This window comes from Lathyrus oleraceus, chromosome 2 (assembly GCF_024323335.1).
Source record: "Lathyrus oleraceus cultivar Zhongwan6 chromosome 2, CAAS_Psat_ZW6_1.0, whole genome shotgun sequence".
Classification (NCBI taxonomy): Eukaryota; Viridiplantae; Streptophyta; class Magnoliopsida; order Fabales; family Fabaceae; genus Lathyrus; species Lathyrus oleraceus.
The window spans coordinates 457,160,133-457,232,221 of NC_066580.1; the positions used below are offsets into that span (position 1 = coordinate 457,160,133).

The 72,089-nt window shown below is 36.8% G+C and overlaps 3 protein-coding genes across 3 annotated transcripts; 2 read left to right on the forward strand and 1 right to left on the reverse strand.

The window, feature by feature from the left end:
• Nucleotides 1-6,274: 6,274 nt before the first annotated feature.
• Nucleotides 6,275-7,477, reverse strand: LOC127120337 (polyneuridine-aldehyde esterase). Its single transcript, XM_051050747.1, has 3 exons — nt 6,998-7,477; nt 6,773-6,898; nt 6,275-6,660 (listed from the first exon to the last, which is right to left on the reverse strand). The coding sequence occupies exons 1-3, from the start codon at nt 7,379-7,381 to the stop codon at nt 6,379-6,381; spliced, it is 792 nt and encodes a 263-aa protein (XP_050906704.1). The 5' UTR covers nt 7,382-7,477; the 3' UTR covers nt 6,275-6,378.
• A 270-nt stretch (nt 7,478-7,747) lies between these two features.
• On the forward strand, nt 7,748-20,718 carry LOC127123710 (methyl jasmonate esterase 1). The gene is made up of 2 exons (XM_051053912.1): nt 7,748-8,107; nt 18,595-20,718. Exons 1-2 carry the CDS (start codon nt 7,748-7,750, stop codon nt 18,604-18,606), a joined length of 372 nt encoding a protein of 123 aa, XP_050909869.1. The 3' UTR covers nt 18,607-20,718.
• Nucleotides 20,719-39,129: 18,411 nt separating this feature from the next.
• On the forward strand, nt 39,130-50,661 carry LOC127123712 (methyl jasmonate esterase 1). The gene is made up of 3 exons (XM_051053913.1): nt 39,130-39,270; nt 50,088-50,222; nt 50,366-50,661. Exons 1-3 carry the CDS (start codon nt 39,130-39,132, stop codon nt 50,651-50,653), a joined length of 564 nt encoding a protein of 187 aa, XP_050909870.1. The 3' UTR covers nt 50,654-50,661.
• The last annotated feature ends 21,428 nt before the right edge of the window (nt 50,662-72,089 follow it).

Below are 72,089 nucleotides of genomic sequence, written 5' to 3' on the forward strand. Positions count from 1 at the left end.
TGAGCATGATATAGCTCTACAAAATTTCTTAACATTTGATCTCAACAAGACTCTGCTTGCACTCATGATCTATGGAGTCAGCAAGAGCAAAAGAGATGGCATGGACTTTCATGAGTTGTGTGGTTTTTCAGAACCTTGACATGAAAGAACCCTTCAGAACCATCTTCTTCAAGTCATGCTTTTGACTTATTGGTATCTAATACTGAAGGGATCAAAGTTATGAACCCATTAGAATCAATAAAAAATAAGTCAACGGTTTTGATAGAACCAGAGACCTCAAGGTCAAAAGTTCTGCAGAAGTTAGAACTTGAGATCTCAAAGTTAGTGGTTTTGATGAAACCAGACACCATGATCCAAAAGTCAATAATTCAAGGGAATTCAGCATCCAATACTTCTGGCTCCATACTTATGAAATGATCAAAAACTAATGTCAAAGCTTATCCATGACATAATTTCTTTAAGAAGAAAGTTTGGATTAATGCTAGACATTACTCTATGGAAATGCCACTCATTGAGAAAAGGCCTAGAGTGACAAACACAAAAGGATCCACTAGATTATGGGTACCAAAGTCAAATTATGTTTGCTGATATGCTTGAGTTAGTTCACCTGTCCTATTATCTTCAAGAGGAAATCATAGTTTCTTATTCAAACTCTGAAAGAGGAGGGATAGGTGAAGTCTAGAGAAAAGTTGAATTAAAGTAATATGGTCACTAATACTTATCCAAGACTATGTTGAGCGAGGGCCAGGTTCAACAACAAGTATGTTTAAGACTGATTCACATCAGTAAGAACATTGTTGGAACCAAAAGATGTTCAAAAGAAACATCCAAGGTATATCTCTTCTCTTTATTTTTATTTACACATCTTTTATGACATAGATATTATTTAATTTAGTCTATGCATCTATATCCTTGATGCATAAATATCCTAAATAATCTGTTTGTATAAGAATTTTCAAAACAAATGGATTTTTTTTGTATCCTTGTTCGTATTCTTTGTTCATAACCAAGTTTTGTGAGCTTAAAAATTTTGATCAGAAAAGTGTTGTTATTCAAGTAAACGCTTTAATGAGTTGTTTTTCTTGTTTTTACCCTTTTTCTTTTAAAGACTCAATTCTTATCTAATAAAGGGTTTATGATCTCATTTTAAAAAGCTTGACTCTAAGTTTGGAGTATCAAAGACTAATGTTAATCAGAAGTAGCTTCATCAAAAGTCTTGAACATACTCTGATGATATGTAGCCTCTGGAGAGCATCAGGATCTAAGACTCAGAAAAGGAATAAGGATTATTTATAATTTTTATAAAAATCCATGTGTCTGAAAATTGCTATGCTAAGATGCGAAGCTATTTAGGCCGAATTTGTAGAGTTACAATGCTTTACTCCTTGAATTCTCTGTGGTCTCTCTCCCTTGGCATGTCTTAATTTTTCTTTGTACTTGTTTATCTTACTTGTTGGTTTTCCAAAAGATATTATATGTTTTTTCTATTCAAAATCTACCAGTTGTAAGTATTTTATCTCTCTTAGTTAAGTCTTTTTTTCTATTTAAATTGATCTTTCTCAGTTTAAGTTTCTCATTGTGGTTTTATAACCTGTCCCTCAAACCTGGTTGACACAGTTGTGAAACCTTGATCTGGTTTTTTCAAAAAGCTCCTTCTCTCGCCTATGTCCTAACCTAAGATGACCTCTAGCTCAAACCTTGGCATGAGAAACCAACTGAAGAGCATAAATGAAAGACTAGCTCTTCATGAATAATTGGGAGTCTCTGACTATGATCTTCTTCTTCTCTTTTGCTCATTCTTAAAAGCGAAACTTCATCAAGTAATCTTCAACCTCCTGAAGATGATATTGCCTCTCCTTGAGAAAAAGTTATTCTTCATTCCTTCAAAACGAGTTATAAGTGAACTCCTCTCCCTACAAGGAACAATTGTAAGTATGGATGAAGTTTCACTGAACCTAGGGCTAAAAAGTTGTTGGTGAAGATCATGTTGTTTTATAAGAACAGTCCAACTCCTTCTTCCTCCTCCCTAACTTTGGTAGCTTTCAGATCTTGCCTTAGTTTTTCTATGTTCTTTCATCTCTTATGCCTTTGCTTTTCCAATTTTGTTAATAAATTGTATCTCTGGAGATCCAATGCTTCGTGTAAGCCATTGAATAAAAAAGAGTACATTTATTTATAGGATGGAAGTTTTCTTGGTAATTTGTTATTGTATTTTTTTTTCTTTTTTGCTTAAGAATTATATGTTCAAATTCTTAGGTAAATTTGATGTATTCTTAGCCTTTGATTGTATAACCAAACCAATTTCTATGGTTAAATATATGTATCAAATGAATCAAATGAAAAAGGAAATATCAAGTTAATAGTGTTGTCTTTTGTTTTCTTTTCTGATTCTTAACTTCTTAAATCAGTTTGCAATAAAGGAATTAATTATGATTGAAAGGATGGTATGCAATGATTAAAGGGGAAAAGAACTTCATTGAACTAAAGGAATGATTATAAAAATATGTTTATAACATTAATCCTAATCATTCCTAAGTCTACAATCATAGAAATGTTTTCTCCAATCTAAATCCAGTTCCTCTTCATCATCTGGATTAAAATGAAACACTTTTTGGTATCTTCTCTTGGACTTATTCTTATAATCTTCTACCATGGCTTCAATGTCTAAGAAAGATTAAAAAGAATACCTTCAAAGGGTCTGACTTTCTGATCTGAAGTTGCATCAGAGACTTGAGACACCTATGAAACAATAGAAGCAAAAGATTAGTTAGAAGTTAGGTTCATATTAAAACAAATGTATGTTTGAGTGAATATGGATTTGTGTTCTGGCCTGAACATGTGCATTTATAACAAAATTTCTAAAGATCAAATACCTTGTAGGTTTAAGTTTATGATCTGTGAAAATCTATAGGCAAAACACTAATTATGCATGCCATATTGAATCATAATTACTCCTTGAAAACTGAAACGATAGTGATTTACCATAAGAAGTAAAAGAATTTCTTCTAGACTCTTCAAAAGAACTTTTATCTATTTTTAAAAGTGTCTCTTATGAAAAATGTGTTAATTTTTGGTTATGTTTTCTCTTTCAGATTCTTAAACTTGTTTTTAAAATCGCTTTCTCTTTCTGAATTTTTTTTAACATTTCATTTTTTTTGGTATCAAATTCGTTTTTAATTGTTTTTGGTATCAACTTCTTTCAAAGTCTGCTTTTAAATTGTTTTATTTTGTCTCAGTTTTATTAAATCATCAACCATTATTCTTAAATACATTTTTTTGTCATCACCAAAAAGGAGGAGATTGTTAGAACAAGATTGTTGAAGCTCCTAAAAGATTTTGATGATAACAAAGTATTTAAAGAACAACATGGTTTACTAATGGTTATTCTAGTGTGCAGAATCAAAAGACATTAACCTTGTTATTAATCAAGTTAAATCACAAAGAAGAATCCTTAAAGGAGGGAAGTATGTTATGAATCTGAAGTATCATAACCAAGCTTCCAGACTCTGATGAGTCTATTCAAGTCTTCTAGATGATAAACCTGAGCTTATCATGGAATCCAAAGATCAGCAAGCTCTGAAGACTAGAATCTTTTGAAGCAAGTAGTCACTGCCACAAGGAATGACCCTACAACTTCTGGACGTGTTTAATCAACACTTCTGAAGGATCTTCTTCAAAGGAATTTGTCTATATCAAGTCATCAACCCTACAAGTATTTATCCAGACTAGTTCTGATCAAGATTCTGATGAAGACAAGCTCAGAACATGTGAACTCTAGACACTGAAGTCTCACTCCAACCAGGTTCTGAAGACATACTTCAACTTCTAATCAAGCGTTAACTAATTCTATAAAAAACCTTTGAATCAAGAAGTTAAATATAAGGATAGCAGAAACTTTGAACAAGATTCAACAAACGTCTACATGAAGATTTCAAGTATGAAGTTATCCATAGAAGATCATGTGACAATGGTACAATACTTTATGTCTAATCAACATAAAGATATGTTGTCAGGATCTTATCTCTCCAACTGCTCTAAACTCTACTCTACTTCTCCTAGCATCTTTATGCTACCCGAGTCTTGACTCACTCTATGGTACAACGGCTAAAGACCTTCAACGACTACTTTTACCTTTGGTAGTTTCAATCTTCAACGAATTTATTCTCAGAGCTATTTATATAAGAAGATTGAAAACATTCAACTAAGGATGTTCTGGCTAAGATGAATGTGAGTTGAAGAATACATGACTGTGTTGACAAGATGTGACACCAGTTTACTGTATTCGTTGTGTGTATGTGTATGAGAGAGAGAGAGTATGTTTTAATCAGAAAACACAGATCTATGAAACACACATTAAATAGAAAACATAACCACAAGGGTTAAGTGTGTGAGAGCATAGCTAAAATCATCAAGGAAGATCATTAGAACAGAAAAGCACAACAAGAGAAAACATGTGCAAGGAAAGAAGAAGAGTGACCACTTAATTATTCCACACTCAAGAGCAAACCACTCACATTTTGCTCAAGAGTGTAACCTTTGTGTATCTGCTTATCCAAGAAGCACTCACATGAACACAAGGTTGTACCAGACTCTTATGGTTAAGAGAATCTGAAGACTGTAGTCGTTGTTCTCATAGTAAGTTTATTTCTGATTAGATTGAACAAACAAGTCTCTTGTTTGGTGCTTGAGCATCAAAGTCCTAATCTGATTAATCAGGCAAAGAAGTCTCTTTCTATGTGATTGAGCAAAACTCCTTAACTTGAGCTTAAGGTGGAAAGTCCTAAACAGGTGTTTAGGAAAGAAAGTCTCGAGTTGGGTGCTTGAGCATTGAAGTCTCATGCTTGCGGGTAAAGTAGGAAGTCCTTAACATCAGCTTAAGACAAGGAAGTCTTGAACGAAGAGTTTAGGCAAGGAAGTATCGATTAGGGGTGATTGAGCAGGAAGTCTCGATCAGGTGCGATTGAGCAAGACGTCTTGAGTTGCTGGCTTAAGCAATTGTAATCAGTCTGATTATAGTTAAAAGCTCTTGTGCTGCAAGGGGACTAGACTACTCTCGGATTGAGAGAAACCATGATATATTGTGTGTATATTTATTTATTTCTGCATTTATATTCCTCTGTGCAAACAAACTCTAAATTCAAACTCAATTTTGATTCAGCCTCTTACTTGTATCAGAATATAAGCGTGAAACCTTAGATTCTAAAACAGAGTTGAAGAAAAGAAAGTAAAACTTCTCACTACTGATACTTACTCTAGTATCAGACTCTGGACGTGGTTCAGATTCCGATGTTCCAGAATCAGAAGTGAAAAAAGATATTTTAGTCATACACAATTCACCCCCCCCCCCCCCCCCTCCCCTCTTGTCTATTTTTCTCACCTTCACTCTTTATCATTTAGTCCCACTGCATCGAGATATAAAAAAATCTCATAAACTAGAGACGGGAGGAAACAAGATCTAGATAAGGGTGATCCCAAAAATAGGTCAAAAGGCCATTGCGCTCATCCCTCGTCAAACCTCCTAATTGTAATTATCTTCTTCGAACTTAAACCAGCATCTTCAAAAAGAAGCATTAGAATATAAAGATGAAATTTAAAATCAAATTAATAAGAACCACATTATTACCCAAACAAAAATTCATCTTAAAATTTTGAAGATTCTATATTAATTAGCAATAATTTAATCGTAATAAAACAAATAAAGATATATTTAATTAAGGATTAACTACAAAAGATCTATTATGAGACCTTATTTATCCCTAAAAAATTTGACTATTTGACTAACATATGTATACTCTAGGAATCAATAACTAGTCATTCACTTTTACATTCTAAATTAAATTAAAACTTCATTACCTAAATTTTTTCTCATCTTACTTAATTGCATAGAAAAAGAGCCATTAGTTATTATTTATGAAGAGACATTTGGTATGCTAACTAAAAACAAAATGAATGATATTGATATTGTAATTTTTTTTCCTTCTAATAAATTACAATTTTTCTAGATTCTTGTTGTTCAATTTTGATTTTTATAAAATTGATTCATATCGAAATTTTTCTTTTTAAAATATTGAATATTTGATTTTAGTTTTTCAAAATTAATACTAAAATAAATATTAATTATAGAGACCGATTCTAACATGAAAGAAGTTTATACAAAAATTAAACAAAATTGAAAGAATCAAAAGCAAAAGATGATATATTAAATAAAAACAAAAAAATAAATTTAAAAAAAATACAAGGATTAGAATAGTATATTTGCAGGACTAACATCATATTTAAACCAAAATAATTTATTTTCCAGCAGTTCTTAAGGAGAATATTATTCAATTAACATTACATATATGCTTAAAAGAAAGTGCCTCTTTAATAATATTTCAATTAAGCATGCTTATCAGAAACATCAATAAGAGATAAATAAAGTTCTTGAGGTTTGGAAAGCATAGCCATATGATCAGCTCCATTGATCACATTCACAACATCAACTCCAGCATTTTGTATCATCCATTGTTGAAATTCCACAGGAATTGCTAAGTCCTCATTGGCAACAACATAAACACGAGGAACAGATTCATATCCTTTTTTTGAGAAATTCTCTGCCTCAGACAATTCTTCAACAAAGAGTGATCCTGTTCTTCTTAAATTATTAACCAATTCCAAATCCTACAAAGTTTCAACAACCAAACAAGATTGTAAGCAATAATCATTAACATGAGTTGTATCTAGTTAAACTTATTGGGAAGAATCTTTACAAGACTAGTTGCTAAAAATATACCTCTTTGGAACATAGTTGAAAGAAATTTGCGGACAAAAATTTGGATCCAAGAAGCAACAGTGTTTTGTTTCCATGAAATGGAAGCTCAGAGTCTAACCATCCTGTAATTGGATATCTCTCAATATACTATCCATACATAGCATAAAAAATGCACGTTAGAATAGAACTAAGGATTGGAAATATATTTTATTAAAAATGCACAAAATTACTATATGAAATTCTCACCTGTTGTAGGACATAGGATGGTTTGTGGTTGGTATCAGGAATAAAAGCTGCTATGAAAATTCCAACTGCAATTTTTTCTGGGAATTTTTCCATTGCAAGAGCTATACTCATTCCACCAAAGCTATGTCCCACAAGAATCACTTTTTCCTTTGGATCAAGTGAGGCTAACAACTCTAGCAAAGGCTTAGAATAGTCCTCAAAAGTATCAACATCTTCTATTTTTTCTGTCTTGATGCCACAAGCTGCAAGGTCAAGTGCTGTGACTTTGTGACCAAGAGATTCTAATTGTGGTTTTAGTTTGTACCAACACCAGCCACCTATGCAAGCACCATGAACAAGAACAAAATGCTTCTGTTGTTTTTGGTCCATATTTGCTTTAGACATTTTGGATATGTTTTTGATGTTAATTTTATATATAGCAAAATTGAGTTTGGTAGTAGTCCTTTTAGCAAGATAAGGATTTGGTAGCTGTAACAATATTTCTCTCTCTACCTTTTTTCTTTTTCAATAACGTGTCTTATTTTTGCCTTCTAATTAACTCAGTTTTTTCTTCTTTTACTATTGATGAAGTTACGGAATTAAATGCATATTCAATTTCCTTAAGCACGTGGGGTAATAGGTGGATAGCCATATGTCGCTTGGCAGCATAAGCTTGACTTTGGGTAGCTCTCGGTTCTAGTCGGTTTTTTTGGTTTCTCCTAAGTTGTTTTTATAAAGAAGTGACATAGAACAAGAAACTAGGAAAGAAAGATGGATAAGAGACATTTTGTGTTGGTTCATGGAGCATGCCACGGAGCATGGTGTTGGTACAAGGTTGTTGCTCTATTGAAATCTTCTGGACATAAAGTCACAGCATTAGACATGGCTGCTTCTGGTATTCATCCAAAACAAGTGCATGAACTGGATTCCATTGAAGATTATTATGAACCGTTGGTTGAATTTGTAAGGTCATTGCCAGAAGAGGAGAGGGTAATCCTTGTGGGTCATAGCTTTGGTGGGATTTGTATATCTATGGCTATGGAATTATTTCCAAAGAAAATTGCAGTTGCTGTATTTGTTGCAGCTATCATGCCTTCTCCTGATCTATGCTTCATGACTATCCGACAGGAGGTAATTAATTATTTATTGTTGTTTTGTGTTTTCTCGTATTTCTTAGTATATCATGTTGGATGAAAGTGTCCTAAGATGAGTTAGACTTTTTAAGAATAAAGTTTTGATTTGGTTTAAAATATTAAAAGTATGAGATGAATTTAAATTGATGTTGCGATTGCGCATCTGGTTGTTGTGATGCTTACGATTGTGGTTGCTGCTAAGTACATGGTAGTTATTGTGGTGTGAAATACTTCTTAGTTTAACAAAATATTTAGAATAGTTAGGGGGTAAAGGGGGCATAACAATGAAGTGGGTTTAGGGGGGCTTGTCACCGCTAAAGCATAACAATGACAAAAAGTCATATCTAAAAAGTTTTCCCTTATTCTAACATTTTATAAAAATATCAATTTTATCTTTATATACTTTTAATTAATTTATTATTCATTTTTTTAATTTTTTTAAAAAAAAAATTGTGTGTATCGGAAGACTTTACAAAAGAGTTAAGGTAGTCATTTTTTCAAGTATTTTTTTTATATCGAAAGACTTTGCAAAAGAGTTTCGGTAGTCAATTTTTGTGTAACGGAAGACTTTGCAAAAGAGTTTCGGTAGTCATTTTTCAAACATTTTTTAAATATTTTTTTGTGTACCGGAAGACTTTGCAAAAAGAGTTCTGATGCTCATTTTTCAAGCATTTTTTAAAATTTTTTTGGTATACCGGAAGACTTTATAAAAAAGTTCCGGTAGTCAATTTTTGTATACCAGAACTTTTTTGCAAAGTCTTCCGGTACATACAAAAAAAATTAAAAAATACTTGAAAAATACTACCGGAACTCTTTTCCAAACTCTTCCGGTACGCAAAATAAAATTTAAAAAATATTTAAAAATAAAATAATAAATTAGTTAAAAATATATAAGGATAAAATTGGTACTTTTCATAAAATGTAGGGGTACATGGATAAATGTAGGGGTATAAAGTAAAGTTTTCTCATATCTATCTAGTTTAGGACCGCGTGTATCAAAATCCGACAAAAAATAATATGGGTGAGCAAAATAAAAGTGATAGGTTGAAAACCTTGATCCGGCTTGTAAAAAATAAGGGTCTAAATGGGTGATGAGCTTGGCTCATTTTATTATTGAGAAAATTGGTAATTCAAGTAGACGTAACTGGTAACTTCGAGGTTGTAATTGATTATCACATCTGACAATGGGTCTTTGTAACCGGTTATCACAAGTCTGTAATCGGCCAACACTCGGGGCAATAGGTTTTTCATAATTGGTTACCAGCAGTGTGTAATCGGTTACTGCATCGAAAAGTTTGTTTTTTCTATTAAGTAGGTTAGTTGTATTGTTGTGTAATGTTGTATAAATACCTCATTGAATTCTCAATGAAAGTAGAGCATTATTCTACCATATTCTCTTTAACTCTTTCATTCTCTCACTATCTCCACACTATTTAATGGTGTTAACTTGTGATTGATTTGCTTTAACATTTGACATCAAGAGTCTGGTTCTTTTATCAAACACAAAGTGTGCGAAAATGCTTTCCATCTCCAATGAACGAATCCCTGCAAATCTCTCGATGTGAAGAATTCTGATAAGTGATACAAACAGATGAAGGTGTTGTTTGTTTGTCAAGATGTTCTTGAAGTGATCAAGAATGGTGTTAATCCACTTGTAGAAGGTGCAACTGTTGCACAAAGGATTTCACAAAAGGAAGAGAAGACGAAAAACTTCAAAGCTTTGTATGTATTGATGCTGATAACTTTGAGAAGGTTGGCGATTGCACACACTCGCATGAAGCTTGGGAAATTCTGGGGGAAATTTATGCAGAAGCTGATAAGGAAAATGTGATGAGGTTACAAACTTACAAGAGGCAGCTGGAATTGATTTAGATGGAAGAAAAGAAAACTATTATTGAATTCACAACAAGAATCACATGATCGATGAACCAAATGAAGCCTTGTGGAGAGATAATCACTGAGAAGTATGTGGTTGGTAAAATCTTGAGATATTTGACGTCAATATTCGATAGCATGGTAGTAGCAATTGAAGAATACAAGGATCTTTCAATAATGAGCAAAGAAGAATTGCAAAGTTCTCTTGAGGCTCGTGAGCAGAGAATGAAGGAGAGGAATGTTGATAAGGAAAAGGCTGAGATTTCTATGCATGCCCGTTTCGTTGGAAGAGACGAGAAGGTGAAGGGAAAGTTGTCCATGAATATAGGTAGAGGAAACTATCAGAACAATGGTGGAAGTGACTCCCAAAATTCCTTCAATTCAACATTCCAAAAGGGTGAAAGCAACTACAACAGAGGAGGTGGATCAAGTAATTACAAAGGTGGTAACAATATAGGAAGAGGTTGAAGAAAGAAAGTTTGGACATTTTGCTAGTGAATGTAATGCCAACAAGAAAGATTCATAAGAAGTTGAAGCAAAGTTTGCAAGGCAAGGGAATAATGATGAGAACACATTGTTGGTGGTGATCAGTGAAGCATAAAATAACACATGGTGCATCAGTAATCAGTTACCACAGAGGTGTAAGTGATTACTAGATGTGGCAGAGAGGAGTCGTAACCGATTACCAGCCTGTAGTAACCGGTTACCACTAGTGGAAAATATGATGGTGACTATGAGAGAAGATGCAAAATGCAGCAATCAATGGTACCTTAACTCCGGATGCTCAAATCACATGACGGGAAGGAAGGATTGGTTTGCAAAGATCAACTAAGCCATGAAGAATAAGGTGAAATTCACGAATGATAACACACTAGCAGTGGTTATTGGTGATGTATCAATCAAAAGAAAGAATGATAAGAATTTGTAGATTAAATATGTGTTGTATATTCTTGGAATCAAGTGTAATCTTTTGAATATTGGTCAATTAATTGAAAGGAATTACAATATTCATATGGGAAACAAAGTGCTGAAAGTTATGGATTAAAATGGGAGATTGATCCTAAAGGCCCCTATGGCCAAAATAGAACTTGCATGGTTTAATTGAAAGTAATGGAGAATATGTGTCTTGCAACAGATGCTAGTGGGGAAGAATGGACTTGGCACAATAGGCTTGAGCATATGAATTTCAAAGATCTCAATGATATGTATAAAAACAACATGGTTACAGGGCTACCATTGATCAAAATGCCAACTGAAGTATGTGAAGAGTGTGTGCAAACCAAGAAACACAAAGGAAGTTTTATAAAAGATGTAGGATGCAGAACCAAATGTCATCTTGAGGTGGTTTATTTCGATATTTATGGACCTATGCAAGTAGACTCAATCGAAGGCAATAGGTACTTTATCACTTATTTGATCAAAAGAAAAGATGAGGTGTTTGAAGTGTTAAATAAGTTCAAGTCCATGGTAGAAAGACAAAGTGATCACAAAATCAAAACTTTAAAAACAAATGGTGGAAGTGAATATATCTCAAATGATTTTGGGAAATTTTGTGATTAAGAGGACATTGTACATGAGGTAGTGCCACCTTATACACCTCAATAAAATGGAGTTGCCGAGAGAAAGAATCAATCAATTATGAACACGGTATGAAGCATGTTAGAAGGATAGCACTTGCCAAAAGAATTATGGGGAGAAACGGTATACACAACCACACATTTGTTGAATAGGTGTCCAACAAAGAAGCTGAAAAATATTACACCTGAAAAATCATGGTCAAGATTCCAACCAAATATGAGTCACTTAAGGGTGTTTGGTTTGGTGGCATATAGACATGTGAGTTTGAAAAAAATTTAGGATTAAAATTAAAGTTTAAAAATATTTTTAAAAATTTATAGGATTAAGCAGTGGAAAAATAGAATTCAAAAAGTAAAATGCGGAAAGTAAAACTTAAGGGAGAGAAAAGAACATTAAAAGTTATAGAGGCTCGATCAAAAGAAAAAGACATAACCCTCTCCCCAAGAATTTTTCTTGAGAGTATCCAATAAACTTAAGAGATTTTAGTAGATTGAACTCTCGAACCCCCTTATACAAGTAAAATAAATTTTGTGTCTAACTTCCAACCAAACAACAAACAAGGAGAGAAGGAATGAGTCTTCCTTCCAAATGATGGATCCAATCGGTTAGTCTCCTTTCTACAAGAAACTTGAAGCGGTTAGCCTTCAAGTTTAAAGCAAATATTTTATCACGAGTTAATCTCGAAACGAAACAAGCTTTTAACATTGGGATGAACTTTAATCGAAATTGGTTTTATACCGGGATAACCAAGAACCTATGAGATTTGACCACCGAGATTATCTCTAACCTTTGAAAGCTTTTGAATGGGTTGAACTTTCAAACCTAAACCAAGACTTGATCACACAATCCCCAAACTAAAGCTTTTTACGGTTTTAGCTTCAAACCCAAGCAAATAATCCCTAAATGGATGAATTGTTCAACCGAGGTAAATAAAACTTCCTTAGGGAACTTACAAAAACCGCCTTCCAGAATTACAACTTCTTCACTCGCAAGGTGACTTTCTCAAAACCACTATGACTAAACTTTTAATGAGAGAAAGTAAACAAAAAGAATTTTTAGAGAGAGTGTGAGAAGTGAGAAAATGAAATCATGTTTTCTAAATGTGAAAATACGTAAGAAATGACATTTATTTATAGGCTAGAGGTTGGCATAAAAAAGGAAAAATTTTATGGTCATAGTTGATGTGTCAATCGATTAACATCATGCAACAATAAATTGGTATGCCTAAGTTAATCGATTAACAAGCTCAAAAAGGAAAGGAAAGATACGTATTCGTTTTCCATCATTAAGATCTTTTCCTAATCTCTTAGGGCACATTTTTAAACTAACCCAATCAAATGGGTTAAGGTGTCAATCGATTGGCAAAGACAAAATATTTCTCAGAGCTTTTCTGACAATTCCGAGCTCACAGATATAATGTGGAATTCACAGATATAATCATTTTCATTCATCCTCAAATTCTCAAACTTAGTTATAAGGAGTTACAACCTTGACATGCAAACTTTTGAGGCGCCTTCATATGTAGTTTTGTAAATATCTCATGCTTCTTTAGCTATTGAACATGTGTTGATCAACCTGAACATGTTCTTGTCCACACCATTGAAGATATCATTCAAAGCCTTGGAGTTTCCAAGAACTTCCTCATCTTCGACATCAATCCATTTAGCTTCTGGTTTTAAGCTAGTAGTTCCATCTTCAGAAGTGACCATTGAATGTTTCCATCCTTTTATCACATCTTTCGATGCTTTGTTGCCCATGGATTTGAGAAAGTCTACCATCATAGCCTTCCAATAATCATAATTGGTTCCATATAAGACATGTGGTTTTTTGACTGATCTTCCATCTTTAATTTTCTCCATTTGAGCAGAATTTATCTTTCCTGGAGCTCACCTAACAGGCTAGGGTGTCTACTCTGATGCTAATTGAAATTATGTTCCTCATGGGTCAGATGTCGAACACGACGTCCTAGACAACTAGTTCGACAAGTTGAACCAGAATCACCATAAATAACACAGATTCAATTGTACAAGATGATGGAACATTAAAAGCAATAAAGAATACAACAATTGGTAACTCAGTACGATGCAAACAACACTTACGTCTGAAGTGTTAGCTTCCAACCCAAGAAAGGAAATTCACTATTAGTAACTTAGTACAATTACTCTTACAAGAAACAAAAAACACTGTGTTTTTCAATGCCTCTTCCTAACACTACCCAATGAATTTCTATTTAGGACTCCCCCTAAATATGATAATCCCTCTCACTTTCTCTCAATCACTAAACCCTAGTGATTGGTGATCCACCCAATTGTCAATGCCGAATATAACAACTCAACTAGACAAACCTTTTATGCCAAGTTACTGAAACATAGAGGTGTACATAATAATGTTGAATTTACAACTCAACTAAACAAACCTACAACTATATCAAGTTACTGAAACATATTGTGGTGTACATAAAATAACAAGGACTCTTGTAAACCCCAACACTCTAAAATATTCAATGTGAATGTTTGCTTTCAAATGTAGGGTTGAACTCCTTATATAACATAATAACTTTGGACTTTTCTCCTTGGATATTAGCTTTAATTTTGTCCATAATTAATGCAGAATTTGTTGGATATTATCTGCTCCATAAATCTCTCCAACAAGATATGATTTGTTACAATTTAAGTTCAAATTTAAATCTGAATCAATCTTCATTCAACTGCCAAAAAATCACCTAATCATATTTTAGTCTTCTCAACCTTAGGGATGCTTATTGTAAGGATTTTGTTGGAGAGGAAGAGACAATTCTTTATGTTATGAGAGATTGTCGATATGCTAAACCTGTATGGCTTTAGTTTTTGGTAGCACATGACATAAAGTTGTTCTTCGAAGTTATTCTTTCTAACTAGATGAAGCTGATTTGAAGAGGAAATCATGGGAAATGATAATTGGCAATCTTTATGGTCCACCACATGCCATCAACTCTGATATTGGAGGAATCAACAAAATTATACTCCAGATTATGTTGCTCCATATAATTTGGTGGAGAACATAAAGGAAGCAGTAAGATATTACAATCATATCATGCTTATGCAGAAGAAGGTAGTCAATAGAGGTACAAATATTATTGTTGAAGATTCACATAAACCTGATCAGGATTGGATTTACATTAACACTAATGGAGCAGTTGCCAAAAATAATGAAGCTGGTTGTGGAGGTTTGGCTAGGAACATTGAGGGTATCTGGTTGGGAGGTTTCTCTAAAAGGGTTGGCAAGTGTATTGTGCTTCCAGCTGAACTTTGGGGGTGTGTTCGAAGGTTTAAGGCTAGCTCTCTCCAAAGGTTTTAATCGGGTTGAAGTCCAAGTGGATAATCAAGAAGCGACTAATGTAATCTGAGGAAAGAATATCAATTTGAAGGACATGGACATAGTCTACAAAATCAAGACTATCATGACATCTCTTTTGGAGGTCAAAGTTGTGAAGATTTATAAGGAAACCAACAAAAGCATTGATACCTTGGAAAAGTATAACTTGAAGCTCCATGTTTGAGGAATTCTCAAGTTCTTTGATTGTCATGCTTTCATGTATAATGTGTTTCTAAGGGACTCTAGCGGTATTGGTTAATTTGTTATTTTATGTTTTTGGGCTTTTACCCTCCTTGCAAAAAACAACAAATCCAATCTTTAACTCGAAGTCTTCCAAAATGCAGCAGCAATGACCTGTTGCACAAGGCTCAAATGTCGTGCCAACATGTTGTGACATCGCGTTCAGCATGTGTCCCTTCTGCACCTCCATACTGAAGAAGAAGAGCGATCCAAAATGCAGCAGAATTTTAAAAAAAAGTCTCCTTTAGTGATCCTTACAAATGGGCATTATCAGTGATAGAATCGTTACCTCTTGTCGTGATTGAAACCTTTGATGCAGGTCTACGGAGCAATCACGAACGTTGAATGATGACAACGCCTCTACTCAGTCCACACGAACGAATTCCTTCAATCTCAGTGTTAGTTGCTACGAATGAAGGTTTTGAGTGAGAGAGAGAGAGACAGAGAAACGAAATTGCAACTGAACAAATGCTTCTGCACAAGGGTTCTATTTATAGAACCACTTGTCTGGGCTGCAAGCTAAAAAGCCCACTTAAGTGTATGTGGCCCATATCTTATGATATGCCAAAATCACTTAAGTGTGTGGTACCTTACCATATTTCGTATTCTACTTAAGTACATTGTACCTTACGGTGTTCTACAATTCACTTAAGTGCACCGTACCTTACGGTGTTCCTTAGTTACTCTATCTCTCATCAATCCGTCCTTTTGTGTGTAACCCTGTAGGTTTTCGCGACATTAGCAATTATATTAAATCACATATTTAACATAATAAATAGTGAGCGGTATCTAGCAACATATCACTGCTACCCAAGACACGAAAATGTCATGTGATCTGACAAATCCTTTTGTGATAATACGTATGTGTATAATTACCCTTTTGCCCTTATGTCTATATTGAACACAAGGCATAAACCGTGTCATCCTTGTCCAGTTCAATATTGGGCCCGTAGACATTTATCCTATTACGCAGGATGGGCAAATTCCATCTAGGTCACTCATGTCCCTCAACATGCTTCGTGGAGTACCCATCAATTATCTTTATGGTCATCCAATTACGGACAATGTTTGATCAACAATAAGGCACTCGACTCTACATCTAGGGTACATAGTGGTTTAAGGTCAAATGGTGGTATACACTATTATCACCATGAGAATAACTTATGACACTTTGCATAACATCCTATATAGTATTCTCATTGCGGGTCAATCCAGTATAAATATTACTCTTAATATTCATACTTATGTTTAAGACTTGATAACTCCTTATCCATGATCCATGAGATGTGATCATCAGTCTATATACATAGTAGTCTTAATGTTTTAATGTTATCCCACTTTACAACAAAGCTCGACTACAGATACTTTAAGAATAGTGTCCTTATGTTTAATGGGATCTCATGATTAAGTCACACTTGATACATTAAACAGACTAACTATTCTAGGGACTTTATTAAACAAACATAATAAAGAAAAATCATTTTATTATTAATAAATAATTCGATACAAGTACCAAAAGTATTGGCCTCTAGGGCTTACACCAACACATACATCTTAAGCAAGTTAGATTAATCTTGAACACTTTGAATACTTTTCCATGTTGTTGTTTTTCAAAATACAGCCAATCCAAAAGGAATAACATAAATTATTAGGCGAGTTGCTGGAATTGCAAATAACAAGAAATGGTTAATCTACCTAATGGATATCAAATATGAGTTTTTGAGTGGTCCATTATAGGAGGAGGTGTACGTGGCACAACCACCTGGTTTTGTTATGAAAAACTAGGAATCAAAGTTCTATAAATTGAGAAAGGCGTTGTATGGGCTGAAACAAGCATCAAGAGCTTGGAACAAGAAAATTGATGGGTTTCTAAAGAAGATAGGATTTGATTAACGTGTATCTGGATATGGTGTGTATCTAAAGAAAGATACAAGTAAATGAGTAATTATCCTATGTCTTCATGTCAATGATTTACTGATTACACACAACAATGAAGGTTATATTACTGAATTCAATACTGATCTAATGAAGGAGTTTGAGATGATTGACCTTGATCTCATGACATATTTTCTTGGCGTTGAGTTTCACAAGTCCAAAAAACTCCTCCTCATGCATCAAATGAAGTATGCACTTAAGATATTAAATAACATTGAAATTGAGCACTGTAATATGGGCATTACCCCTGCAGAACCAAGGTTGCAGCTTTCAAAGAATAAAGATTGGAAAGAGGTTAATCTAGCTAAGGACAATAGGCTTATTGGATCATTGTGGTACTTATGCAATATGAGACCGCACTTGGAATATAGCGGGGAATAGTGAGCGGATTTATGGAGAAGGCAAAGGCACCACACTTGACAACAGTCAAGAGAGTTCTGAGATACATGAAATGTTCGATTGGATGTGGAATTATGTTTCCTGCAATTGACAAAGGAAGAAGCTGTAAATTACTCGGTTATACCAACTCAAAATGGCGTGGAGATAAATATAATATAAAGTACATTGTTGGATACATCTTTATGTATGGAGGAAACCACCAATCTCTTGGTGTTCTAAGAAGGAATCTGTTGTGGCGCTCTCTTCTTGTGAGGTAGCGTATATTGCAGTGTCTTTGGGTGTATGTCAAGATGTATGGTTGATGAATTTGATGAAGGAGTTGTGCAGCGAAGAGAATGAAGTTGTGACATTGATGATAGACAACGTTTCCTCTATAAACCTTGCCAAGAATCTCATTGCACATGGGAGAAATAAGCATATAGAGATGAGATTTCACTACTTGAGAGAACTTGTGAGTGAAGGAAAATTGAAGTTGGGATATTGAAATTCTAGTTATCAGACTTTCAATGTCACACGGGTTGTTATGACATCCAATTCTACACAGACAAGAATTATGCAGAACTTAAAAGTAAGTGCAGTAAATAACACAAGTAATTGTTTACCCAGTTCAGTCCAACATGACCTACGTCTGGGGGCTACCAAGCCAGGGAGGAAATCCACTATTAGTAGTATTAATTCAAAGCTAAACTCACTCGTTTACAACTCTTCACTTAATCCCTACCCAATGCAATTTCAATCTTACACTAAGATCAGAGTTCCTACTCACTCCCCCTCAATCACCTCAGTGATTACTACCTTTAATCAATATTAAAGACAATTTTGAAGTCACACTTCAAACAACTCTTGATTGTGCTTAACAACTTTAATCAAGATACACAGCACTCACGCTTAAAAGCTTAGAGTGACACAACACTTACGACTCAATGAACACCCTGATCAGTCACCATTTATGCTAGACAGTCCACTATTTAACCGTAAATAAGTCAGGTAAACTGTGTAAATTGAAGTATTTTTAGTTAGATAGAAGCTCAATTCTATAATATTAAGTGTGTTGTTACTTATGAGTTTCTTGAGGATATTTTACACTTTTTGGTATGTTAGCAGGTAAAAAGCTAGTTTGGAAGCTCAGGAAATCAAATGTAAGATGCGAAATCGAGCCCGAGCAAGAAAACGGAAGAAAAAGCCAATTTTTGGAGAACCTGCTGTCCATACGCGTATGGCCTTACATGATACGCGTATGGACCTTCCCAGTACGCGTAGCATACGCAAATGACCAGAGGGATGGAAAATTCAGCCAAAAGACCAGCTTCTGGTGATACGCGTACCAGTCTGGGCAATACGCGTACTGTAACACCCTTCTAAAATACCCCAATAATTTAAATTAAATATCAAAATACAACATCAGAGTAATTATGCAGTTATGGGTGTCACATAAACACTTCACACCATGTTCCAAAATAACAGTCATGCTCTTTATTTAATCAAATAAACATTCGCATAAATCGCAACGGATATAATTCAAATCAATCAAAACATGTAACACATTACATGTAAAATGGTTCATAGTCAACAGTAAAACATTCAAAACATCCCTTCCCGATGTTACATCTATCAGAGCATGACCCCCTAATGAACTACTCTAGACTCCAAGTACTAGCTCCTACTCAATCACTGCTCGTTACCTGAAAAACAGTTGTAAGGGTGAGTTCCTCAATCAATATAATAAGTATTATAAAATATCATGTCATGTTAAGTAATTTAACACACTTCATCACCCTAATCCAAACATGTATTCAGTAACAGCACATCAACTCAACATAATACTCAACACCAACACAAACAACACGTATAATATTGGAATACATCCATTCATATTATACGCCATACATATATTATGCAATGAGACTCCATGCATGCGGTACCGACTATTTGTGAACATATGGTTCAACCTCACCGTCCAAATCCAGGCACGGCTACCAAGCTCACTAGTCCCACTCATTTGAGACATAGTGACTCACTCACTAATTCCTCACCATGGGAATTAGCTACCACCCCAAATGGGCCATGCTATGCACGCTAATCACCTAGCATGCAACATCAACAACAATCAAAATGATTTACTCACTAATTCCTCACCATGGGAATTAGCTACCACCATAAAGGCCACAATATGCATGCTAATCACCTAGCAATGCAACAACAACAACAACTCAAGAATAGACATATGCTCACACTCTAAGCCATAAAACAGTCTATTCACAAATGCATACATAACTGATACATTCACAGCATCATGCATACCATCACACATCATCAACACATTTTATCACAAAAGCATATCATATCATGCCGCATAATCAAACACAGTATTAGCACACTCTACTAATACCTATACTACTCAAAACAACGGGAAAATGATCCCTACTACGTCATACATCAGCTAAGTTACATCACTCAGCCTAAACAACCAAACTGCACAACCATAGTTCAGAAAAACCACAAGTCTGCCCATACGCGTATTGCCTATGCCCATACGCGTATTGCCCATTCCTGACCAAGTCCATACGCGTATTGCCCACGCCCATACGCGTATGCTACGCGTACTACATTCTCATACGCGTACTAACAGAGACAATTTCACGTTCAAAACATCATCTTTTTCACTCATACGCGTAAGGCCTCATCCATACGCGTACCAGCCATATCATACGCGTATTGCCTAGTGCCATACGCGTATGACCAGAAACCAGAATTTCCAGATCTGCAATGGCTTCTCCTGCTACGAGATCTATCCAATTCAACCTTCCACAGTCCAAATTTTACACACAATTCATTCATCTCGTCTAACCCGAATCATACACTTTCGATTTCACAAATTTCTAACCTTTCTACCTCTAATTCCTACGAATTTCTTCAATTTTAATCCCAATTTCGTTCATCCCAAAAGTTCACAAATTCATCATACATCATTCAATCAGAGGCAAATCAATGGTTTCTCACTACCCATCACATATTATCCCATAATACCCATTAATCGATGATAAACCCCCCTTACCTGAGTAAATCCGGCAATCTCTGAGCTCCAAGCTTTTCCTTCCTTCAACCTTCGTCCTCTGGCTCTTTGCCCTTTTTCCCTTTTCTGCCTCTTTTCCCTTTTCACGTGAAAATAACTCTTTTTACCAAATGGAACCTTTTTACTGATTTCTACTTTTATTCCCATAATAACAATAAAAATAATCCAATAATAATAATCCCAATAATATTCCAATAATTATTATTCCAATAATAATAATAATAATAATAATAATTCCAATTATTTAATTAAATTAATAAATATATTATTAACTCAATTTAAATAATTATCTTATTTTATCGGGGTGTTACACGTACCAGTCTGGGCAATACGCGTACCAGACTGGGCAATACGCGTATCAGAGGCTGTGTTACGTGTAGTACGCGTTTGAGACCAGCCAATACGCGTATGGGACAGCTCAATACGCGTATGGAGCACAAAATCAGGAAAAATCCAACTGAAGAGCTATTAAGAGGCCAGACCACGATTTTCCGGGGGTTGGACATTTTTTGGAGAGAAAAGACGCGTTTTGAGAGCTGGAGACTCAACGAATATCAAAGGATTCATATGTTCAAGAGTTTTCCGACTATTGAAGATTGATTCCTCACGAAATTCTGTAATGACAACAATATCATTCTTTGTTTTTACTTTTATTATGAGTAGCTAAACCCCCCATTGCTAGGGGGGTGACCCTGATTCTGAATGTGACAGATTTGATGTTTATGAATGTATTGCTTATTTCTTCTTTTCCATTAATTTGTTCTTATTGCCGTTCTTTATGCTTTATTCGTCGGACCAACGAATGATGATTAATATGAATAGTGTAAGCTGGACAACGATTATTCATTGACCTGGATAAGAACTTTGGATAGTAAAAATAACCTAGGACTAGGGATTTTCTATCTGACCGGTAATTCTTGATATGTGAATGCTTGAGTATGAACCTAATTGTTTATGGACATAGTAATTAGGTTACATAAGGACTTAGGAATAGATACCCTTGAGGACCGGAATTAATTTGACAGGAATATTGTCTAAGTCTTCATAAATTATATCTGTTACAGGAAGATTCATTCACCGAACCCTAGCAATCTTCTCTCATTTGTATCTCGTTCAACCTTTTTACTTGTCTTCTTTAATTGAAATTGGTAGTATAATTACTTACCACACAAAAACCAAAGGCTTTTGTCTAATTGAAACAATCTATAAACTCTGTATCGTCAAGTAGTCCTTGAGATCGACAAACGGGGAAATTCCCTTTTATTACTACAGTGAGAAAAATAGTACACTTGCTATTTTCCCATCAAGTTTTTGGCGCCGTTGCCGGGGACTGCCAAAGATAGTAGAGTTTATTAATTTATTTTCAATTAGAATTTTGTTGCTCTGCATCTAAAATTTTATTTATTATTAATTGTATTTTTATTATTATTATAACTAACTTCTGTCTAATCTGTGTATGCGAGGTAAGGCCTCAGCTGATTTTCATTTTGACGCAGAACCAGAGAGAACATTGCGCAAAAAGCTCAGAGAAGCTAGAAGAAAGAAACTGGCCAACTCTGACACCGAAGAACCGGTCACACCTGCCACACCAGTTTCTGTTCACTCCGAAAAATCTGAGTCAGACACAAATTCACATCCAGACACTGAAAACATGGCTGCAGACCCACCTCCAGCGGAAAGACTTTTAGGTGATTATGGCAGACAGAATAACCCAGCAGTGCGGTTGACCATTGTTAACCAACCTGTTAATGTTGCTCACTTCCAATTACATCCCTCAACTATCCGCCAGTTAGAAAGCAAACCTTTTGCAGGAAAGATCAATGAGGATGCAAACAAGCATCTGCAGAGGTTTCTGACTATGACTACATCATTGAAAATTGATGGGCATTCTGAAGAGGCAAAGAGATTGGTCATGTTCCCTTTCACATTATCTGAGGACGCTGAGGAATGGTTCTATTCACTACCCGCAGGAAGCATTACTACTTGGCAACAAATGGAAACAACATTCTTGAATGAGTATTTTCCTGCTTCTGTGTATATCCGTAAGAGGTATGACATTGTGAATTTCAAACAGAAAGACGGAGAGACACTTGGAGATGCATACAAAAGATTCAAGAGATGTTTAGTTGCATGTCCTACACATAATCTGGATGAAACTGAACAAATGCAAAATTTTGTAAACGGGCTGAAAATGAAAACTAAGCAACTCATTGATACAGCTGCTGGTGGCTCATCTAATTTTTCAACAGCAACCGGTATCAAAAAGATCATCGAAGCTATTGCAGCAAATGAGCATTTGGAATTATATGACCGTACTGTGAATCAGCCAGAGGGAAAAATTGACTTGAAATTAGCAAATCAGGTAGTGAAAATGGAGGACCAGGTTGCTGTTGAGGTTGAAAGAAGATTGAAAGCTATGAATTTAGGTACCCAGACTGTTGCTCAAGTGCAACCGGTTCCGACCATGATTTGTGAGATTTGTAGTGGACCACACTTTACCATGCATTGTGTTGCAACCGCAGAACAAGTGCAAGCTATAAATTACTTGAGGCGGAATAATCCCTACTCAAATACTTATAATCCGGGGTGGAAAAATCATCCTAATTTCTCTTGGAAAGATCAGCAAGGTAATATTCAGAACCAAGGACCTCCACAACAACAACCACCGTACCAACAGCAACCTTATCAGCAACAAGTTCCAAAGAAAGCTGATTGGGAGATTGCTATAGAGAAGATGGCTACTCATAATATGCAATTTCAGGAGGAAACCAGGAATAATCAGAAAAGCACCAATGCATCCATTAAAAATCTGGAGATTCAATTGGGTCAGATAGCACAACAGATAACAAATTCCCAAATACCAGGTGCATTACCTAGTGCAACAGTGACAAATCCGAGGGAGCACAATAATGTGAGTGCGGTAACAACAAGAAGCGGGAAATCTGTTGAAGATCTTAAGAAGAAGGATGAAGAAGAAGATCAATTGCTTGAAGTGGACCTGGAAATTTTAGAAAACAAGACACCAACTGAGGAAGAAAGTGTGACACTGCCGGTGGTGCAAGAAAAGCTACCTGAACCAAAACCCATCATTAAGCTTCCTTTCCCACAAAGAAACAAAAAGAAGAAGCAAGATGAGAAAATTTTTCAGAAATTCATGGAGTTGTTCAGGAAACTAGAAATCAATATTCCATTCTCTGAGGCACTCGAGCAGATGCCTATCTATGCGAAGTTCATGAAAGACATCATCTCCAAGAAGCGCACCACTGACACTGACCCTGTTATATTAACTGAAACTTGTAGTGCTATTTTGCAGGGTATGAAGATTCCAGTAAAGAAGCCAGATAGAGGTTCTGTGACCATCCCGTGTACCATTGGAGATAGGTCTTTTAAAAGGGCGCTGATTGATTTGGGGGCTAGTGTTAGCCTTATGCCTTTGTCTATTTACAGGAAGCTGGGAATTGGAAATGTTCAGGATACCAGAATGACACTTCAATTTGCTGACCACTCAGTGAAGAGACCTTTTGGGGTAGTTGAGGATGTTCTGGTCAAAGTTGATAAATTTGTTTTTCCTGTTGATTTTGTAATTTTGGAAATGCCAGAAGATGAAGAGATACCTCTGATTCTGGGAAGACCTTTCTTAGAAACAGGTAGATGCATGATAGACATTGAGGGAGGTACCTTGACCCTAAAGGTATATGATGAAGAGCTCAGAATTGATGTCCGGGAAACTATGAAACATAAAGAGGAGATGTGTACAAACCACTCTGTTGAAGTAATTGATCAAATGGTAACTAGCACAATGCAAAGAAAGTTTCCTGAATTACCATTGGAACGAGTTCTTAGTCTGTCGGTCAGAGAGATTGAAGAGAATGATGAGGAAAAAGAAAAAGAAGTGCTTGCCATGCTGGATACACAACCTCTTTGGATGAAATCCAAACCACGTCGGTGGGAGGATCTGAGATCTTCACCAGAATTAGAAAATGAAAAGGTAAGTAAACCAGGTATAAATTTTGAATTAAAACAATTGCCTGTAAATCTTAAATATGTCTTTCTAGGATCTGGAACAAATTATCCTGCTATTATCAGTTCTGAGCTAAATGCCATAGATGAGGAAAAGTTGATACAGGTACTAAAGAAGCATAAAAGTGCTATTGGGTGGACTATTGAGGATTTAAACGGTATTAGCCCCACAGTATGCATGCATAAGATACTGATGGAGGATAATCAGAAACCAGTAGTGCAACCACAAAGGAGGTTAAACCCAGCAATGAAAGAAGTGGTAAGGAAAGAGGTTGTAAAGTTGTTAGATTCGGGAATGATTTACCCCATTTCTGACAGCTCGTGGGTGAGTCCAGTGCATGTGGTACCCAAGAAAGGAGGAACCACAGTAATTTTAAATGAAAAGAATGAACTGATCCCAACTCGCACAGTGACAGGGTGGCGAGTATGCATCGATTACAGAAGACTGAACACGGCAACAAGAAAGGACCATTTTCCTCTCCCGTTTATTGATCAAATGTTAGAAAGACTTGCAGGTCATGAGTATTATTGCTTTCTGGATGGATATTCGGGGTACAACCAAATTGCTGTAGCCCCGGAAGATCAGGAAAAAACTGCATTTACATGTCCTTATGGTATTTTCGCTTACAGACGGATGCCATTTGGGCTGTGCAATGCCCCAGCTACTTTTCAGAGATGTATGACATCTATATTCTCCGACATGCTTGAGAAGTATATGGAGGTGTTTATGGATGATTTCTCTGTGTTTGGTTCTTCTTTTGATAATTGTTTAGCTAACTTGTCTCTTGTTTTGCAAAGATGTCAGGAAACTAACCTTATTCTCAATTGGGAGAAATGTCATTTCATGGTGCAGGAAGGAATTGTGCTAGGACACAAAATTTCCCACAAAGGAATTGAAGTGGATAAAGCCAAAGTGGAGGTGATAGCTAACCTCCCACCTCCTGTGAATGAAAAAGGGATAAGGAGTTTTTTGGGTCATGCAGGTTTTTATCGCAGGTTTATCAGAGACTTCTCAAAAGTCGCAAAACCGTTGACTGATTTGCTAGTCAAAGACAAGCAATTTAATTTTGATAAAAACTGCATGGTAGCTTTCGAAACTTTAAAGAGTAAGTTGATCAGTGCACCTGTTGTAATCGCCCCCGATTGGTCCTTGCCTTTCGAAATAATGTGTGATGCAAGTGACCTTGCTGTGGGGGCTGTCCTAGGACAGAGAAAGGACAAATTATTGCATGTGATTTATTATGCTAGTCATGTCCTTAACCCGACCCAAATGAATTATGCAACTACCGAAAAGGAGTTGTTGGCCGTGGTTTATGCTTTTGACAAATTTAGATCATATTTGCTTGGTTCAAAAGTCATTGTGTATACTGATCATGCTGCTTTAAAGTATTTGTTTGCTAAGCAGGAATCAAAGCCGAGACTTTTGAGATGGATCCTCCTCCTTCAGGAGTTTGATTTGGAAATCAAAGACAAAAAGGGGTGCGAGAACACGGTCGCGGATCACTTATCTCGCATGTCCCCAATCAAAGAAACTGAGGAGGATCATCCTATTCGGGACACATTCGTTGATGAGAAAATACTTGTTGTTCAGGAGATACCATGGTTTGCTGACTATGAGAACTATGTGGTAGGTGGGGTTATACCTGATGACTTTAATTCTCACCAAAAGAAAAAGTTTCTTTATGATTGCAGGTTATACCTATGGGATGATCCATTTCTCTACAAAAAGGGAGTGGATGGTTTGATCAAAAGATGTGTTCCAGAAAGAGAGCAAGCCGATATTCTGAAAGCTTGTCATAATTCAGAGTATGGTGGACATTTCAGTGGAGATAGAACTGCAGCAAAAGTCCTCCAATCAGGTTTGTATTGGCCGTCACTATTCAAGGATGCAAATTCTATAGTCTGAGAATGTGATAGGTGCCAACGAATGGGTAACATTACAAAACGGAATCAGATGCCGCAAAACTCCATGCTAGAAGTGGAGCTGTTTGATGTTTGGGGAATTGATTTTATGGGACCCTTTCCGCCATCATCTGGTAAGAATTACATATTGGTTGCGGTCGATTATGTGTCAAAATGGGTAGAAGCTGTGGCATTACCAACAAATGATGCTAAAGTGGTGGTGAAGTTCTTGAGGCATAACATCTTCTCTAGGTTTGGGGTACCACGGGCTTTAATTAGTGACCAAGGTACGCATTTTATAAATAAACTCTTGGAGAATCTGTTGAAGAAGTATAATGTCAAACATAAGATGGCCACACCATATCACCCCCAGACGAGTGGGCAAGTGGAAGTATCCAACCGTCAAATAAAGCAAATCTTAGAAAAGACGGTAAGTGCTTCTCGGAAAGATTGGTCAGTAAAGCTGGATGATGCATTGTGGGCATACAAGACTGCATTTAAAACACCAATAGGTATGTCCCCCTATCAATTAGTTTACGGTAAGGCTTGTCATTTACCACTCGAACTCGAGCACAGAGCTTTCTGGGCCTCCAAATTCCTAAACTGTGATCTTTTTAAAGCTGATGAATCCCGAATTCTTCAACTTCATGAGTTGGAAGAATTCAGGAATCAAGCCTATGAAAATGCCAAAATTTACAAAGAACAAACAAAAAAATGGCATGATCAAAAGATACAGAAGAGGGAATTTCGGGAGGGACAACTTGTACTGTTATTTAATTCCAGGTTGAAGCTGTTCCAAGGGAAATTGAGGTCAAGATGGTCAGGACCGTTCGTCATTAACAAAGTACTTCCTTGTGGAGCAATAGAGCTTAAAAATGAGAAGAATGGCGACACCTTCAAAGTCAATGGTCAGAGGTTGAAACCATACAATCCCGGTGAAGGGGGACCGATTGAAACGGTTAAACTCATCTGAGTATGAGGTGTCCCGTCGAGCCATGCAACGTTAAACGAAGCGCTGCTTGGGAGGCAACCCAAGGGAGGTTTGATTGTTAGTGTCATTTTATTTTTGCCGAGTCAGTTTTTTTTTTTAGAAAATCAAAGAAATGAAAACAAAAAGAAATTTTTTTTTGAAAATGAATCTGCCAATACGCGTATGGGTCTTATGATACGCGTATTGGACACCAAAAATGCACGCCTCTGGTGAAACGCGTATGATACGCGTATAGACGAAGCATACGCGTATGATACGCGTAAGGGACCAGGCCATACGCGTATTACCTTATGATACGTGATCTGTTACGCAGATCATGTTTTACACTTGTTTCAGCAGCGTATGATACGCGTATGGCAGAGTGATACGCGTAAGGTACGCGTAAGGGAGCCTGATACGCGTATTTGCAGCGTATCATACGCGTATCTGTTTTATGGGGCTGCATATATATAGTTTTTGTCCGTACGGATTTCATTTTCTCACTTTTTCATTACGTATTTTCTGCGTATTACTGTGATTTTTCTCTGTTTTCTTCTTTTTCATTCAGTCCGCAGATCAATATCATGTCTCAATCACCAAACGAGGTCAACACATTCCGTACCACCTACCATGAAGATAGATATGAGCAAATCAAGCGTCGCAACATGGTCGAAGAAAAACATTGGATGTATCAGAATGACACGTATCTAGAGGTCACTAATATTCTGAAAAAGCAGAAGCTGATATACTTCAATGACAAAATCAAACCGGTTTCACTGGATCTGATCTGGGAGTTCTATGCCAATGCACTACGGGTAACATCTGATGAGGAAGACCCCACAGGGAATGCATCGTTCGTTTCATGGGTAAGGGGCAAAGTGATCAAATATGATGGGAAGACGATTAACAGTGTGCTGAAATGCAAATTCTATGATTCTATTTGCCCATTTGCCGAAATGAAACGGTCTGACAAGAACTACTGGCCTTACACTGATATGAAGAACTCACTGATTAGGCCAGGTCACGATTGGGCACCCACTTCAAAAATTTCTCCGGCGAAGATTATGGTGGTTGATCTCGCTCCGATTCCTAAGGCACTGGCTTATTTCATTCATCACAATTTGAGTACGAATCGGAGCGGGTCAGAATTGATATCCGAACGTGCCCTGCTTCTCCATCAGATCCTGCATCAGAAACAAGTGAATATTGGACAGATCATCGCTGCTGATATGGATGACATCGCTCAGTCGCCTAAGAAATCCTTAGGCCACGCGACTGTGATTTATCTGCTGTGCAAGAAAGCGGGTGTTCCGGATTTCTCTGATTCGCTGATGTTGCGACCGGCTGCACCGCTGAACGCCCATTGGATGAAGGAGCGGACGGTCACAGATGACCCGCCCCGACCTCTGAGGCAACCACGAGACAGGGAGGGAAGCACCAGTGCTCCGCACCAGGAGGCTCAGCCGAATGCAGCAGAGACACAACCACCTCAGCCTCCTCCAGTTGATGAGAACTCCAGAGAGTACCAGATGCAGATGTCCCAGTTTTGTGTTATGCAGGACTTCTGTTTTCAGTATGGGCTGTCAGGGAGAGTTCTGACTCATCAGACTGATCTGTGGGAGGAGGCACAGCGCTTCAGAGATAGATTCTCCGGACCGCCTCCAGCACCTCATTTTGGCCAGTTCACCTTTCCTTGGTGGAACCAGCCAGTTCAGATAGGGGGAGAGATTCCACAGCAGCCACCGCAGCAGCCACCGCACCAGACACCACCTCAGCAGCAGCATACTCCGTCGGGCAACACAGAGACATTGACGCCGATCTCTGCCTTCGCACGAGGGCACACTATGTTGGATCCGACAGATATGATTAACTTTGATACCCATATGCAGGACGGTGGACAGAGTGATTGATTTTGATTATGTTTTTTTGTACTTTTGGTTGTCTTTGTGTAATTTTTGTTTTTTTTAGTTATTCAGTTTTAATTTCTGTTGCTTTGATGTAACCACCTATTATGGGTTGGCTTATTCTAATGAATTTGATTTGGTTTACCTCCAGTTTCCTGTTTATTTCATTAGATACGTGACTATGTCTGGCTATTGGTTTTCTTGATCACGTACACCAACTACTTGGGCGTTCTCTCTTTCAGTCCCCTGACTGTAGATACTGTTGTTTATGATTGGACGCACTGGTTAAGATTAACATCAGAACCACGAGCATGAGCTTTGAACTCAGAGGTATGATAGAACAAGTCAGCTTAACCCGTCCTGGTGAGTTCATATAAAGCCAAACACTTATTATCATATGAGCGATATCAGGTATGTCTTTATCAATCTTGGTTTGCGTATGTTCTTTTGTTATTATTAGCTGTACGAATACACACACTGAGGCATGTTTTTTGTTTATCACCTAGAGCCTTTCTAGCCATCCCATTATTATTATTATCCATTGTTTTACCCTGTTGAGCCTTTAATCATTTATGGTTGATATACCCGTTTTTTTTTTAAAGCCATGACCTTGGAACTATCTTACCCTGTTCAGAGTATGTGAGAATTGATTTCATATCTACGTTTCTATCTAAGTTTGGGGTTGCTGTTGATATAGCAACCTTTAAGTTTGGGGTAGCTTTGCAGTACATGAATAGTAAGTGAATGTCGTATAAAAAAAAAGAGAAAAACAATAAGAAAAAGAAAAAAAAACAACATGAAAAGAAAGAAAGAGAAAAGCGAAGCGAAGAACAGCTTTTGAAAGATGCTACATTCACTAGAAAGAAAAGGCAAAGAGGATTGCATAACCCTACAGGAAGAATAGAAAAGAAACGTAGTAAAAGAATGACTTCATGTACTCTGAACCAAAAAAAAAAAAAATATATAACCCTAGGTTCAACTTTCATAGCCTACCTAAACCCAAGCCCCGTTACAACCCTAAAAGACCTCAAAAAGTGTGTGTGATTGTACATGTTGATAGGATAAGAGAATTTATTCAAACTGCTGATTTGATATTGCATATTGTGATTTGAGAGTGATAACACTTTAACCCAGAGAGACTTGGTGAGAGTGTGATATAAGCTGACAGGTAAAGTCATATTTCTGAGGGAAAGAGTTTCTAGCTCGTTGGCTATGTGGAAGAATCAGAAAACCTGAAAAACATCAAGAGGTCCAGTGCGAAAAATTTCAGCAGTATTGTGGTAAGAACTGTTTTACAGTAAGTTTGGGGTGACATGATCTTTGATGGTAATAAAATGTTACTTGAGGACAAGCAACAAGCTAAGTTTGGGGTTGTGATCAGTCACCATTTATGCTAGACAGTCCACTATTTAACCGTAAATAAGTCAGGTAAACTGTGTAAATTGAAGCATTTTTAGTTAGATAGAAGCTCAATTCTATAATATTAAGTGTGTTGTTACTTATGAGTTTCTTGAGGATATTTTACACTTTTTGGTATGTTAGCAGGTAAAAAGCTAGTTTGGAAGCTCAGGAAATCAAATGTAAGATGCGAAATCGAGCCCGAGCAAGAAAACGGAAGAAAAAGCCATTTTTTGGAGAACCTGCTGTCCATACGCGTATGGCCTTACATGATACGCGTATGGACCTTCCCAGTACGCGTAGCATACGCAAATGACCAGAGGGATGGAAAATTCAGCCAAAAGACCAGCTTCTGGTGATACGCGTACCAGTCTGGGCAATACGCGTACCAGACTGGGCAATACGCGTATCAGAGGCTGTGTTACGTGTAGTACGCGTTTGAGACCAGCCAATACGCGTATGAGACAGCTCAATACGCGTATGGAGCACAAAATCAGGAAAAATCCAACTGAAGAGCTATTAAGAGGCCAGACCACGATTTTCCGGGGGTTGGACATTTTTTGGAGAGAAAAGACGCGTTTTGAGAGCTGGAGACTCAACGAATATCAAAGGATTCATATGTTCAAGAGTTCTCCGACTATTGAAGATTGATTCCTCACGAAATTCTGTAATGACAACAATATCATTCTTTGTTTTTACTTTTATTATGAGTAGCTAAACCCCCCATTGCTAGGGGGGTGACCCTGATTCTGAATGTGACAGATTTGATGTTTATGAATGTATTGCTTATTTCTTCTTTTCCATTAATTTGTTCTTATTGCCGTTCTTTATGCTTTATTCGTCGGACCAACGAATGATGATTAATATGAATAGTGTAAGCTGGACAACGATTATTCATTGACCTGGATAAGAACTTTGGATAGTAAAAATAACCTAGGACTAGGGATTTTCTATCTGACCGGTAATTCTTGATATGTGAATGCTTGAGTATGAACCTAATTGTTTATGGACATAGTAATTAGGTTACATAATCAAAGATCTATTACTAAGGACTTAGGAATAGATACCCTTGAGGACCGGAATTAATTTGACAGGAATATTGTCTAAGTCTTCATAAATTATATCTGTTACAGGAAGATTCATTCACCGAACCCTAGCAATCTTCTCTCATTTGTATCTCGTTCAACCTTTTTACTTGTCTTCTTTAATTGAAATTGGTAGTATAATTACTCACCACACAAAAACCAAAGGCTTTTGTCTAATTGAAATAATCTATAAACTCTGTATCGTCAAGTAGTCCTTGAGATCGACAAACGGGGAAATTCCCTTTTATTACTACAGTGAGAAAAATAGTACACTTGCTATTTTCCCATCACACCCTATACCAAAGCAATCATCTGCGTGATAATAGCTTGGTTTACAAGATATGTCTAATACAAGACTCACAAAAATACAGCAGTGAAGTATGATGGACACACTAAATCTTCACGCCTCAAAATCCCCAGTTCTGAATGAAGGAACGACTTCCTTTTATATTGCAGTACTTGGGCTTTGCACTTGTATTCTCCTAAATTTAAGGTCACGCGAGTTCCCTTAAATTCCACATCTAGGTTACTAACAAATAGGCTATTTGTTAGGTTCATTAAATGTAGCTTGGTTGTTGATTTCCTGGATTTTCTCTCAGCTGTTGAATCCCTGAAGAATAGCCTGAGAAAAAGCTGAAACAGAAAAACTAAACAACCTACAATCTAGCATATGATGTCAGGAATGAATGTCACAACATTCAGCTTGACATCAAGGACCGTATGCTAAGTCTGTTTTTCCTGAAACCAGACTGTACAAGTTTGCTGAACTGTACAGGACCAAACTGTCCATTCTACAGTAGCAGCTTACATTAATACATGTCAAAGCATCCAATTTGACATTTACACATTTAGCCTTAAGTCAGTTCTGTTATCCTTTTGAAGAACAGACTGAGAAACATACTGAAGTGTAGCAGAACACCACTCTGTCTATTGTTCAGTAAATGCTGTCAATGATGAATGTCATAACATCCAGTTTGACATTCAGATAGTAGGCCTTATGCCAGGTCTGATATTTCCTTGATAACCAGACTGGAAATGAGTACTGAGCTTTAACAGAACACCAACTGTTCTATTCCTCAGTATCTGCTGACAGGGATGAATGTCACCACATCCAATTTGACATTCAATAAATCCTTTATTAGCTAATCCTGCAGTAAGCTACTCAAGTATGTCATGACATTAGTCAAGACATCAGAGTACAGTTAGATATTCTAACCTATAATGCAGTTACACAAACGCCTTCACAACATGTCATGACATCAGTCAAGACATTAGAATCCAGTTAGTGTTTTACCATACAATGCAGCCAATTAAACACCTACAGATATTGTAAAAGTGAAGATCGAGTGGTCAATTTGCTAATCAAAGGAGTGTCAATTGAAGTGTTCAAGAGGTTGAAGAAACACACGAGTATGAAAGTCTTTGAAGACTTGAATTAAGATAGTGTGTTGAGAAAATTTGTAATTTAAGTAGTCGTAACCGATTACTTCGGGACTGTAATTGGTTACCATATCTGAGAGTAAATCTTTATAATCGATTACCACAAGTCTGTAAACAATTAACACTCGAGGCAATAGGTTTTCCGCAATCAGTTACCAGCAATGTGTAACCTGTTACGACATTCAATTGTGTAACATCGTAACACATCGTAAATACCCCATTAGATTCTTATGAATGTAGACCACTATTCTATCTTATTCTCTCTGACTCTCATTATCTCACTCTATCTATATTGTTCATTGCTGTTAACTTGCGGTTGATATGCTCCAACATCTACCAATCTAAAAACAATTCTACCAAGTTACTACGGTATTCGCCCACCATTGTATAATATCAGCCTATTTATAAATAAGGATTAAGAAATACTTAAAATAGACAATGGAAAGACTATATAAAATAAGATTTCCTATTAGATTTCAAGTATATTAAAATTTAAAATTATGGAATTTTAACTTTAAATAAAAAGGTAATATGATCAAAATATTTTGATGTAATATAATTAAAAATTACAACTAAATTGTGACGCAGTTGCGTAAAATCCTACATCAATAATATCTTTTCTAAATTATGATGCAGTTGCGTAAAATACTACGTCAATAATATTCTTTCTGCAATTGCAATTTCATATCTCAACTTAAATTCAAACTTATATAAGTATTATATAAATTCTTTAATTGGTGTATTTTGACCTTTTTTTCATCTATGGAAATTTTTAAAGTTTAATATGAATAATTAACCTATTTACAAGTTTATTTTATCATATATATTTATTTTGTAAACTACAGTATCATCAAAGGTTGGATTCCAACATGGACACACAAATTATATGTGACGATAGCTCAGATAATAAATCAAATGGATCCGTAATACACGGGCCTCAATTCTTAGCATCCAAGATGTATCAACTATCTCCATCTAGGGGTGGTAAAACGGGCTCAGCCCGCGGGTCGAGCCCGTTTTTACCGCACTTTTGTGCGGGACGGGGCAAGGATTTAGGCCCTCATCTTCAAATGTGTCCGTCCCGCCCCGTTTTTTTCGCGGGCTTTTGCGGGCACGTGTATTTACATAAATTTTTGCATTTTTAGGCTTAAATAATGCAGTGTCCGCGGGCTTTCCCCGTCCCGCCCTCACTTTTTTGCGGGGCGGGTCTAAGTTTTAGGCCCACATCCTCAACTATGACCGCCCCGCCCTGCCCCATTTTTTTGCGGGCTTTTGCGGGGCGGGCCTAAACGGGGCGGGTATGCCCGTTTGCCACCCCTATCTCCATTTGAGGTATGTTGGTTAATCAATATATTTTTATCTTATAGAAATAAGGTTTAATATTTTTCTTTTTTAAGTCACGTATCTTAATTTTAAGATTTATTTTATCTTTTTAACTTAAAAAGATTTATATTAATTTTTTAACTTTTCAAAATTGATAATATTAATTATTTTTATCTTATTATTAATGGAAAGATTCAAAATTTGGTCTCTAAATTTGTCATTAATTAAATGAAAATGATTAACATAATGTATTTTTGTTGGAATTAAATCCAAGACCTTGAGTAATTTCGAATCAATCTTGATGAACAAGATTCAATCGTACCGATCGAATTCCCTCTTGTTCTTCTTCACTCGAGTGAATCAACCAACATTGGTTGCAAGATTGTATCGTTGCACAATGGTGATGAAAAACAAAAAAAGAAGATTGAATTGAGAAGAAAAGAGTTAGGGTTTATCAAGAGAAGGAAGAAGATGAATTTTTTGCAGAGTTTCTCTCTGCTCACAGACTGTGATTCTTTATTTTTTTGCAACTACAAAATTCAAGTATATACAATAATAGGGGTTACTCCCTATTTATATATTTTACTTGCTTGCTCTCTAAGAAAATCCCCAAAACAAAAGGCCCAAAATACCTAGTTCTGCCAACACTACAAAACTAGGTTTAAAACCAATTCCATGTCGACGCTAACTCATCGACACTTCGACACTCACACAATTTCGACACACGGTATTTCGACGACAATAGACTCTGTCGAAAATACTCCTTTGACACAAAGAATTACAATTCAACACACCACATAATTCATTGTGTCTAAGCTATCTATATTCATCATAGACCTTAACTTCTTGAATACTTTGACCTACACTCCTTTCGTCATGATATATGCAATCTGATTCTCAGTTCCGCAGTGTTCCAAGCTCAGATCCGTTTCTTCTACTTGCTCTCGTAGATAATGGAACCTCATTTCGATGTGCTTGCTTCGCCCATGCGCTATCAGATTCTTCGCCAGATTAATAGCAGACATGTGTGTCGATCTTCATGGTAATTGCTCCATGATTCTTCCATGTAATTTCTTCGACCAAATTCACCATCCACGTTGTTTGACATGTACAAATAGAAGCAATTATGTATTCAGCTTCACATGATGATAATGTCACTACTAGTTCCTTTCTTGAATTCTAAGCAACTGATGTACCACCTAACATAAACACACAACCAACTGTGGATTTTCTATCTTCAATATTACTACACCAACTTGAGTCGGTGTAGCCCACTAACTTGCATTATTTTCCTTCATCAGCTGCACGAAACAAAATTCCATAGTCAAGAGTTCCTTTCAAATATCTTAGTATCCTCTTCGTCGCTGCTAGGTATGATACCTTTGGTTTATGCATGAATTTACTCACCATACTTGCACTGTATGCTAGATCAGGCCTTGTGTGACAAAGGTATCGAAGTGATCCAATGAGTCTTCTATATTGTGTTGGATCGACATCATCTTCATTTGTGTCTTTCGACAATTTCAATCTGGGCTCAGTTGGAGTCGAAGTTGGGTTGCAATCTTGCATCTCAAATCTCTTGAGTATTTTTTCCTGCATATCTTCTTTGATGCATCATCAAAACTCCACCACTCTTGTAGAATTCGATGCCAAGGAAATATGAGATATTTCCCAAGTCTGACATTTCAAACTCCTCACTTAGGTCATCTTTGAAATCATTGATCTCCTTTTTGCAACTTCCTGTTATCAACAGGTCATCAACCTAGAGACATAGTATAAGCAATTCACTATTGCTTCTTCTTGCATATACTCCATGCTCAGTTGTGCACTTCAAAAATTCTATCTCCCTTAGAAATTTATCTATCTTCTTGTTCCAAACTCTTGGAGCTTTCTTAAGTCCATACAGGGCTTTATGCAGCCTATATACTTTGCTTTCTTCGCATTGTTTCACAAACCCAACTGGCTGTACAACATAAACTGAAGGTGAGAAAAACAAGAAAGGGGGGGTTTGAATTGTTTGGAAAAATAAGCGCTTTTTCAAAATGAAAACCACACAATGATTTTATACTGGTTCGCTTATAACACAAAGCTACTCCAGTCCACCCGGCCAAGGTGATTTCGCCTTCAACAAGGACTTAATCCACTAATCTTGAAAGATTACAAACAACGTCTAAGAGAAAAATCTCTTAGTCCTCTCAAGTATACAGACTACACAGAGTCACTTGAGGAAATCAACAAACAATAGATAAAAGATTTATGTAATCTAGAGTGCTTCTAAGAAAGCAAATATTACAGTATTAAGAACAAGAGTTTTTCACGTTATAAGCAAAAGCTTCGTGAAGATCTTTAGAGAGCAAGAGTGTTTTTCTTTGAGTGTTGATGTTTCAGTATAATTTTGGCTTGTTGGCTTGCTAATACTTGTGTAGTACTGAATGTTGATTTGCAGTCCTTTATATATAGAAGTGAGATAGTAATTGAAACTGGTGGATATTAAAATGAATTTACGCCATCACTTAAATAGCTTCTGCAGGATAACTTTCTCTCCTTGAAGTGACTACTTACCACAAGTAGTATCTTCTTTATTGAAATTGGAGATTAACGTCTCTTTCTTAATTAGGAAAACCATTTGCAAATCTTTACTTGACTTTAACGTTACTCTTTCATGATTAGCAATTCCATGATCAGAGTCTTCAAGTATCTGAGAATCTTGGAATCTTGCTTCTGATGTAGATCTCTTTTGAGTTCTGATGGATTTCTTCAGATAGCGCTGAGAGTTTCTGGAGTTAGACAACCGTTGTTCAGAGTCAGAACTTCTAGAGCGTATTCTTGTTCAGATGCTTCTGATGTATTGCTCAGAGTTAGACTTTCTTGAACGTGTTTCCACTTCAGATGCTTCTGATCATTTGATAATTTGTATCTGATTTGGTTCTGTATCTGATGACATCATCAGATTTCTTCCTTCTTTCTTTAGAACCCTGCACACTTAGAAACTTTTCGTTAGGGTGCCATTTTTGGTTTCATCCTTTGTTATCATCAAAATCAAGGAATCTGTTGTAGAACAATTTTTGTTCTTACAATCTCCCCCTTTTTGATGATGACAAAACAACCTTAATTAGCAGATGAAACATGAATAATATTAGATCAGATAGACAGAAGCTCCCCCTGAGTTAGTGCTAGGGAGTTCAGAAGTTCTTACCAGAGCTTTCAAGCAATGAGGTTTCTGAACTTTCTGCAATTTCTTAAGTCCAAGTTAGATAATTTTATTTTTAAGAAAAAAATGTTGCAGAGTGTTTAAGGTATTAGACAATATTTTCATCAGAGCTGTTAATGACTTCTCCCCCTTTTTGTCAGAATCAAAAAGACATAGTAAAAGAAATAAATAAGTAAAGAGAAAAACTTGTATTCAGATAAAAGCACAAAGGCAACAAGAACATGAAAACATCAGAAAGCAAAAGAAAACAAAACAACAGGTAAACAAAAATCCTAAGTGTCTAGGGGTTCGGAGGCGGAGGCATTCTCTGAAGCAACATAGCAAGCATGTTCTGGATGTTGTCGTTGACAATATCTTGCTTGTCCATTCTGGCCCGGAGTTCATTCTGATCTTGCTTAAGTTCTTTCAGAGTCTGAAGAACCATAGGGATCACAGAAGAGGACTCCCCCAGAGTCAGAGCCTGCTGAGCTTCAGCTTCAGCAGCAGCTTGTGCTTCTGCATCCGCCAGAGCCTTAGCTTCAGCTTCCTTTTCCCTTAGGATTTCAGCTTGACGAGCTTTTTCTTCTTCTTCCAGTCTTCTTGCTTGTTCTTCAGCTTCTTTTGCCAATCTCTCTTCCTCTAGCCTTCTAGCTTCAGCTTCTCTGGCTAATCTCTCTTGGAGTCTTGCCTCAGCATCTCTGATGTAGCCATTTCTGACTTGTTCAGAGATACTCTTCAGCCTAAAAGCCTCAGAGGTCATCCAGCCAATGACTCTGTTCCAGTGTGTCCTTACAGATTCAGGATCATCACTGACTTCAGAGTTAGTGGTCAGAGACTTGACCTTTTGTACTGAAGCCCCTGCTACCAGCATGATGGATTCCTCAAGGGTAGGTACAGAAAGGTCAGGTTCAGAGGTAAGAGGTGGAGATGTTGGAGGGCTGAGATTTAGAGTTAGAGGTTCTGGTTCAGTTTCTGGTTCAGGTTGAGGTTCAGATGTTTGGGGTGAAGCGTAAAGAGGATTTAAATCTAAAGGTTTAGTTTCAGTTTCAGATTCAGGTGCAGCAGAGGTGTTTGGTGGGTTGATATCAGAAGTGGGATGGTCAGAGGGTTGGTCTTCAGAAGGTATGGTGGTTGTTTGTTGTGGTGGTGAAGTTATTTCAGGTTCTGTTGGTTGTTGTGAGGCGAATTTTTGAGCATAAATTTGAGCTAAGGTTGGGGAGTCAGGGTCAGAATATTCTGGGTCAGAAGAGATAGAAACATATGGGGGTGAGTCTGGTGCTGAGGATGATGAAGATGAAGTGCTTTGGTGGGTTTGTGCGACTTTAGAGGGAGGTATGAAAGTACGGGCGATATTTAAAACTGGTGAAGGTTGTGAAGTTCTGGTGGTTGAAGGTGGAATTTCAGAGGTTGTAAAGATGGGTGGTGTTGTGAGAGGATTGGAGGGAGGAGTAGAGGAAACCATCAGAGGTACAGAGGTAATAGGAGGAACAGACATACCAGTAGAATTTTTCAGAGGAGCTGAAGATCTGCTTCCAGAAGCTTCTTCAATTCTTGCCTTCTTTGCCTGAGATGCTACCTTCTTCTCAGAGAGACCTCTCTTGTATCTGACGAAGTCTTCTTCTGAATTCAGACAGTCGTCGAGGCTGAAGTCAGAGATGTCAACACCATCATCCAACAGACGCTGAAGATAGATAGCAACAGCATCTCTGGGTTCATTCTTGAAGAACCTGGCAAGGCCATGAGGCATCTTCCTCTGATCTTTCAAACAATCCCAGGATGTGTCCAGAGTGGGTCTGACTTGAATCTTCTTAATTATCCCCATACTCTTGAGATTTCTGGCGTTCAGAGGCTTCCCAACATCTATTGCCAGATCATCCATCAGTTTGGTCTTTTCCAGATGATCTACCAGTCCATTCTCAATGAAGACATCAGATAGCAATCTTCCCAGAGGGATGTAGGATCTGGGCTTCATGTTGTTTCTGGTTTCTCTGACAGAATCTCTCAGATATCTGAAAAGGAGAGCAGGGAGGCAGATCTTCACACCCTTCTGAATGCAATACAGAATGCATTTCTGGTCTGCATTGATGTAGTCAGAGGAGTTAGAGGCTGGACGGTGGTGAATAGTTCCCAGAATGATCTTCAACCACACTCTGAGGTTCTGATGCAGCTCTTTGTTCTTTGAAGGATTTCCTTCAGTGTTGGGTTTGAAGATTGTTGGATTGATTACATCAGTAATGCGCTTTGACCTAGGAGGGATGTTGTAAATCCTTTTTCCTCCAGCTCTCTCCATGTTCAGTAAGGAGGCAATTGATCCTTCAGTAATAACAATCTTTACCCCCAGAACATAGGAGACGATGAAGTGGTCATCTGCATCTGCAAATCTCCAGAACTCCTTGATGAGAAGAGGGTAAACAGGACCATAAAGCCTTTGGAAGTAGTTTTCCCATCCTTGTTTGCGAAGCTCTTCAGTAAGATCAACGCCATTTCTCTTCAAGTTGTCGAAATCAACTAGCGATTCACACAACACGTCCAGTCCTTCAAAAGGGGTTGAAAGGTTAATATGGCGTTCACGGTCAAGAACATGGGGTTCTTTGTAAACAGGGGTGATGGTGACGCCTGTAACCGTTGGTGTTGGAATGCTTGAGGTTTGAGCAGTAGAGCTTGATTCCATTTCTTGAGAGAAGTTAAAGACTTGTTGTTGTTGAGCGTCCATGGTGAAGGAGAAGAAGATTGATGAAGATGAAGAGCTTTCAGAGAATGCTTGAGAGAGGTTTAGGGTTTTAGAGTGAGTGAGAGTGATAAGTGTGTGAAATGTGAGAAAAGTGTTTATATACTCTAAGTAAAACACATGCAAAACGACACATTAAATTGCGTTAGCACAACGCTCAAGTAAGCACGCTTGGGGGGAAAAATGATTACAGCTAATTAATGAATGTCTAATCCCACAGTACGCACACTGCTCGAGGAGAACTCAAACGTCTGCCTTTTGAATTTCTTTTGACAGCTGTCTAGAAGTTCTAAGGTTAAACGCTCAGAGCTCCACGTGTTGATGTATCTGATCTTCAGGAATACCAAAAGATTGATTCCTGGAGATTTCTATCTCAGATATCTTCTTAACTGGTAGAAGTATCAGAGTCAGAGGCAGAAGTGTATTTGTTTTTATCAGAGTCTCATTTTACATTTTCAGAGCCATACTTCACTCAGGGCAATTTTTAATGTTCAGATGTTCTAAGATAAAAAGAAATCTATCTTCAGCTAGAGGCTTAGTAAAGATATCTGCCCATTGATGTTCAGTATCAATGAACTTCAATGTTACTATCCCTTTCTGAACATAGTCTCTGATAAAATGATGTTTTATTTCAATGTGTTTGGCTCTGGAATGTAGAATGGGATTCTTACTTAAACAAATAGCAGCAGTATTATCACAAAAGATAGGAATGTTACTCTCAAAGATTTGCAGATCTTCTAACTGATGCTTCATCCAGAGCATCTGAGTTGTGCACAGTGACGCTGAGATATATTCTGCTTCTGCAGTTGATAGAGCAATTGTTGATTGTCTTTTGCTAGCCCAGGATATCAGATTGTTTCCCAGAAGCTGGCAATTTCCAGAAGTGCTTTTTCGTTCTATTCTATCTCCTGCATAATCTGCATCACAATAACCCGAGAGTCTATACTCTGATGTTTTCTCATACATCAGGCCCAGGTTAGGAGTTCCTTTCAGATACTTAAGAATTCTCTTAACTGCTGTTAAATGAGATTCTCTAGGATCTGATTGGAATTTGGCACAAAGACAGACACTAAAGAGAATATCAGGACGAGTAGCAGTCAGATAGAGAAGAGAGCCTATCATACCTCGATAGAGCTTCTGACAAACCTTGTTGCTTACCTCTTCCTTTTCAAGAATGCAAGTTGGGTGCATGGGAGTTTTTGCAGAGTTGCATTCAGTCATGTCAAATTTCTTCAGAACGTCTTTAATATATTTACTTTGATGGACGTACGTGACTTCTGGAGTTTGATTAATTTGAATTCCCAGAAAGAACTTTAGTTCTTGCATTAAACTCATCTCAAATTCTGCCTGCATTAACTTAGAAAATTCTTGGCAAACAGAGATATTAGCATAACCAAAAATAATATCATCAACATAAATCTGGCATATCATGAGATCATTATTAAGGTTTTTACAGAAGAGTGTAGAATCAACTTTCCCTCTGATAAAATTTTGTTCCAGAAGAAAACTGCTTAAACGTTCATACCAAGCTCTGGGAGCTTGTTTAAGTCCATATAAGGATTTCTTAAGTTTAAAAACATGTTCTGGAAAGTTTGAATTTTCAAAACCTGGAGGTTGATTGACATACACTTCTTCTGAAATATAACCATTAAGAAACGCACTCTTGACATCCATCTGATATAATTTGATAGAGTGATTAATAGCAAAAGATACAAGAAGACGAATAGATTCTAACCTCGCGACTGGAGCAAAGGTTTCATTATAGTCAATACCTTCTTGTTGACTGTAACCTTGAGCTACCAGTCGAGCTTTGTTTCTGACAACTTCTCCTTTCTCGTTCAGCTTGTTTCTGAAAACCCATCTGGTTCCAATGACATGAGTGCCTCTGGGTTTAGGAACGAGATCCCAGACATCATTCTTTGAGAATTGATCTAATTCTTCTTGCATAGCTGCCACCCAGTCGTTATCCTGAAGTGCTTCATCACAAGACATAGGCTCAATCAGAGACACTAGTCCCAGAGGAGTATCTTCAGAAGTCCTGAAGGTAGATCTGGTTCTGACAGGTTCGTCCTTGTTTCCCAGAATCAAATCTTCAGATACATTGATACGTCTTTTGACTTTCTTTGGGATTTCTGGAGATTTTATTTCTTCAGAGTTCTGAGTGACAGTTGCTTCTGGAGTTTTATCAGATTCTACAAGAGTGATTTCCAAATCTGCAAACTTTTCAACTAGCTTTGACTTTTCAGGGTCAAGCTTATCATCAAATCTGACATGAATTGATTCTTCCACAATTTTGGTTTCTGTGTTGTATACTCTGTAGCCTTTAGAGCGTTCTGAGTATCCTAACATAATACCTTTCTGTGCTTTGGAATCAAACTTGTTCAGATGTTCTTTAGTATTTAATATAAAGCAAGAACATCCAAAAGGATGAAAATATGAAATGTTTGGTTTTCTTCCTTTACACAGTTCATAGGGAGTCTTTTCTAGAATAGGTCTTATAGAGATTCTATTCTGAATGTAACACGCTGTATTTACAGCTTCTGCCCAAAAGTGCTTTGCTACATTAGTTTCATTGATCATGGTTCTGACCATCTCTTGGAGTGTCCTATTCTTCCTCTCTACAACTCCATTTTGTTGTGGAGTTCTAGGGCAGGAGAAATCATGGGATATTCCATTAGAATCAAATAATTCTTCAAAATCTTTGTTTTCAAATTCTCCACCATGATCACTTCTGACTCTAATAATTTTATAGTCAAATTCTTTTTGCACTTTGGAACAGAAACTGGTGAATACAGAGTGAGACTCACTCTTGTGCTTTAGGAATTTTACCCATGTCCAGCGACTGTAATCATCAACAATGACTAGTCCATACTTCTTTCCATTAACTGATGCTGTTTTCACAGGACCAAATAAGTCAATGTGAAGAAGTTCCAGAGGCTTAGAGGTAGAAACAACATTTTTCTTTTTAAAAGATGTTTTTGAAAATTTTCCTTTCTGACAAGCTTCACACAGAGCATCTGAAGAAAACTTCAGTTTAGGTAGGCCTCTGACTAACTCGAGTTTAGTTAGCTGAGAAAGTTTCCTCATGCTAATGTGGCCCAAGCGTCTATGCCATACCCATTGCTCTTCGTGAACTGACATTAGACATTTAACATTTTGATCTTTTAAATCAGAAAGATTTATTTTGTAAATGTTGTTTTTCCTCTTGCCTGTGAAAAGGACAGAGCCATCGTTCTGATTAATGGCTTTACATGTTTTTTGATTGAAGGTTACATCATAACCATTATCACTTAATTGACTTATGGATAACAAGTTATGCATTAATCCTTCTACATAAAGAACATCAGATATAGAGGGAAGAGTACCATTACCAATAGTTCCGGAGCCTCTGATCCTTCCTTTCTGATCTCCTCCAAAGCCTACAAATCCAGCGTCTTTAAGTTCCAGACTTTGGAACATAGACTTTCTTCCCGTCATGTGTCGCGAGCATCCAGAGTCCAGGTACCATGACTGGTGTCTGAACTTTGCTGCATAGGATATCTGCAACATACACAATCTTATCTTTTGGTACCCAGAATCTCTTGGGTCCTTTCAGATTAGTTTTCCCAGAGTTTCTTATAGCTTTGGGTTTTCTAGCATTTTTAAATTTTTGTTCTTGTGTGTGTGTGTAATGATATGAAAAGGGAGACTTAAGTTGGTTACTGGTAGAAGTTTTATCTTCCTTAGAATCATACCCAATTCCCTTTTTATTGTTCTGACTAACTCCATAAATCATGGATGCCATAATACTCCTATCTATCCCATTTTTCAGAAATTCTTGAAAGGCTTCTTCGTATTTATAAATTATTTTATTTGAAGTTTGTGGTGCTTGAGACAACGCTTCTTCTAATTCTAAGCTTTTTCTTTTTGCTCCATCTCTTTCTAGTGTTAAAGATCTGATTGTATCTTCTCGTGCTAGAATTGTCATCTCAAGTTCACTACATTCTTCAAATTTTGCTTTAAGACAGCCTTTAATGTTTTTAAACTTTTGTTTTAATTTCTGATATGAGCTAAGAGTTTCTGACAAACAAGATTCTAGATCAGATCGAGAAAGTTCAAAAAATACCTCTTCAGATTCTTCATCTGAGCTACTCCTGGATGTGGTAGCCATAAGTGCCACATTGGCCTGTTCATCAGAGTCAGATTCTAATGATCCAGATTCACTATCATCCCAGGTAGCCATCAGTCCTTTCTTTGTCCTGAAGGTATTCTTCTTGAAGCTTTCTTTTCTAGGGTTGTCTTTCTTTAGCTTGGGGCATTCATTTCTGTAATGACCTGTTTCTTTACATTCATAACAGGTAATATCTTTGTTAGATTTACCTTTTGAAGTTGATTCAGATCGATCCCCTTTGGGTCTTGGCCTTCTGAAGTTGTTGTTCCTCTTTTTCCAGAGTTGCTTAACTCTTCTGGTTAGTAGGGACAACTCTTCTTCATCATCAGAGTCTTCTGGTTCAGAGTCGTCAGTGTCTTCAGTTTCTGCCTGGAGAGCTTTGGTTCTGTCAGGTTTCCGTCTTTCAGATCTGGACTTTAGTGCTACGGACTTGTTCCTTTTCTGAGGCTCATCTTCCTCTAGTTCTATCTCATGGCTTCTGAGAGAACTGACAAGTTCTTCAAGGCTGATATTGTTCAGATCCTTTGACAGCTTCAGAGCAGTAACCATAGGTCTCCATTTCTTTGGCAGACTTCTGACTATCTTCTTAACATGATCTACAGTTGTGTATCCTTTGTCTAGCACCTTGAGACCTGCAATAAGAGTTTGGAATCTAGAAAACATAGCCTCTATAGCTTCGTCATCTTCCATTTTGAAGGCTTCATATTTCTGGATAAGCGCCAGAGCCTTCGTCTCTTTGACTTGGGAGTTTCCTTCATGAGTCATCTTCAGAGAGTCAAGTATATCTTTGGCTGTCTCTCTGTTGGTGATCTTTTCATATTCGTTGTATGATATAGCATTTAGAAGTATTGTTCTGGCCTTGTGGTGATTTTTGAAGATACGTTTCTGATCTTCTGACATCTTATTTCTGGGAACTTCAGCTCCATTTTCTGAGACTGGAGGTGTGTATCCATCTGTGACAATGTCCCAGAGGTCAGCGTCATAACCAAGAAAGAAACTTTCGATTTTATCTTTCCAGTAATCAAATTTTTCTCCATCAAAAATAGGAGGCTTAGCATTGTAACTATCTCTTTCATTTGAGTGGGCCATGGTTTTTCTCGTACTGGATCTCTCTACACTGTTAAGTGTTTGATTAGAAAATCAATAACAGAGCCGGAGCTCTGATACCAATTGAAGGTGAGAAAAACAAGAAAGGGGGGGTTTGAATTGTTTGGAAAAATAAGCGCTTTTTCAAAATGAAAACCACACAATGATTTTATACTGGTTCGCTTATAACACAAAGCTACTCCAGTCCACCCGGCCAAGGTGATTTCGCCTTCAACAAGGACTTAATCCACTAATCTTGAAAGATTACAAACAACGTCTAAGAGAAAAATCTCTTAGTCCTCTCAAGTATACAGACTACACAGAGTCACTTGAGGAAATCAACAAACAATAGATAAAAGATTTATGTAATCTAGAGTGCTTCTAAGAAAGCAAATATTACAGTATTAAGAACAAGAGTTTTTCACGTTATAAGCAAAAGCTTCGTGAAGATCTTTAGAGAGCAAGAGTGTTTTTCTTTGAGTGTTGATGTTTCAGTATAATTTTGGCTTGTTGGCTTGCTAATACTTGTGTAGTACTGAATGTTGATTTGCAGTCCTTTATATATAGAAGTGAGATAGTAATTGAAACTGGTGGATATTAAAATGAATTTACGCCATCACTTAAATAGCTTCTGCAGGATAACTTTCTCTCCTTGAAGTGACTACTTACCACAAGTAGTATCTTCTTTATTGAAATTGGAGATTAACGTCTCTTTCTTAATTAGGAAAATCATTTGCAAATCTTTACTTGACTTTAACGTTACTCTTTCATGATTAGCAATTCCATGATCAGAGTCTTCAAGTATCTGAGAATCTTGGAATCTTGCTTCTGATGTAGATCTCTTTTGAGTTATGATGGATTTCTTCAGATAGCGCTGAGAGTTTCTGGAGGTAGACAACCGTTGTTCAGAGTCAGAACTTCTAGAGCGTATTCTTGTTCAGATGCTTCTGATGTATTGCTCAGAGTTAGACTTTCTTGAACGTGTTTCCACTTCAGATGCTTCTGATCATTTGATAATTTGTATCTGATCTGGTTCTGTATCTGATGACATCATCAGATTTCTTCCTTCTTTCTTTAGAACCCTGCACACTTAGAAACTTTTCGTTAGGGTGCCATTTTTGGTTTCATCCTTTGTTATCATCAAAATCAAGGAATCTGTTGTAGAACAATTTTTGTTCTTACATAAACTTCTTCATCTAAGGGGTCATTCAGGAATGCACATTTCACATCCATCTGACATATGTGCCAATTGTTCATGTTTGATAGACCAACAACCAACGTGATTATTTCGATCCTAGCAACAGGTGCAAAAACTTCGTCGAAGTCGATTCCTTACTTCTGAAGATATCCTTTCGCCACAAGTCTTTCCTTGTGTTGAGTTACCTCACCTTTGGGATTCATTTTCACCTTGTATACCCATATCACATCAATTTCCTTCATGTCTTGAGGCAATTCGACAAGTGACTAGGTGTTGTTGTCTTTGATGGACTTTAGTTCCTCTTTCATTGCTTTCACCCACTTTGAATCCATCAATGCCTCAACTGCATTGATTGGTTCAACATCTACATAGAAATCATAGTGTACCAACTCACATTCACCATCGACCATATCATCTTATGTAATCACACATTATTACAACCTTGCAGGCATGTGTCTTATTTTTTGAGGTCTTCTCGTGCTTGCTTGATCTCTGACTTCTTCTTGTTGAACTTCTCTTTCGACTTTAATTGTTGGTTCTTCACATAAGATTCTCACTGAATCCTTCTTGACATTTTTAGTTCAATCCCATTCCTTAAGCTCATTTATGACCACGTCCCTGCTGATCACTACTTGGTTAATCACTGGGTCGAACAACTTGTAACCTCCAGTCGAGTGATATCCTATTAGGATCATCTGACTCGACTTGTCATCAAACTTTCTTCTCAACTGATCTGGCACATGTCTATGTGTTATATATCCAAATACTTACAGATGACTCAAGCTAGGCTTGACACTAGACCAACATTCTTCTGGCATAATTCCTTCTAGCTTCTTCGTCAAACATCTGTTCAAAATATATGTAGTTGTCGACATTGATTCTCCCCATAATTCTTTTGGTAGATGCTTGCCTTTCAACATAATTCTCACCATATTCATGATGGTTCTATTCTTCCTTTATGCATATCCATTTTACTGTGGGGTGTGGGGTGATACCACCTCATGCATAATTCCTTCTTTCGCACATAACTTGTCAGAGTATTTCGACACATACTCTCCACCACCATCAATCCTTAGAATCTTGAGTTTTTGACCACTTTGTCTTTCGACCATAGATTTAAACTTGGCAAATACCTTGATCACTTCAATATTCTTCTTGATCAGGTAAGTCCATAATTTTCTAATGAAATCATCTATGAATGTAACAAAGTATTTGTTACCTCCACTCGAATCCACCTGGATAGGTCCACCCACGCCAGTGTATATGACTTCAAGGATTGCCTTTGACTTGCTTCCTGCATCCTTACTAAAGTTATTCTTGTGCTGCTTCGCCTGCACACATTCTTCACGCACTTCATTTGGAATGTCAATTTCTGGTAACCCTGAAACCATATTTATTCTTTTCAGATCTCTGATGTCTTTGAAGTTGAGATGACCAAGTTTATAGTGCCATATCCGTTCATCTCTACTAGTTGCAGTTGCAAGTAGGGCTGGAAATGAGTCGAGCCGAGTCGAACCCGTCGTCAGCTCGACTCGACTCGATAAGAATTGGTTTAGCTCGAAACTCGACTCGAGTTCGACACGAACTTTTTTTAAGCTCGAACTCGACTCGTTTTAAGTTCTTGAACAACTCGGTTCAACTCGTTAGGTTCAGTTTGTTTACTTCACGGACTAAAAAGTCATTTTTTAAAGTTTAAATTTTTTTATTATATTTGACATTTTAAATTATTCTTTTTAAAGGGAAAATATTAAAACAAAATAAAGCTTTCAAGAGATAAATTTAAAAGTCTAATTCAAAACTATTCTTTTTGAATTAGAAGTATTTTACTTTGTATAAAAAAATGTCACAAGTATTTTTTAAAATATTTAATTTGATAAGTTAAAAGGTTAAAATCTATACATTATTTTTTTAAATGATACTATTGAGATATATGATTTAAAAATATTACCGAGTCGACTCATGAACCTAACGAGTCGAACTATACGTAGCTCAAGTTCAGCTCATTTATTTTACGAACTTAGTTTTGAGCTCAAGTTCGACTCATTTGGTTCATGAACCAAGTCCAACGAATTAATTATCGAATCGAGTCTCGAACTATTTTCGAGTTGGTTTGGTTCATTTCCAGCCCTAGTTGCAAGACACTTATGCTCCATCACATTAATTTCAATCATGAAGGTTCTATTCTAAGACATAGGTGCCTTCAAGATTAACCTTCCACCTGAGTCGAGAATTCTCATCATCCTGTCTTTGATCGACACTTTGTAGTTCTTTTCGACCAACTGCCATATGCTGAGCAAATTACTTTTCATGCCTGGTATGTACAGTACATTGGAAATTACTGACCTCTTTTCTCATAATCAGAACATCACCAATATCTTCAGCTGATAGAGTATTATCATTTGAAAATTTTACCATGTTCTTCATTGAGGGTTTCATGTTGACAAACCAATTTTTCCTACTAGTCATGTGTGATGAGCATCCTGAATCCAAATACCATTGGTCCTGGAATATTTTTCATCTCTTGTTGTGACCATCAACAACATCTCTTCTTCTTGATGCTTTACAAAATTTGCATCAGTTTCCCGATTCTTCTATTTTTTTGGACAATCACTTGAGTAGTGACCATACTTCTGACAACTGAAACACTGAATGTGACTTTTTCAGGTTTTCGACCACCGCCTCTTCCTCTACCTACTACACCTCCTCTTTGGTTACTTTGGTGTGAGGGTTATCTCTGATTCGACCAACCTCCTTCTTCCTGATTTTGATCAGTCGAATTGTTGCAACCTCATTTACCTTTGTTGTCGATCCACTTCCCTTTGCCTTTCTTTTCTCTTGTTGATTGCGCCTGCAAAGCCACGTCACTCTTCGACTCGCCTACAACTCTTTCATCCATTCTTTATTCATGAGATTCAAGCGTCCATTGAAGCTCTTTCTTTGTCAATGTTGACAAATATTTCGACTGTTCTATGGCTACTGCCACGTGGTTGAACTTTGGAGCCAATGACCTCAAGATCTTTGAAACAATTGATCTTGATGTCAACACTTCTTCACATACCTTGATTTGATTCACCAGTTTTGTAACCCTAGTGAAAAAATTAGTTATGCTTTCATTGTCTTCCATCTGAAGCAATTCATAGGTTATTTTGTGAATTTGGACATAAAGGTTATATTTGACGATAGCTCAAACAATAAAACAAATGGAACAGTCATAAATGGGCCTCAATTGTTAGCATCCAAGATGTATCAACTATCTCCACATGAGGTATGTAGACTAATGAATATGCTTATGTTAATCCTAATAAATGTTTATAATTTATTTTTAGAGAAAAAGAATATAAATTACTTTCAAAATACCATGTTTATAATAATTTATAATTTTGATAATTTTGATTATAAATGAATCAGGACTTGTCCCTTGCAATGTTATTACTAAGGCCTAATCGGAGTTATGGTGATCAAGAATTATTACGAGAGAAAACAAGTGTCACAAAAGATAATTACGGAACTGTTGATAAAGTCTATGTTGTGTGCCAACAAGATAAATTGTTAAAGCTTGATTTTCAATTGTCAATGATTGAAAGAAATCCTACAAACGATGTCAAAGTGATTCCTAAAGCTGATCACATGGTCATGTTCTCTAAACCCCAAGAGCTTTTTGCATGCCTTCAAGAAATTGCTGACACATATTATTAGCAATTTAATGTATATGTTAATTGCCGATTTGCATTTTGTAAATTATTAGCGTCACTCTCCAAGTTAGACTATTAAGAAACCCTCATTGTAGTATTTTAATTATAACTTTTTATACTAATATTAAAACCTACTAACAGCCTATAAACTATCCATCTCTCTATCTATTTAATTCATTAATTAATATTAGCTTCATTAACCACTGCGTTGTGAAAATTGAATGAATGAAGTATGTTGTGAAATAAAATGAATATCAAACATATCAAAATGTATGATGTGTATAACAAAGAATATAAGAAACCGCACCAGACATACTCAAGCAAAATTAATTTATCAATTAATGTGAAAACAAAACCACATTTACAAGAATATGATAAAAAATGAGAATCTAGTAAAACCACATTAACAAGAATATGATAAAAAATGAGAATCTATTGACTGAAATATATTCTTCTAGTTCAATCCAAAATGATTTATTATGAAGGAGAGAAAAACTATTTTATTAACTACCGAGATTAATAAGGAATTGAAGGAAATAGCTTCCAAAGATCATAAGAATATTTTTTTTCTCTATTTAATTTGTGATCAAATTTCTTCTCATCTCATCTTAATAATATTCCATCTCAAAATCACTGACAATAGTATAATAAATTAAATATTGAATTAGATATTCTAATTAACCGTCATCTAGGACTATGGTTGGAATTATGAAACTCTTATATTCATTTTATTTTTATGTTTCATATTAAATTTTAACTAAGAAAGGCATTTCAGAGTTCAAATAAGTTAATAAAAGTTTAATAACTAAGGAATTATGATTAAATAATAATGGGAATGGATAATCATATGTAATAATAACTTTAACTAGCAAAGTTATATAAGATGTCTAATGAAATATCTAAGTTATGCTTGCCCTTAAAAATATCTTAATCATTTTTAATTTATAAATTTTATTTTCATCATTCAAACTTTGAAACAATCAATCAAATATTTTTGTTCTATAGGTATAAATTTAGATTCAATACTTATTTTAATCTGTGTTCGATATTTATTAATATTCACTAAGATATTATTTAAAACACGAAATATACTTTTCATATCTCCCATCGATTATCAAACTCTTAAAACAATAAATTCTAAGAAGTTCTCTATTTATATCTCTAAACTTATTTCTCTAGAAATTACCTTTATCTGTAAAAAAAAAATACTAAAACAAATTCATAAATTTATCTCTCGTGTTACACTTGTTGATTAGTCAAGTGAATAGAACTTTGACTATCATATTGTATCTGTTGATGTATACATCAACAAATACTTTCAAATTGTAGAAACCAAAAAGCCGTAAAAGCATTTAGAAGGTCACAAAAGGTGCCGAAACTACAAATAGGCGATCCAGCTCATGTAGCCAGCAATGGTGGATGTTGGCTTCCAAAAAATGGTAATCAGTGGCAATGGCTAGGCGGGTTGCAGTGTGGGAAGGTCTGCGGCGGTTTGGGTTTTTCGGCCATCATGTATGATTTTCTTGGTTCATGTGTTTTGGGCTTCTTTATTTCGGTTTATGGGCCCATTTTTTAATGAATTTTGTTTTGGGCTTGTTATGGATCTGCTGGATTTTAGTATTTACAAATATGTCTGCATTTCATTCTTGTTATCACAAGCTTTAGAACTTTAGAGTTGGATACAATGAGAAGAGTTTGGAAATCCTATTGGTAATCTTAGAGAGGAAAGGGTAAATTCTTAAAATTGTGCTCTCGGAATTTGGGAAACCCATGAAAATATCTAACGGAGATTGGGAAACACTTTTGAACATGTTGTACTTGTGTAATTCATGTATAGAGAATTGGAGGGGCTGATAAACACTTGGGTAGAATATAGAATTTTTTTTTTGAAAACTTAGGTGACTATATTCTTATCACTCATTTGTAATCTTTTATAAAAAAAACTCTTAGAAGTATAATGAATAAGAGATTCTCTCTCTCTCTCTCTCTCTCTATATATATATATATATATATATATATATATATATATATATATATATATATATATATATATATATATCCTAGAGTAGATCGTTCGATCGAACTGGATAAAAAAGTTATTATATATATTATCTTTACTTTATCTTCTGCCAAGTTAAATTAATATCTTATTGCATAAAGAATTATTTTTGTTGAAAGATATCTATTTTGTTTGATATTGTTCTTTGTTCCCACACATAAAATTTGTTGGTAAGATTAAACTCTTAATCATTCTTTTGAAGTGCTTTTAATTATTCTATCAATTTCTCAACAATTGGCGCGCACTGGCGGCAAAGAGGTTTTGTTTACAAGTGAGTATCATGGTTCTAAATGGCAGACTGAGAGGTTTTCCGGAAACAACAATTTTGGGTTGTTGAAAGTGAATATGCAAGCAACCTTAACTTAAGAGAATTATATTGAAGTATTGACGGGTGAGGCATCGAAACATGCACGCATAACAAAAGCAGAGAAGAAAAATATGGTGAATAAGGTAAAAAATTCCATTATTTTGTGTCTCGGGGATAAAATTCTAAGAGAAGTCGACATGGAGAATATTGTGGCTTTGATGTGGATAAAAGTTGAATCGTTGTATTTAACTAAGTCTTTGGATCACATGTTGTGTATGAAAAAAATAACTCTACTCATTCTGAATGGTAGATAATAAATCTATAGTGGGGCAATTGACATAATTTCACAAGATTATTATTGATCTTGAGAATATTAAGGTAAATATTGAAGATTAGGACAATATTTTATTCTTATTGAACTCATTACCCAGACCCTTTGAGCATTTTAAGGATGCACTTCTTTATGGTAAGGAATATACTATTATTTTGGATGAAGCCTAGACGGCAGCGAGATCCATAAAATTTTCAAAGGTGAAATATTTTAAAATTGAGGATAATGGCGAAGTCTTGAGTGTCTTAAGAGAAGGAAGTGCACATACATGAGTGTCCAAATCAAATAGGTTTGACAAGTCAATGGAAAAATACTTCACTTGCTAAAAAACCAATCACTTCATAAAAGATTATTCCGGGAAAAGAGGGAGTGATGGTTTTATTTAGATTGTAGTTGACTCTGATGAGGATAATTATAAGAGTGTTGGTGCATCAGTGATGTTAAGTTTAGAGACTGAAGAGGGTTGGGTCATGGACTTGGGTTGCTATTATCACATGTGTCCAAAAAAATAATATATTGAGACTTTGAAGCTAGATTAAGGTGGAATATTTCTCCTTATTGATAATAAGACTTGCAAGGTTTGTGGTATTGGTACGGTCTGACATAAAATGTTAAATGATCGTTAGTTTCTTCTTCACAATGTGAGGTATGTTCTATAACTATAGAGAAATTTGTTATCTATAAACATGTTTGATGATATAGTATATTGCAATAGAGTTGAACATGGGATGTAGAAGATTTCACATGGTGAATTGATAATAGCTAAATGGTTTAAATATGTTGTTTATATATTTTAGAAGGTCCCAACGTTGTTGCTCATTCATCATCATCTAGTGAAGACTTTCATGAGAAGAAAAAGTTGTGGGATTTTAGGTCAAGGCATGGTGGATTCTTGAAGTTTTTTTAGAGCACTTTAATGAGTTTAACAAAAGACAATAGATACAAATGCATGTGACCGCTGAGTTATAATTGAGTTTTTGAGGTCAGGTTAGTGCCAAAGTAGCTTACCTGATTGACAAGTATTCATTTATAGGAATGGACTTTGAAACACTAATGGAGGTTTGGAGTAGGAAGACCATAAGCTAATCTATTTGAAGATCATCAAAATGTTTTGTATTGTACAAATCAAGCTAATTCAGCTTGACGATAAAGTTGTAGATTATGTATTCAATGGCTACCCAAAAGGTAGGAATGGTTATGAGATCTTAAGAGTGGAACCTGGAGGATAAAAGTTTATCAACCGCATATGGTAATTTCAGTGAGTCTCATTTGGGGAAGAAAAGTAAAGACGTATGGATGAAGCTTTTGAAAACTATGGCAGAGAAGACTCGGTTTGAGGTGGATGTTCATACTATGAATACTAGTAGTAGTGAGGGAAAATTTACAAAGGCCTTTGATTATCATTTGACTCATGATAAGATAAGAGGAGAGATTGTACCATCTCAAACAAACGATTTTGCTGGAATTTAGTTTTATGATTTGAATATGGCTGAAAGGTTGCAAAACTTTAAAATAAGGGACCTTCAAGGAGGAATTAGAAAGAAGATGGAGTCAAATATGATTGAAGAACGAAAGTTGTGGGCTTGTTAAACTACTAAAGTAGGAAGAGGTGGTTGGAAGCAAGTGGGTGCAAATGGAAAGAACCAGGTTCAAGTGTGATTGAAATTTATTAATGTTTCTGAATAGTAATTCAACATGGTAGAGAGAAAAAAGGTGGTTGGCGGTTAAATTTTCATCACCGGGGTTTCAATTCAAGGCGGAGATCATTGAACTATACCTTAAAACCTCAAGTGATGAAAAGAAAGAAAAAATATTTTGAGGTTACAAAAACCAAAAAGTTGTAAAATAATCCAAGAGGTCACAAAAGACGTTGGAACCATAAGTAAGCGCGATCTAGAAGAGGTAGATAATGGTGATAGGAAAAAATTCCGGATATCAAATATCCATGACAATGGTGGCTAGATAGACGAGAGTTTGGGTTTTACTATCATCATATATGATTTTCTAGGTCCATGTGTTTTGGGCTTCTTCATTTCATCCTATGGATCTATACTTAATGGGTTGTGTGTTTGGGCTTATTATGGAGCTATTAGGTTTTAATAGTTATAAATATGCATCCCTTGCATTCTTTTTATCACAACCCTCATTTATAGTTGAATACAGAGAGAATGGTTTAGGAATCTTAGTGGTAATCTTAGAGAAGCAAAGCTAAATTCCTAAAAGTGTGTTTTTGGAATTTGGGAAGCCCAACGATATATATATGGGGGTTGAGAAACACTTCTAAACACCTTGGCCTTGTGTGATTCATATATAGATAGTTGGATAGATTGTGAAACACTTGGGGTATAATATATGGTGTGTTCTTGGGAACTTTAGTGGCTATTTTCTTGTAACTCATTTGTAATATTTTGTAACAACTCTTGGAAGTATAGTGATCAGAAATCTTCTTTCTCTCCTAGAGTAGACCATTTGATCGAACTGGATAATTAAATTATTAAGTTTATTGTGGATCTATGTGCTTGTAGTTATGATGTTTGTAGTAATCTATTTGGTTTTGATGATGACAACATTATAAAGTAAAGTATTCATCAGAAGTGTTGATCAACCCCATCTGGTTTTAATAATTACATCACCATGAAGTGATGTTGCCATCTGTTGTGGTGCTTAGAGATCAATTTATAAAATCCTACCCTTGGAGGACAACACTTAATGTCAAACAGTGTTTTGTGGAGTTAGTGAAGATCTCTGATCAAGCAATATGTTTGATAATGATGTTCATCCTAAAAATTTATCTCAAGCATCATCAGATAGAAGTAGTCAAATCCTAGATGAAGTGCTAAATCAATGTTTAAACTAGGAAGGGATCTTGAATATTAATAGTTGTGAAAGAGAGGAAGTGCAAAAACTCATTGTGTCTGTGTTGAGCAATATGTGTCTGTAAGGGTATTAGATTATCTCTTGAATTTACTAAGAAAAATCACACACACGCTTTCAAATGATTAGAAAGTGTCACCTATTTTATTAAATCAACCGGAAAATGCTTGTATGCCTAGATAACTGATTAAAGACTCTTTTAATATTTTAGAAGAGGTTTTCACTTGGCATAATCGATTAGCCTATTAAGGTAGTCGATTATCTCTTTTACGAACCATAATAATTGAATATTGGGTTTCTTAATTGACTAGTAAAAGCTCTTTATTTCTTCACTTTCACCTTAAAGCTTTTTAGAATTAATCTTTTTATCTGTGAAGTGTTTGGGTCTGGTGTAACGGCATTGTTATAATATCTCATTAGAAGAAGTTTGTTTTGGTTGTCAGCTAAACCAATTGAAAAGATCTTGTTTGGTTATTAAGGTGAACCTGATAAAACATCTATTTATTTGGGAGGCATCCGTTGCTAAAACTCATGCTTCGTTCGTGAATTTAGCCTTGTGGTAAAAGCTTTCTCTTGGTTTGTGAGTTCATTATGGTGGTAAAAGCTTTCCATGGTTCGAGATTCTTTAGGTGGTAGAATCTATTATTTGGTTGGGAGGTCTCCGTAATTAAAACTCTGTATTTGGTTAGGAAGTTAGCCATTGTAAAAACTCCAGTCCTTTGCTAAAGAGGTTTGTGGGCAAAACCTATCAAAAGCTCACATCATATTAGAAACCGCCAAGAAGAAATTTTTGAGTAAGGGAGTAGCTCAAATCATTACCTGAACCTCTATAAATCTATAGTGCATCTTTATCTACCCCTGTCTCTTTACATTTCAGTTATTTATTTCTACTTCATTTCCTTTTTTCTGAGTTATCTTATTTTATTGTTTATATGTTGTTTGTTTTGCAAATGTGGTTTAGACTCTGACTTTGTCAAAGATTTGTATTTGGAAATGGATTTTCAAACCCACACAAGTCACCTCCCCTCTTGTATTTATGGAGTCACTTGTCCAATATATGATATAAGAGTCTAACTCATGTTTAAAGATTAATCGTCTTAGGAGGAAGATGATGATTACGAACACTTTTTCTTTTAACATGGGAATTTTCATGAATACACCTCCATCGTTTGATGGTGAATGGTTTTAATCATGGAAAGAGGGATTTGAAATTTGTATCAAAACAAATTATTTTGAAATGTGGGATATTTTAATCAATGACCAGTTTATTCCTACCTTCTTCTTTAATGATGATGTAGTAAATAAATCTGGTTTTCATTAGACCAAAGAAGAAGATAAAACTCAAACTTAGTTTTAAAGTAAAACATTTTTTGATAAGTTCTTTAAGTTATATGGATTTTCACTATGTATTTAATTATGATTCCGCCAAGGAAGTGTGGGACACTCTTGAGATGATTCATGGAACTTCTACAAGGATCAGGCAAGAGAGAATGAACTCACAAATCCAAGATGTTGGAATGCTAAATGAATATGATAAAAGTTCTCATAGATGGTACTAAACCATTGGAACCCTTGGAGGTTTGTTAGAAAATTTTCTTTTAATAGTTATCTAGGGATTAAGAATTGTAATTAGAAACCGAATCCAATCCTCAATTCAGAAGATATTAGTGTTTTTGTTGAGTTTCAAGAAGAATAAATAAATGAGTTAATCAAGAAACTGAATGAAATGATCTATCTTTTGAAAGATGGAGGAATAAACTCAAGTTCGTTAGAAGAACCTTCATCAAGAGAATCCTATGAAGACATTGTAGAATCGACCCTGGTAGTTTTCTTCGAACAAATGATCTCGATAAATGAACGATCATCCAAAGAGTCGTCATTTTATGGATTTAATGAAGAAGACACATTAAGGAGAAATATTGAAAATGCTTCATCTAGTGGGATGTTCAAATTAGCTTCATCTATCCAAATCCTTGAAGAAGAAGAAGCTTCATCGAGTAGAATATGTGAAGAAGCCACAACAAGCCGAATCTCTGAAAGTAGAGATAATGAAGAAACATCTGTCATACCCCAATTTTGTCCGGCCATTTTGGTTTAATCCATGAGATTTCTTTGTTTCAAAAATCCCATATTTAGAATTTGCATTTTTTAGAAAAAAATAGAATCATGTTTTTTTTAATTAAAAGTCTCATGTTTAGATTTTTTTGTATTTAAAATAGAATTGTGTTGTTTTTAAATTAAATTACTATACTTAGTAATTATGTTGTTCTTTAGATTAATTCATTATACTTAAATTAGAAATTTATTTTTAAATTAAGTCATTATACTTAAATTAGAAATTTATTTTTAGATTAATTCATTATACTTAAGTTAGAAATTTTTTGTTTTTTTTTTAAAAAAAAGTTGAAATTGATTAGCATAAATAAATATTGAGTTAATTTTTGAAAGATTAAAAGGTTGAATACATAATTATTAATGGTTATTAGACTTTTAATTCAATAAGTTACATAATCCAAGCACACATTTGTCTTAAAAAAAACCAATGTAATTACAGTGAAATTTGCTACAAATGGGAATAAATCCTAAAGACCAAAGTCAGGTAGTCAAATGGAAATCTCTTTGAACTGGGGCGCGCCTCCAACCTTGCTGTATTACAGCCCACAAACTATCCATCAAAGTCACTTCACGTTGTAACCTGCAAGGACAAAAATAGCTTAAATAAAAAGCACTTTTCAAAAGCACTTAAAGAACTGAAAAAGTATTAATTAAATTACTCAGTTCAAAGCTTTATCTAGAGGACTAACTTGAACATCTGAAAAGGCATTGCAACAATAGCTTAAAACAGTAACAAATTATCAAAAGTAGAATCCCATATAATCTGGAGAAAAAGTGTAACAGCAGGGAGTTTTTTTGAGATTCAAGAAATTCACCATAAAAGATTCATTAGAACACAACAGCAAAGATAGAGATTTCTTTTCTAAAACCCTAAGGAACTCACACGAACACAGAGCAAGATTTCAAAAAATCTAAAAAGTTAACAACAACAACACAACAATTTTTTTCCTAAAAAACCCTAAGAGGTTAACGAAAAGAAACAGGCACATGAGATAACAGAACGATTTGTTTTTGAAAACCCAGAACACATCAGCAAGAACAACACGATATTACTTCATCATCACCAAGAAACGAAAACAGAGGAAGGAAATCGCGAAGGAGAGTGCTTACCAGGGTTCGTTGAAGAGCGTCGCCGTCAGGTTGGTTTCCTTTGATCTTATTTCAATCTCCTCACATTGCCTTCGTGATCGAATCCTTAATGCATGCGAAGCCCCCATTCTTTTTTTTGCTTCAAACTGTGGTTGTTGTTGTTTTGATTAGAATTTAGGGTTATGTTTGGGATTCAAGATCTGGACGAATGGGTTGTTTTTTTTTGGAAATCCAAGCCTGGATTCGAACTCAGAGGGCTTGGTTTAGGTGGGGTAGGGTTTTGGGTGGTTGAACCACCGCGAGATTATGGCGGCGCCACCGTGACTGCTCCTTAGCGTCGTCGTGGAGTTCATATTGGTCGCCATGTTTGTTTTCTTTTCCTAGTATTTGATGGCTTCAGCTATTTGTTTTTGAGTTAAGAGAAAGTGGGGGTATTAGGAAATAAAATAACGTGTTTTAAGGTGGAGCAGTTACTGGATATTAAATTGAGAATTATTACCATTATTTTTTTTTAAAACATGTGACCAAGTCTACTTTCATTTATTGCCAAATCTGACTGATTGGTCTTTTCCCAACTTCACCGTGAAGTAGCACGCATCAGGGAATATAAAGAGGGTAGTAGGGACGGTTGGCTTCCATGTATAATTTGTTTCCATTAGATTTATGTGGTAACAGGATTTGGGCTTAAATTGTTTTTTTAAATTGTTTTTTTAAGAATGGTCATGACAATATATATAAAATATAATAATAAAAATGAGATAGAATAATACATGTTGTTTATATAATTATCACACTTTATTTGTAAATTTAATTAAGGACAAACCTTTATTCACTTTTGTAGAATTGGTTTGAATTAATACTTTGCATTTTTCTTGGCTAAACTCATTTGTGGAATTCCAATGTCACGTAAATCATGTTTTCAATTATAATGATATCCACTTGTTAGCTCTAAGTGTTGTAATTTCAATAAACCATTAAAAATTAAGTAATTCTAGATAATTAGTTTTAATTAAGTTAATTAATCAATTGAGATTTTGCTTAATTAATTAATTACTATTAACTAAATTAACATGATTATTTGGCTTAATTAAATAATTTTTGATAATTAGTTTTAATTAATTTAATAATCAATTCAATCAAACTTTAATTAATTAATTTGGTTAATTAAATATTGATTAATTTATTTCACTCCAATTCATCATTGATTCAAAATATCCAAACCAATTTTCAAACAATTCTCGATTCAAAGTCGAGCCCATTTTCAAAACACCTATGTAAGTCGATCGCTTGTAAAAGCATCGCCATCAACCTCACATGGCTTACTCTTGGGCTTTCTTACAATGAGACCTATTCGGTTTTAATTAATCGATTAAATGGATTATTCACCAAATAAATTCAATTCATTCACAAGAATGCAAATTTTAAAGCCTCGATCCGACATCGAAACATAAATTAAAATATTTAATCACATTTAAACAACGCTTCATTTGAAAATGAAAAGGGGGATGGTTTTGAGTTTTCAACTCCTCTCCTCGATTATTTGAATACGAGTTTTCTTACTCGGTTAGTCAAATGGTCGTCATTTCTAATTCATTTAAGCACAAACAAATCAAATCCTTTTACAACAAGAAACTAAAAGGGAGATAACTTTGAGTCTTCAATTTTTTCTCCACGACTATTTGAATACAAGTTCTCTTACTTGGTTATTCAAATAATTGTCGTTCCTCTACCAACTTCCAAACTCCGATTAAATCGAAATATTTTCACAATAAGCTAAATGAAAAGGGAGTTGACTTTGAGTTTTCAATTTCACTCCTCAATTGTTTGAATACGAGTTCTCTTACTCGGTCAGTCGAACAATTGTCATTTTTTACAATTAATAAATTAATCAAATCATTTCATAATAAACTATACGAAAAGGGAGATGGTCTTGAGTTTTCAATTCCTCTTCTCAAATGCTTGGATATGAGTTGTCTTACTTAGTCGTTCGAGCATTTGTCGTTTATTCTAAAATACGTCAATCATATACAACCTTATTTTCATAATTACTCAGATGAAAAAGAAAGTGGTCTAGAGTCTTCTATTCCTCTTCCCGATTATTAGGATACGAGTCGTCTTACTCGATTATCCGAGTAATCGTCATCCATTTAAAATACCTTAATTATTATCAACTCCTTTCTATAATTAAGGATGAAAAAGAAAGTGGTCTAGAGTCTTCTATTCCCTTTCTCGATTATTAGGATACGAGTTGTCTTACTCGACTATCCGAGTAATTGTCATCCAACAAAAATGTCTCAACACATCAAATTTATCTGTCCTCTCCCTCGTGCGATCGAAACCAGTCAAACAAAATATCCAACATACTAATCCAGCTTGTCACCCTCGCGTGATCAAAACTCTTTTCAAAAAGAACACTATTTAATCCTTTCTAATGCGCATAACAAACCAGTGCTTAAGCCTCCGCCAAGAGTAGACAAGCCAACGTTTAACCTTTAGGATGCGATCTAAACAGTTGTTCGTTAAAAAACACCAACCAACCGTAGTCCCCGAACTACAAATGCTCTGATTTCCTTATTATACCATAAGGATACGTAGGCAGGAGATTGTTGTATCTTCGCGAGCACACTAATAAAAAACCTCCCCTTTCTCCTTTCTGAGGTTCTCATCTATTTCTATTTTTAAATGATTTTATAACCTAAAGATAACAAACAAACATAAATTAACACTCGAAACGCACATTAGAACTAAAAGGTTCCCGTTGAGTACAACGGACGTAAGGGGTGCTAATACCTTCCCCTTACGTAATCCACTCCTGAACCCGAATATGGTTGCGATGACCATTATTCTATTTCCTAAAGGTTTTATCGATATTTTCCTATCCATTCATTCGGATAAATAAAGTTCGGTGGCGACTCTGTTCGAAAGTAAATATTTTCCTTGACCATCACGAGGAATCATATTTTTCGAGATGCGACAGATGGCGACTCTGCTGGGGACTAGCTCCAAGCAAAAGAGAGTGAAGCCTAATTTAGTTCAGTTTCTGTATTGTGTGTTAATCTTGTTTGTTTGTCTGTTATTTTTCTACTATGCTATTATTATTCTGTCATAATTATTATATTGTGATTTGTTGACTATGTCTTATTGGGGGTGCTCTGGTTGATGATACTTTGTGAGATAGGCTCTCCACCCGAGTCTGAGAAAAACCATAAGATTAAGTTGGTGGTTGCGTAGTGGGCGCCCACAAGGAGTCTTCCTTGTTGGGAAGAAACGAAGACCCCGCCTAGAGGAGATTCTCTTGAAATATTATTGCCCGACGAGTTTTCGTCACGACGATAGTATTCTCAAGTTGGATCAATGACTCTAGAGACCTTTTAACCCATTATATCCAGTGGTTATGTAGTATTTACCTGAAAAGTCTCTGACTTATTAGGGTAATACGAAAGCCCCAATCAGATGAGATCCCTTGGGCGTATTACTACCTTACAGTGGTATTCCCAACCTCGATTTATGACTCTGAGAACCTTATTAGAACCTTGGACTCGAGAGTTGTCTAGTATGGACCCACTAGGAGTCTTCCTCATTGGGACTATACGAAGGCCTCACCCAAACGAGACTCTGTTTAGGGATGTTATTAGCGGATGAGTTTTCATCATGACAATAACTTTCTTAAACATTGATTGATGACTTTGGGAACTTCTTACCTTTAGCATTCTACCAAAAGGGTTTTGTTTAGAAACCAAGAATACCCGCTCTCCTGACCTGTATATCAACCTACATGTGACATGCATAACATCATTCATAGCATAGCATTCATATTATTTTATTTCCAAGGAATCTGAGTATCATGAGTTGCAGGAATTCAAGAAACATGGAATCAAGCAAAAGGAACATTTACTCATTCAAGTTCAAAGATCCCGATCTAAGGAGCTTACGTAGCCTGATCTCTCAGATGCACCCTGTATACAAAATCAACTTTGGAAAGAACTATGGCAATTTGCTCAGCATCCTCAATCAACAAGTGGACCATACAACCTTGATCACTTTAGCCCAATTTTATGACTTACCTTTAAGATGCTTCACATTCCAAGACTTCCAGCTAGCACCAACGTTGGAAGAATTCGAGCGTCTTGTTAGGATCCCTATGAAGGACAAGTCACTATTTGAAGGGACAGATGAATCTTTTTCCCTCGAGGACATTGCTAGTGCGCTACACATGGATGAAAAAGAAGCAAAAGACAATTTAGAGACCAAAGGAAATACCAAAGGGTTTTCACTAAGTTTTCTTTTGGAAAGAGCTCATACCCTATTGAAGGCAGAAAGTTGGGATGCTTGTTACTCTGTTATTGCATTGGCTATCTATGGCATCGTCCTGTTCCCTAATATGGATGGTTTCGTAGACATGACTGCCATTTGTGTTTTCCTTACTAGGAACCCAGTACCCACTTTGTTAGCCGATGTGTATTATCACATAAGTCATAGGTATACTAAGAAGAAGGGATTGATTGCTTGTTGTGCTCCTTTATTGTATCAGTGGTTTCTAGAACATCTTCCGAAGACAGGTGCTTGGGATGAACAGACAGATACTAGTTGGCCTCAGAGATTGGGATCACTCCGATCTGAAGATCTATCTTGGTACTCCAAAGAATATATCAACGCAGACATCATATTCAGTTGTGGAGATTTCCCAAATCTACCGCTCATTGGAACTCAAGGATGTGTGAATGCTAATCCAGTTCTATCACTCAGACAACTCGGTTACCCAATGGAAGGCCCTCCAGAGGCAAATTCTTTGGAAGCTTTCTTGTTACTTGACTTTGGGGCTGAGAATCCTAGCTTATTCCAACGAATCAAAGAAGCTTAGAAAAATGTCAATCGAAAAGGAAAAGCTGAGTTAGGGAGAGCAAATGGGATTACAAAAGAACCATATTTTCAGTGGGTAAAGGAAAGGGTGCAGATAATTAAAATGCCATTCGTCATTCGGACACCTATACCTCTTCCTGAACCTAAGCTCACCCATGTCCCTATTGAAGAAATGGAGGAACTCAAGACCACCATGGCAAAGCTAGAAAAAGAGAATGAAGAGCTTCAGACAAAACTCCAACAAACCATCAATGAGAAAAATAACATGAAGTGGGAGCTTGAGAGAAAAGAAGCGCAACTTCAAGCTCACGTGGAAAAGTTCAACAAGGAAGAGCATAAGAGAAAGAAGATCAAAGTGGGATTAGAACAGGCTGATCATTGTTTGGATACTCTTAAGGGTCAACTACGACAAGCTCAGAAAGAATGTCAAGACAATGAGCGTTGGTGGCATCTAGCCGCAAAGGAGAACAAGACAATAAGGGATACACTTGGGGCTCAGATAAAAGAACTAACCAATTCTGTTCGTCAGGCAAAAGCAGAAGTAGATCAGGAGCGCTGACTCAAGAAAATAGCCACTGAAGCTTCTAGGGTGTCACCCATGGTATGGGAGGAAAAGTGTCGAGAAGTAAGAGATGCCAGGGAGTCTGTAACTTATTGGAAGAACCAGCTAGAGTCATTACGCCAGGACAGCTCCATATGGTTAAAAGAGAGAAACTATGTGATTGAAGATTATGAATCCTTTAAGAAGACCATAGACTTCTTACAAGGGGACAGGGATAAGTTTCGTGCAAAACTCGATGGGCTAGTAGGATTCTGTAATTGGGCAGCTAAAGATTTGCCCTGGAGGTTGAGAGACGCAGTCGAAGAGTTGAAAGAAGATAGCACTCCTCCAGCCATAATCAATTTCGTTCTGCTCTGCAAAGGGTTGTTGAAGAGATTCAATGAGGAACTAGAAGAGCTTCAGGCCAGAAAGCCGGCTGTTTAATTTGCTTATGTTTTGTATTTTGTTCCTTTAACAAATGTACTTTTGAACTATGACCTTTTTGGATCTCTATGTTATGTATTGGAATGAATGACGTTTAAAAAATTACTCCATTATTGCTATTATAAGTATTTTCTTTGTTTCTTCGAATTACTAACGACTAATGAAACTCAAATGAATCCCTGGAAATAAAATATGCATAACATTCGCATCTTCATTATGCATCACACTTCATGAAAATCAAAACTTACCCAACCTTTTTACCCTTTATCCAGCCACACTGACTAATCGACACCGGTACGAGACGCGAAGCAAATACAAGATGACATTAGAACAAGTGGAGGCCAACCAGGTTACCATGAGGACAGACATCAATACGATCCAGGAGAAGATGGATCAGCTATTGGAGACGATGCTTGCAATCGCTCAGAGAGAGAGGAGCGAAGAGGAGGAAGCCAGGGAAAAAAGGAATGATGGCACGCCAGGTCCGAATCCCCAAGACGAAAGTTACATCCCACCAAGAAGAGATTGGTTTAGATACCAGTAGGAGGCAAAGGAGATGGGGACCGTGCAGAACCTTCTGATACGTCTACTCATCATGGATCCGAAATTGGAGATGACCAGTATGATGCATTCTACATGCCCGATCAACCAAAGCCCAAGATACTTTCAGATCCTGCTGCAGATAGGCTCCGTGCCCTGGAAAAGAAAATCAAAGCCATAGAAGGAAACAACATCTTCGGTGCTTCTGCCATGAACATGCGTTTGGTATCGAATTTAGTCATCCCAGCTAAATTTAAAACCCCTGATTTCGAGAAATACAAAGGACAAACTTGTCCAAGAAGTCACTTGGTGATGTATTTCAGGAAAATGGCTGCTCATACCGAAAATGACAAACTACTCGTACACTGTTTCCAAGACAGTTTGAGTGGAGCATCTCTGAGATGGTATATGAGTTTAGAACAAGGCCGAATTCAAAGTTGGGAGGATTTGGCTGACGCATTTCTCCGTCAGTACAAATATAACTTAGATATGGCACCCGACCGAATGCAGTTGCAGGGGATGGCTATGAAGGAGAGTGAGTCATTCAAAGAATATGCCCAGCGGTGGAGAGAGTTGGCTGCTCAGGTAGAGCCACCATTGTCTGAGAAGGAAATGACCGGTATATTTGTGGACACCTTGAAGGACCCATTCTTTGATCGATTAGTGAGCAGTGCCGCATCTGACTTCGCACATCTCGTCACGATTGGAGACCGCATAGAGAAGGGGTTGAGGGATGGAAAAATTCCTGGAGCAGTGACAACATCTAGCGCACCAAAGAAAGATTCTGGAGGATTCCCAAAGAAAAGAGAAGGGGAAACAAACGCTATATCCAGGAACTACAAAGGGAAGCAACAAGCTTCATATGGTCAAGTCGCCGCCGTGGTACCTATACCCTATCAACAGCCGACGCAGCAACAACAAATGTATCAACCACAACATCAACAACATCATCATCAACAAAATACCGCACCACCAAGACATTTCAAGCCAAGACCTCCAAGAAGACAAATTGATCCTCTACCAGTACCTTATAGTCAGATATTCCCCTATCTGCAGAAAGAGGGCCTTCTAACATTGAGGGAGTTAAAACCAGCTGTTTTTCCATATCCACCGGGATACGACGCTAATGCCCATTGTGAATTTCACATGGGAGCACCTGGTCATACTTTGGAAAACTGTTTCGCATTTCAGAATCGAGTACAAGACTTGATCGAAGCCAAGGTCGTTTCTTTCACTCCAAGACGCCCGAACGTGAACACCAACCCTATGCCGACACATAAGGATGCTTCCGTCAGTGCCATTGAGGAGAGTGATGAAGGCAGACTGATCCGTAAGGTTGAAGAGATTCAAACCCCTATCACCATGATAGGAGCACAATTGCTAAAAAGTGGCTTGATCCTGGAAGAGATGGTTGAGGAAGAGAATAATGAAGAGTTGAGGAGTTTTATACAACGAATGCTGGATCGAGGCGAGTTACAGATAACTTACCATGTCAAAAGCAAGCGCCAGGAAGAGATAGCCGTGGTAGATATCCCCTATGATGAGGTCAGAGTAGAAATACCTATAAATACGTTGGTGATAGAGTTCCCAACACCTTTCGAATATAAAGATGAGAAGGCAGTCCCATGGATATATCAGCCCAGAGCTTTTAAGCAGGGGCAGGAAGATAAACCTTTAATGATTAACGAACCAAATGTCACTTCAATTATGGGCCCAGCAGGAATGACGCGCAGCGGCCGAGTGTTCGCACCAAGAACTGTTGATACTTCTGAGAGAGCTAAAGGGAAGGAGGCTGTTGTCCAGATCCCCATTCCTAATCAGGGGATGCAAGATATGCACCTGTCTCCTAAAGCTGGTGTCACTCATGAGGAGGCTGAGGAGTTTTTGAAAATAATCAAGAAAAGCGATTACAAGGTGGTGGACCAGCTAAACCAAACACCCTCCAAAATTTCCATGTTATCTCTCCTCCTCAACTCAGAAGCACACAGGAATTCACTGTTGAAGGTATTGAGCGCCGCTCATATCACCAAGGACATAACAGTAGAACAATTTGATGACGTAATAGCTTGTGTGACTACTGGAAATTTCTTGGGTTTTAATGATGACAAACTACCGATTGAAGGAAAGAACCATAACAAGGCTCTCCACATCTCTTTGAAATGCATGGATACTATACTGTCAAGGGTGTTGGTAGACACAGGTTCCTCATTGAACGTCATGCCAAAGACAACTTTGATAAAACTGCCAGTGGAAGGAATAAGTATGAAGCCCAGCACCCTAATCGTAAAAGCATTTGATGGCTCAAGGCGAGCAGTGATAGGAGAGGTTGACTTACCAACCAAGATCGGTCCAATAATTTTTAATATTACATTCCAGGTCATGGATATACATCCTGGCTACAGTTGCTTACTCGGGAGACCCTGGATTCACTCTGCAGGTGCTGTCACCTCCATTCTGCATCAAAAACTAAAATTCATCACAAATGACAAAATGATTGTGGTTGGAGGAGAAGAAGATATCTTGGTCAATCACTTAACATCTTTTCGGTATATCGAGGTGGATGGCGAAATCACTGAGACACCATTCCAATCCCTGGAAGTGGTAAACATGATGGCCGTTCAACAGACCTTGGAAGTCCCGAAATCCGGACCTTCCATGGCCTCATGGCAAGGAGCTAAAGCCGTTATGGAAAGTGAAGATGCACAAGACTGGGGCAAAGTGGTGGAATTGAAAGAGAAACGAGACAAGTTTGGCTTGGGGTATGACCCATCATCACACAAAGTTGGTAACCAATCTGACAAAGAGAAGATTCCTTCTGTGGAGAAAACATTCACCAGCGCTGGCCACATCTTTGGCAAGCAGGTGGCAATGATCAGTGAAGAAGACCGCAAGGAGGGGGAGTCCAGCTGGATGCGTCAAGCCGCACCTAATGAAGAACTAACAAACTGGAAGGCTGTGGAAGTTCCCCAAATATTTCAAAAGTAATTTTATCATTTTTAGACAAAACCATGTGCTCTGCCCAAGGCACAGTGGCATGTTGTAGGGCCTCCTTTATCTTTTTCAAGAGTTTTTATCATTAATGAAATGACGTTTTGCATTCAAATTTTTGTTCCTTGTCTTTCGTTTTGATCTATTTACAAAATGGCAATCAATTTTTATGCACGCACTTTCTAAATAAATTGCATAAATCATAACATGCAGAAACACCACCGAGACCATTGATAACGACACTGCTATGGTCCAATATGACTTTGATTGTCCAATCTACCAAGCTGAAGACGAAGTGGGGGAAGATTGCGAACTCCCTGAAGAGTTGGCCAGATTACTCAGACAAGAAGAAAAGGCTATTCAACCACACCAGGAAGATGTTGAAGTTATCAATCTGGGAACAGAAGAAGATAAGAGAGAAGTAAAGGTAGGCGCAGCGCTTCAAGATACAGTGAAGACAAGAATGATAGAACTCCTCCACGAATATGACGACGTGTTTGCTTGGTCATACCAAGACATGCCCGGATTAGACACTGACATCGTGACCCACAAGCTTCCACTTAAAGAAGAGTGCCCTGCTGTCAAACAAAAGCTAAGAAGAACTCGACCAGATATGGCTCTCAAGATCAGAGAAGAGGTGAGAAAGCAGTTTGACGCTGGTTTCCTGGAAGTCGCTAAATACCCACAATGGGTTGCCAATATTGTATCGGTACTGAAGAAAGATGGAAAAGTCCGCATGTGCGTAGACTACCGAGACTTAAACAGAGCTAGTCCCAAAGACGATTTCCCATTACCTCACATTGATGTATTAGTGGATAACACAGCTCAGTTCTCCGTGTTTTCCTTCATGGACGGTTTCTCAGGATACAACCAAATTAAGATGGATCCCGAAGACATGGAGAAGACCACGTTCATTACTCCATGGGGCACCTTTTGTTACAAAGTAATGCCGTTTGGTTTAAAAAACGCTGGGGCAACATATCAACGTGCCATGGTGACTCTCTTTCATGACATGATTCATGAAGAGATCGAGGTGTATGTCGATGACATGATTGCCAAATCCCAGACAATTCACACGTTTGAGGAAGTTTAGGTTGAGACTTAATCCTAATAAATGCACATTCGGGGTTCGATCTGGAAAGCTTTTAGGCTTTATTGTGAGCCAAAAGGGAATTGAAGTAGATCCTGACAAGGTTCGAGCCATTCAGAACATGCCTGCACCAAAGACTGAGAAGGAGGTTCGTGGTTTCTTAGGGAGACTAAATTACATCGCCAGGTTTATTTCTCACCTCACTGCAACATGCAAACCAATATTCAAGCTTCTGAGGAAGAATCAAGGCGTGGAGTGGAATGAGGATTGTCAGATAGCCTTTGATAAAATCAAGGAATACTTGCAAGAGCCACCGATTCTAATACCCCCTGTTGAAGGAAGACCTCTCATCATGTATCTAACCGTGCTCGATGAATCCATGGGTTGTGTATTGGGACAACAAGATGAAACTGGTAGAAAAGAGCATGCCATCTACTATCTGAGCAAGAAATTTAATGATTGTGAGACCAGATATTCATTACTCGAGAAGACTTATTGCGCATTCGCATGGGCTGCTAAGCGTCTCAGGCAGTACATGCTAACTCACACAACTTGGCTGGTATCTAAAATGGATCCCATCAAGTACATATTCGAGAAACCAGCTCTCACTGGTAGGATTGCTCGATGGCAGATGTTGTTGTCAGAATATGATATCCAATATGTTGCACAAAAAGCGATCAAGGGAAGCATACTAGCATACCATCTTGCTCACCAACCACTGGAGGATTACCAATCGTTGAAATCTGACTTTCTAGACGAAGACATCATGGCTGTTAAGGATGTTGAAGACTCCGAACTAGAGGAAAGCCTCGAGCCAAGAGCAGGCTGGACGCTCATGTTTGATGGTGCCTCAAATGCAATAGGCCATGGAATTGGGGCAGTGTTGATGTCTCCCAAGAATTTCCATCTACCATTCACCGCAAAGCTCTGTTTTACCTGCACAAATAACATGGCCGAGTATGAAGCTTGCATACTAGGGTTGGAAGAAGCTATTGAGTTGAAGATCAAGATACTAGAAGTATTCGGGGACTCCGCTCTAGTCATACATCAGATCAGAGGCGATTGGGAAACAAGACATGCTAACCTAACTCCATACCGGGATTATGTGCTGAAGCTACTCCCCAAGTTTGACGAAATCACTTTCTCTCATATTCCTCGAGAAGAGAATCAGATGGCAGATGCCTTAGCAACTCTGGCCTCCATGTACAAATTGATATGGCCCAACCATCAGCCTCATATTGAAATTAGGCGTTTCGATGAACCTGCTCATTGCCTGACGACAACAGAAGAGCCAGATGGTAAACCTTGGTTCTTTGATATCAAACAGTATCTAGAGAAGCAGGAATATCCGGCAGAGGCTTCCAGTCTTGACAAAAGGACCCTCCGGAGATTGGCATCAAAATTCCTCTTGAATGGAGAGGTATTGTACAAGCAAAACTACGACATGGTTTTGTTAAGGTGTGTGGACAAACATGAAGCAGATCAACTTATGAGGGACATACACGAAGGTTCTTTCGGTACGCACGCCAATGGGCATGCCATGGCCAAGAAAATTCTAAGGGCAGGTTACTACTGGTTGACAATGGAAACTGACTGTTATCATTACACCAGAACATGCCACAAGTGCCAAATTTATGCTGACAAAATACACGTGCCGCCTACCCCGCTGAATGTCATAGCATCACCTTGGCCTTTCTCTATGTGGGGGATCGACATGATTGGAATGATAGAACCCAAAGCGTCAAATGGACACAGATTTATCTTGGTGGCCATAGATTACTTTACCAAGTGGGTGGAAGTCGCGTCTTATGCAAATGTCACAAAGCATGTGGTCGCCCGTTTCTTGAAAAATAACATCATATGCCGATATGGTATTCCCAACAAGATCATCACTGATAATGGGTCCAATCTCAACAACAAGACCATGGATGAATTATGTGCAACATTCAAGATCGAGCACCACAACTCATCACCCTATCGACCTAAGATGAATGGGGCTGTTGAGGATGCAAATAAAAATATCAAGAAAATCATCCAAAAGATGGTTATTACGTACAAGGATTGGCACGAGATGTTACCTTTCGCATTACATGGTTATCGCACGTCGGTGCGAACTTCAACAGGAGCAACTCCTTATTCCTTGGTATACAGTATGGAAGCAGTTCTCCCTATAGAAGTAGAGATCCCCTCGATGAGAGTCCT

Excerpts from the sequence above, each read along its gene's own strand:
- LOC127120337 (XM_051050747.1), bottom strand. The coding sequence starts at position 7,381 with ATGTCTAAAGCAAATATGGACCAAAAACAACAGAAGCATTTTGTTCTT. Across the intron at positions 6,899-6,997 it reads CATCCTATGTCCTACAACAG|TATATTGAGAGATATCCAAT; the intron begins GTGAGAATTTCA and ends ATGTATGGATAG. Across the intron at positions 6,661-6,772 it reads TTCAACTATGTTCCAAAGAG|GATTTGGAATTGGTTAATAA; the intron begins GTATATTTTTAG and ends GAAACTTTGTAG.
- LOC127123710 (XM_051053912.1), top strand. The coding sequence starts at position 7,748 with ATGGATAAGAGACATTTTGTGTTGGTTCATGGAGCATGCCACGGAGCA.
- LOC127123712 (XM_051053913.1), top strand. The coding sequence starts at position 39,130 with ATGAAAGTACGGGCGATATTTAAAACTGGTGAAGGTTGTGAAGTTCTG. Across the intron at positions 39,271-50,087 it reads AAACCATCAGAGGTACAGAG|CAATTCATAGGTTATTTTGT; the intron begins GTAATAGGAGGA and ends TTCCATCTGAAG. Across the intron at positions 50,223-50,365 it reads ATCAACTATCTCCACATGAG|GACTTGTCCCTTGCAATGTT; the intron begins GTATGTAGACTA and ends TAAATGAATCAG.